At 40.1% G+C, this 72,089-nt stretch overlaps 2 protein-coding genes and 1 pseudogene across 5 annotated transcripts in view; 2 read left to right on the top strand and 1 right to left on the bottom strand.

Moving 5' to 3' along the window:
- Positions 1-15,977: 15,977 nt before the first annotated feature.
- On the top strand, positions 15,978-44,283 carry SKIL (SKI like proto-oncogene; the record flags this gene model as incomplete). 3 transcript variants are annotated; one of them, XM_080696807.1, is made up of 7 exons in its annotated part: positions 15,978-16,112; positions 16,362-17,079; positions 31,407-31,500; positions 34,783-34,877; positions 42,379-42,608; positions 42,902-43,126; positions 44,125-44,283. In XM_080696807.1, 7 exons carry the CDS (start codon positions 15,978-15,980, stop codon positions 44,281-44,283), a joined length of 1,656 nt encoding a protein of 551 aa, XP_080552933.1. The 3 variants fall into 3 exon arrangements, with proteins under 3 accessions (XP_080552933.1, XP_080552932.1, XP_080552931.1); XM_080696806.1 differs by having other exon boundaries at positions 15,978-17,079; XM_080696805.1 differs by having other exon boundaries at positions 15,978-17,079; positions 34,783-35,015.
- A 12,870-nt stretch (positions 44,284-57,153) lies between these two features.
- On the bottom strand, positions 57,154-68,994 carry LOC308263579 (peroxisome proliferator-activated receptor gamma-like; annotated as a pseudogene). The gene is made up of 4 exons: positions 68,548-68,994; positions 64,778-64,838; positions 58,991-59,067; positions 57,154-58,511 (listed from the first exon to the last, which is right to left on the bottom strand). The product of its transcript is annotated as a peroxisome proliferator-activated receptor gamma-like (transcript).
- The window catches only part of CLDN11 (claudin 11), a gene marked incomplete at both ends in the record, with an annotated part of 17,087 nt that continues 13,990 nt past the window's right edge, over positions 68,993-72,089 (top strand). The window contains one exon of the mRNA XM_080696740.1: positions 68,993-69,218. Within this exon, the coding sequence (XP_080552866.1) occupies positions 68,993-69,218 (226 nt within the window). The remainder of the gene's footprint in view (positions 69,219-72,089) is intronic.

Here is a 72,089-nt window from a genome sequence, read left to right as displayed (position 1 = left end):
AACCACTCTAAACCCTGCAGGGAACACAGACATGAAGAAGTTGTTCCTGCCCCACCTGACTGTACATTATGGAAGATCTAAGAATTGCATACAATAACATAAGTGACGTTCTAAGACATGATGCGGTGGATGTAAATGACCGTTGAGATAATCAGGCTAAGCTTCACAGAAGCACCGAAAACTGACGAAGCTTGAAGGGCGGCACCAAATTTCAGTAAGTTTAAGACTGGACGGGGTGGCACACACCTGTAATCCCAGTACTTGGGAGATAGAGACAGGAGGAGCATAGGTTTGAGGCCAGTTTTAGCAACTTAGCAAGATCCTCTGCAACTTAGACTCTGTTTCAAAGTAAAAAATAAAATAGGACTGAGGGTGTAGATCAGAGGTAGAATGCTCCTGGGTTCAATCCCCAGTACTTTATAAACAAAAAAGATAGGATTGGGGGTATATCTTAGAGGTAGAATGTCCTTGGATTTAATTCCCAGTAAACACACACACACACACACACACACACACACACACACACACACACACACACTTTCTTTCTTTCTTTCTTTCTTTCTTTCTTTCTTTCTTTCTTTCTTTCTTTCTTTCAGTGGTACTGGGGATGGAACCCAGGGGCTTCCTACCTCCGGGCTATCCTCCCAGACCTATCTATTTTATACTTTATTTGGAAACAGGGTGTCACTAAGTTGCTGAGAGCCTCACTCAGTAGCTGAGGCTGGCTTTGAACCTGTGCGATCCTCCTGTCTCAGCCTCCCAAGCCTGGTATTACAAGCGTGCACCACCATGCCCGGACAGACTTTCAACTGGTTAAAAAAGAAAGTCGTCTTTTCATCTGATGTTGTCATGGTTTACTTGACTGGATGTTCTCAGCGCTGACTTGAAAGAAGCTGCTTTATTTTCTTCCTTGCAGTGTTGGGAATCCAGCCCAAGGCCTCACACATGCTAGGTTCCACCACTGACCCACATCCCCAGCCCTGGGCAGTCACGCTTTTAACACCCATGACCTCTTGTTCCAGTCTGTTAGGCAAGAGGTGACCCACAGACTGTCAATCTGTGGTGTGGCCTGACCAGTACGGTCTGGCATAGAAAGACATTCTGAACCAACAAAAGTCTCCTTGACAATTTAAACGTGGGAACATGGGAAGAACTCAAGTCAAAGCATACTTATGTGTGAGTCAAAATATTTATTTATTTATGAAGGGTGTTGAACCCAGGGGCATTCTACCTCTGAAGTACACTCCTGGCCCTATTTTATGTTTTATTTTGTAATGGTTTCAATGAGCTGTGGAGGGCCTTGCTAAGTTGCTGAGGCTGGCCTTGAATCTGCAATCCTCCTTCTCAGCCTCCCAAGTACTAGGATTACAGGCATGTACCAGCAAGCCCAGCTGAGTCAGTTATGAAGAAAAGAAGGTAGACTGGACATGGTGAGGCATGCCTGTAATCCTAGTAGTTAGGAGGATGAGACAGGAGGATCACAAATTCAAGGCCAGCCTCAGCACTTGGTCAAACTGTTTCAAAATAAAAATAAATAAATAAAAGAGCTGGAGGGTGTAGCTTAGAAGTAGAACACCTTCGCCGGGCATGGTGATGTATACTTGCAATCCCAGTACTTGGGAGGCTGAGACAGGAGGATCACAGGTTCGTGGCCAGCCTCAACTACTTAGTGAGGCCCTCTGCAACTTAGTGAGACCTTGTTTTAAAATAAAGAATAAAAAGTAGGGCTGGGGGTGTAGCTCAGAGGTAGAATGCCCCCCCCACACAATGAAGTTGAGTACCCTTGAGTTCAATCCCTAGCACAACTAACCAATTAACTAACTAGCTAAATGCCCCAAGTTTGATCCCCAGTACAGAAGAAGAAGATGAAGAAGAAGAAGAAGAAGAAGAAGAAGAAGAAGAAGAAGAAGAAGAGGAGGAGGAGGAGGAGGAGGAGGAGGAGGAGGAGGAGGAGGAGGAGGAGGAGGAGGAGGAGAATGTGATATGGATCGCCTAGGACTTTCTGGTTCCAGTTACAGATTTCTTTATATTCATTCCCTACCCCTAAGTAACCTGAAATAAATGGAGTAGATATCTATTCCTTTGCCAAAATTATCTGACTAAATTACATAGACAGGATAAATAGAAATGGTAACAAGGTTTTCTGTTTCTTGTAAACCTCCTATTGAAAATCATCTTGGTTTGTATAAAGTGGACATTGCCCTCACATTGGTATGCAAGAGGAACCAGTAAATGACATATTAACCAGACCTCCTAGTTTCTCTTTCTCATATCCTGGGCCTCCCCCCACCCCCGCCCCCTCTTCTTTTTCTTTGCTGTTTTACAGATGAAATGACAGCAATGAGACATTTAAGTTGGGAAATAAAATCAATGTGGGATAGAATCAACACACAACTATAGTCTATAAATGTGATTCTGAACTTCTAAGGAGATGAGGAAATACATGGTTGCTAAGAACATGTTTAGTGTTTGTAAGAAGTAAAGCAGTTGAAGCTCAAAAGAAACTTGTCTATGGGTCCTCAGAAAGGGAACACTGAGCCATCCTCAAATAGCAAAGTCTAGGGGACCTTCACTTATACAGATGGAGGATATAAAACTCAAACTCCTCCTCGGGAAGAACTATCCAGGTTTTGAGAATGTTCCAGGAGGAATCTACCTCTGGGCAACACCATCAGACCTATTTTATTTTATTCTAAAAATTTTTGTGGTACTGGAGATGGAACCCAGGGACATTCTACCTCCGAGCTACAACCCCAGCCCTGTTTTTATTCTTTTTTTTTTTTTAATTTTTATTTGGTGGTATTGGGGGTGGAACCCAAGGGCTTTCTACTTTTGAGCTATACTCCCAGACCTATTTTATATTTTATTTGGAAACAGGGTCTCACTAAGTTGCTGAGAGCCTCACTAAGTAGCAGAGGCTGGCTTCGTATCTACACGATCCTCCTGTCTCAGTCTCCCAAGCTCTGGGATTACAAGCGTGCGCCATCACGCCTGGCTACTTTATTCTTTATTTTGAAACAGGGTCTCACTGATTTGCAAAGGTATTACTAAGTAGCTGAGGCGGTTCCGAACCATAATCCTCCTGTCTCAGCCTCCCAAATGCTGAGATTACAAGCGTGCGCCACTACACCCAGCTCTGTTTTATTTTTTTATTTGAAACAGGGTTGCATGCACTAAGTTGCCGAGAGCCTCACTAAATTGCTGATCCTGGCTTTGAACCTGCAATCCTATTGTCTCAGCCTCCCAGGTACTGGGATTATAAATGTGTGTCGCCACCACGCCCAGACTCAGATGGAGATTTTGAACTGTTTTTATTTATTTATTCTTGCAAATTGAACCCCAGGGACATTCTACCTCTGAGATACACCGCCAGCCCTATTTTTAAAAATTTAATTTAAATTTTTTTTTTTTTTTTGTACTGGGGAGGGAACCCAGGGGCATTGTACCTGAAACAAGGTCTCACTGAACTGCGAACGGCCTTGCTAAGTAGCTGAGGCTGTCCGTAAACCTTGATCCTCCAGTCTCTGCCTCCCGAAGGCTGGGGTTATGAGTTTGTGCCACCACGCCCAGCTCCTTTTTTTTTTTTTTTTTTTTTTTTTTTGCGGGTCTGGGGATGGAACTCAGGGACATTCAACCTCCGAGCTACACTCCCTGCCTTATTTTTTATTCTTTATTTTGAGACAGGGTCTCACTATATTGCGGAGGGCCTCACTAAGTAGCTGAGGCTGTCCGGGAATCGCGATCCTTCTGTCTCAGCCTTCAAATGCTGAGATTACAAGCGTGCGCCACCATGTCGGGCTCTTAGCTCCTATTTTTTATTTTTTATTTGAAACAAGGTCTTACTAAGTTGTGGAGGGCCTTTAACCTCGATCCTGCTGTCTCAGCCTCCAAAGTACTCCAAGCTCATGTTAAACATTTTGATCCAAGAAAAAAAAAATACATCACATGGCCTTACAGTCCTTCAGCTGCCTTTGAGAACAGCATTCCTCACAACTGTGCTTTGCTAGGAGTTAAAAAGCAGAGGGATTATGACCGGAAGGGCAGGTATTTGATTCATTTGATTAAAATCAGGTGCATATTTCTGATATTTTGATATTTGGAAAATCAGTGGAAAAGGTTATGGTTGTGTCATTTTCTGGAAGCAAGAAGTCAGGCCTGTGCAAGCAGAACCAGAATATCTCTCCCTTTGGGTGGAGGTTTGACTGGACATTCAAGCAGTGTGGTGCTGTGAGTGAGGTTGGAGGCTGTGGGAGACAGGACTCCCATCTCCTACTTGCCTTGGCTGCGGTGTTCTCCACTGCATGTGTTTCATGGATGGTTTAGGAGTGGAGCTTGCTGTGGATGCTTCTTTACAACTAAATAATATTAACACTTATTAGCAAGTTGTTCTCTACTTTCCTAAATTACAGTAATGTATTTATTTGATCTATTCTTCAATGTGTAAGATACATTTTGAATAGTGAATGCTTGGCTCTTGTCCATCCAGGAGAAGGTGACTACAGCACACGAGGAGCATATTATATAGAGCCTTATTTGACAAGCTGGTTTATTTAAAAATCAACAAAGTGGTTGATGGAACTTCAGGGTATTAATTTCATATTTATATTAACCTTTAATGAGCCCATGTGGTTTCTATAAAATATTACTTGTGTAAAGAAATCTATTCATTAGAAATCTAGTCTCTGATTTTGGTTAACAGAGCCAATATTCATTTCCCACAGATGCCAATTCCAGTGAGCTTTAAAGTCCAAAAGGGTTAACTCGGGGAATATAAGAGTTTATCATCAACGTGTATTTCCATGCTGTCAATTGAAAGAATATGGTGACCACCTACTGCAAAGAATTTGGTAAATGATTGAGACATTAATTAATGAAACAACGGTGTTAATATTTTTCTCAGTAACTTGACACTCATATCAGGCATATTTTCAAATAATCATTTTACTGCCTGAGGTTTTCATATATAACTTACTTATAAAGGAAAATACATGCATCAGTTCCAATTGGCTAACTCTGTCTTCTTCTGTTAGGTTGTCGAAGGAGAAAGTCTAATTGGCCTAATGATCAGTATCTACCCTCTAGGTCAGGCTTCTGAGTTGGGCTGAGTCTAGATCCTTGGGTAGCCTGTAGCTCAATTCCCTGCTCCTGACCCTTTCTGTGACCACCATTTGCTCAAGCCATAGCCTGAGCTGTAAGGACCTGACCAGGGTGTTTTCTGTTCGAGGATGGAGGAGTTGTATGCATCCTGATGGGTGTGTTCCATACTGGAAAGTTTCTACGTTTTTCCTGTTGCAAACAACACCCATGTGCATCCTTGTAATACATCTTTTGTCCACTTACTTTGTTAGTGTGAATTTTTAGAAGAGTAACTATTGAGTCCAAAGGTATGAACAATTTAAATTTTGATACTATCCTGTCATATTTTACCATTTTATTTTATTTGTTTATATTTCACTTATGAGCATCATGAATATAGTATTCCCTCTTTTTCATTTGTGGAAAACATAAGTAATAACAACAAAAGTAATAAAAAGCACTGTTTTTAGCAGTGCTGGGGATCAAATCCAGGGCTTCCTGCATGCTAGGCAAGCGCTCTGCCACTGAGCTACACCCAGCCCCAAAGTTTCACTTTTATAATCAAGTCACAAACACTGTGGAGCCTTATGACCTTGTTCTGTCCTTTGTTTTTCTGTGGAATTGTTTATGGAAGAATTTTAATGTTATTTTGGGAAAGATTCATATTTCTAGAATTTTTTTTTAACTTCAAAAAAAGGTCAGGGCAGCTTGACTGCTGTGAAGAAAGTTACAGTCTGAGGGAAGGAGGGGGATCTATGAGGTCTTCTTTTTACTTAATTTTGCCAGAACAGTGGAAATCTCTGGGAAAGTCAGGCCTGTCCCTTCTCTTAGCTAAGCATCTGGACCTTTCTGTCCTGCCTGCCCCAGTGGCCAGTCTGAGTGATCCTGCTGCCGTAGCCATACTCCTTCCTACTAGTCATACTTGGTCATGCTTCAGGTAAGAGAACTTTCTACCTTTTCCTCACATTCCATTAGTGTGCAGATTCTCAAACTTGAGAGGGCAGAAAAGTACTTGGGAGCAGTTTCATGCCAAGCACAGTGAGGCACGCCTAGAATTCTAGCTATGAAGGAAGATGAGATGGGAGGATCACAAGTTCGAGGCCAGACTGGGCAACTTAGTGAGACAGGCTGCTGTGTCTGGCTATTACTCTTCCTACTTAATGCATGTCTCATACTCTGAATCGTAACTGCTCTTGTTCCCATGTTCTTACTGGGCCATGCAAGACTCCTTCAAGAATCTTTAGTTTCTCCTGCTCCTACCCTAGGAAATAATCTTTGAAGATACATCTCTGGGACGGGTCAGGGAATTGGTGGGGAGGTCATTTGGCTGTCTGCCATGGCCCTGACAGGTCAGTGTTATCTGGGTTAATTAGAACTTGACTTTTCGCTTCGAAGGTCCAGACACCTGATTTTGTCAACAAACAAGATTGTATCTGGTCTGGTCTGCTCACATTAACCAAACTCATAGCACTAGAAGCTAGCCTGACCTGTGCTTCAGTACAGTTGTTAAAGGAACTAGAACTTGGGTGCAGTGGCACGAGCCTGTAATTCTAGTACTTGGGAACCTATTACAGAGGAACACAGGTTCGAGGCCAGCCTCAGCAAATTATTGGCCCCTCAGTAATTTAGCAAGTGAGACTCTGTTTCAAATTAAAACTAAAAAGGGCTGGGAGTGTAGCTTGGAGGTAGAATGCCTCCAAGTTCAATCCCTAGTACAAAAAAATAAATAGAAAAGGAAGAACATTTGCATTGGCACAGACTCTCCCTATATTAACTAGTTTAGGAAGCCCCACTATAATCAGTTTGTTTCATGGCTAAGAAATCAGAATAAGGGAGATTAAATACAAAATTTTCTTTCTGAAAACAATGTGGCTGATTTGTTAACCTCCACATTTGAGATACCTTGATAGTTTTGCTAACCAACTATGCCTTCATAGAGATACATTTATTTTGTGAATTTGTGAATGAACCATCTCCTCCCTCCTCCCTCCCTCTTTTTTTTTTTTTTTTTTGTGGTACTGGGATTCCTGGAAGCCCTTCTACCTCCAGGCTACACTCACAGACCTATTTTACATTTTTTTAAAATTTGGAAACAGGGTCTCTTAAGCCAGCAAGGCTGGCTCCGAACCAGTGCGATCCTCCTGTCTCCGCGTCCCAAGGGTTGGGATTACAAGCATGTGCCACCACACCTGGCTCCCTCTTTTTTTTTTTTTTTAGGTACTGCGAATGGAACCCAGGGGCATTCTACCTCCAGGCTACACCCCAGCCCTATATTATATTCTTTATTTTGAAACAGGGTCTCACTGACTTGCAAAGGGCCTCACTAAGTAGCTGAGGCTGTCCTTGAACTGTGATCGTCTGGTCTCAGCCTCCCAAATGTTGGGATTATAAACATGTGCCACCATGCCCAGCTCCCATCTCCTCTCTTCAAAATGACTTTCCCTCATCTCCCTCCCCCCCTTTTTTTGGTTTCTTTTCGTTTTTTATTGTATAGGTAATTCTCAGAGAGTTATCTGTTTTACTCTGTTTTCTATTGGTAATAACACATTATCAAGACTGGGTAAATTTTAAAGAAAAGAAGACTGAGTCTGATGTAGTGGCCTGTAATCTAGTACTTGGGAGACTGAGACAAGAAGATGGTAAGTTTGAGGCCAGTCTCATCAACTTAGAGAGACCCAGTTTCAAAAAAATAAAATAAAGCCAGGAGAGGTGGCACATACTTGTAATCCCAGCATTTGGGAGGCTGAGACAGAAGGATCGTGGTTTGTAGACAGCCTCAGCTACTTAGTGAGGCCCTCTGCAATTCAGTGAGACCCTGTTTCAAAATAAAGAATAAAAAATAGGGCTGGGGGTGTAGCTAGGAGGTAGAATGCCCCTGGGTTCCATCCCCAGTACCCAATATGTGTGTCTGTGTGTGTGTTTGTGTGTGTGTGTGTGTAATAGGGCTGAGGGCATAGCTCAGAGGTAGAATGCCCCTGAGTTCAATTTGAGTGCCAAAGTAGAGGGAGAAAGTTTTGTTTTGGCTCATGGTTTTGGTTGAAGGGCAAGGGGCCACATCTGATTGATGGTGTGTGTGTGTGTGTGTGTGTGTGTGTGTGTGTGTGTGTGTGTGATATTGGGGATTGAACCAGGGGAATCCTACCTCTGGTCTAGACCTCCAGCCCTATTTTATGTTTTATTTTGAAAAGGGTCTCACTAAGTTGCTGAGGCTGGCCATGAACCTGCAATCCTGTCTCAGCCCCCCAAGTACTGGGACTACAGGTGTTGCCATCACAGCTGGTGGTTTATAGCCTTTTTGCTGGAAGATTTCTGAAGAGGTGCAGGGCATCACATGGCATGAGACAAGGAAAGCACAAATGTGTGTTTTCTGGTTTCTCTCTCATAAAGCCACCAGTATTCAAACATGGGGCCCAGACACTGAGGGCTGACCCAGCCCCAGTCACCTCTCCAAAGCCCCAACTCTGGACACCATAGTTGGAATCAGTTTCCACTCTCTTAATGCCTGAGAATGGGGGCTAAACTCAGCATGGATTTTGGAGGGAGAAATCAGATTCAAACCATAGCACCATCCTAGTATCTAGTCCCCAAGTTTTTGCCTCGAGTGGGAGGTAGGGATAGAGTTTGCAATTTCTGGGTCAGGTGCTTCACAGTTGTCCAAGTGTTTCTCTAATACTTCTAGTTTTTTTTTTTTTTTTTTTGTTATCTTGACACTGCAGACCAACTTTACCATTTGCTATGATCATTTTTCCTCTCAGGTGTTGGGAATTGAACCCAGGGCCTCACGCATGCTAGGCCAGTACTCTACCACTGAGCCATGTCCTGAGCCCTACTGTTTGTTTTGTTGAAAATAAGAAGAAATCTTTATTCAACTATTAGAGAGCTGTGATTTCAATACAGTAACCTCTAGCTACAGGTGGCTACATAAATTTTAATTAATTTAAATAATCAACTAGGCGTGGCGGCATATGTTTGTAATCATAGTACTTGAGAGGTTGAGACAGGAAGATCATGGTTCGCAGACAGCCTCAGCTACTTAGTGAGGCCCTTTGTAGACCCTGTTTCAAAACTAAAGATACTAAAATATAGGGCTGGGGGTGTAGCTCAGAGGTTCAATGCCCCTGGGTTCCATCACCAGTACCGCAAAAAAAAAAAAAAAAAAAAAAAAAAAAAAAAAAGCCTACCTTTCCAAGTAACATGTTTTCAGTTAACTTGGATATTAATGCAAAGAAAATGTCTTTTGGAAATTTCAAACACTATGTCATAATACAGTATGGGAGATAAAAATCTTCTATCACATAAATTTTTATATCCTGTCTTATTGTTGTGTGGTACTGGGGCTTGGGCATTCTACCTTCCAGCTACACCCTCAGCCCTTTTTTGTTGAACTGGGTATTGAACCCAGGGTCATTATACCTCCAAGATATACCCAAGCCCTATTTTTTATTCTTTATTTGGAAGCAGGAGTCTCACTAAGTTGCAGAGGGCCTCACTAAAGAACTTGCCAACCTCTTGTCTCAGTCTCCCAAGTACTGAGATGACAAGTGCGCACTACCAATCCCAGCTTCTCTCAGTCCTTTTCATTTTGAAACTGAGTCTTTCTAAGTTACTGTATTCTGGCCTTGAACCTGTGATTCCCTTGTCTCAGCCTCTCAAGTACTGGGGTTACAAGCATGCACCACTGCTCCCAGCTTCATATCTTTTTTTTTTTTTCTTTTAGTATCCAAATTGATCCTGCATAGAACTCAGATTTGAAATTCAAATATAAACTTTCCTCAAATTCTAAATTCTAAATTCTAAAGAAGTTATTAAACTTGTGATCTTGGGCACAGCTCTATGCCAGTTTTCTCATCTGTAAACTGGGGTAATAAAAGCCACTACTTCATGGGGTTGTCATAAATAGTAAATGGGTTCCTATGTATAAAGTGCTTAGAACAGAGCCCAGCAAAATTAATCACTAAATAAATGTTAATAGCCAGGTAGTGGTACATGCCTGTAATCTTAGAATTTGGGAGTCTGAGATAGGAGGATTGCAGGTCAGCCTTAGCAATGTAGGGAGACTTTCAGCAACCTGGTAAGACCCTGTTTCAAAACAAAACAAAACAAAATAGCCAGGCGTGGTGGCACACTCTTGTAATCCCAGCACTTGGGAGGCAGAGACAGGAGGATCACGCAGGTTTGAAGCCAGCCTCACTGGCTTAAGAGACGCTGTTTCTAAATAAAATATAAAATAGGTCTGGGAATGTAGCCTGGAGGTAGAAGGGTTCCATCCCCAGTACCACCAAAAAATTAAAAATTAAGAATTAAAAGTAAATAAAAAGAGCTGAGTTATAGCTCAGAGTTAGAAACCCATGGGTTCAACCTCCTAGTACTACCAAAAAAAAAAAAAAAAAAAAAAGGAAAATGCTAGAATTGATTATTATTTGTTGTTTCTCTCTCTCTGTAATGGGGATTTAATACAGGGTCTTATATATGCTAGGATGCTAGGTAAGTTCTCTATCACTGAGCTATATCCCCAATTCCCACCCTTCCTTTAAAAGTTTTCAGATAGGGTCTCCCTAAGTTGTCTAGACTGGCCTTGAATTTGTCCTGCCTCAGCCTCCCCAGTAGGCGGAATTACAGACATACACCACCATAACTGGTAATTGTTTTGTTTTTTTTTTTTCAGATAAAAAGTGAAAATATCCGATTTCCAATGAATCAAATTTTGCCAGGCTTCCTAAATTCCTATGAAACTTTTAGAATTGGAAATAAAATGCACTTAACCTGCTGTTACATTAATTTTAGACATACTTGCAATATAAATATTAAAAATAAGAACATTCCTAATGTACCCTTTCCTATTTTACCCTTTCTGGTTATTCATTTTTGTTTTCCTAATCAATGAAGGAAAAGAACTTTGCACTGGCAAGGATTGTAGGACTAAACCAACATGTGAAAGTGGAGTGTACAAGAAAAAAGACAGGAAGGAAAAATGCTGAAGTGCTGTGATCATCATCATCAGCCTACCATCAGCCTAACAGATAGAAATAAATGGAAAGCTACAGAGAAAAAGAATAGGATGGAAAAGGAAATGGTTGAGGTTCTTTGTTGGAGTTGAAGGACCTTCCAGCATTTGACTTCCTGCTAAACTTTTTTTTCTTCAAATTTTATTGTTTTTATTAATGATCAAAGAAGAAAGAAGACAAGGATGAGAGTCACCAGGCTGCAGTGAGTCTCTCTTTGAAAGAGTAGAGGGTGTAAGCAAAAACACAAACTAGAGCTCAATATGCAACACTTTTCTTCCACCTCCTTTATGGAAACGAAAATCATTTGTTACATTTTCCTTTTCTCAATTTCATAAATTCATTGTAATGAATATTATTAGGGCATTATCATAGATCAGTAAATGGAGACAAAACAAAAGCGTTTGCTCCAAACTATGTTGTTACAGAACTGGCCTTCAAATTTGTAACCTCTAGATTCTTGGTTTACATTATTACCATATAGCCATACTATCGAAGAAGAAATTTTAGACTGCTTTGTACCAGTTACTTTGTATCTTTGAAGTACTTACTCCCACACACACACTACTTAATGGAAGAAAATAAAGCTTGGGGCAGCCCCTCCCTCAATCATCTGGAGTTCCTTAGAAGGGCACTCTCACAGTGGGTGTGCCAGCTCCTGCTGGCAGCCCAGGAGGCGAAGAAGGAAGGGCAAACTCCATCTAATATCTATTTACTGACCAATACTTGCGTTGTTTTTTCAACACTGAAGAACAACATTAGTATGTGGAACTACATTATCTCATAGTGCTTATTGTTTCTAAAATCTGTACTTCCCGTGTCTGTTCAGTTTTGTCTCTCATTATTATTTGCTTTCAGTGTTTTAAATTTTATATTATCAGCTTACTGATAATTTCTGAAAATCCTTAAGTAGGCCCGCACAAATGAGGCTTAGAAAGGGCCTCCCCAACAGCAGCACCACGTATATGTAAATGTATTCTGCTCAGTTTCATTTACGTTCAAACCTGTACTTTTGAGGCCAAGACCTTGGGAATTCAAGGGCAAAGTGAATTTTAATTTGGTACGTTTTGTACTTTGACGAATAATGGAGAAAAAAAATGCCTTCAAAGCTTGATTAGTTCTAGCCACATTTGCCTGTCACTATTTTTCAAACCATTATACATAAAACCATAGGCACAAAAGAGCCTTCTCTTAAAAACAGGTTCCTGCGGAAAGCAAATCAAAAAAAGAGAGGAGAAGGAGAATAATACATTTGAGTTTTCAAAAGTCTATTTACTGCTAAATTTACATTGGTTCTCAGACCTTAAACATGCTGGCAAGTAATTACTTTTATGGCTGATAAAATGACTACCAAACATTTATTATTAATTGCAGATTCGAAACCACTCTTTTCTCTTCATCAGTTATCTTGGTTTCTAAAAAATTATTTCTTCTTGCCAGCCACAAGCAGGAGCCAGGTGCCGAGAGCTGACCTGGTGCCAAGTCTGAGGACTGTCCAGTCTTCCACCTCATCTCTTCGGCCATCTGAATATCTTGTGAATATTCTTGCAGTAAGAAAATCTATCCCCGCAGACTCGCAGATGCTCTTCTCCCCCCACTGGCTCTGCACAGAACATCATTATCTTTGCCGAGCTTCTGTCTCTATGGCAATAACAGATGGGAAGTGCTGCGGAATTATTCATGTTCAGAAAAGGAGGCAGTCAAGGAGGAGGGGAGGATGGGGGGTGGGAGAGGGGGCGCGACCTGGGAGCTGGCGATGGGGGCGTGAGGGAGGCAGCCTAAGTGGGGGTGGGGTGAGGGCGAGCGGCTGGTGAGCCTGCAGGGGGCCTGCCGAGGGGAGAAGCCCACCAGCACAAGAGTGCTCCCATTCGGCCGACCCCAAACGTGGACCCCACTGAAAGCAACCCCGAAACGGCAAAACGAGGAGACATTGGACTCAAATAGGAGAAAAAGGAAAAAAAAGGACAAAGTCGAGTCTCCAGAAGTCTGTGTACTACGACTCGGTGACTCGGTGGACTATTTCGGTTCCTGATCTTACGGTGGGTGGAGGAAAGGGGCTTTCTTGAGGTTTCGAAATCTGACTGGGGGGCAGCTGGAGAGCGCGGCGCTGGCCGGCCGGCCCCCCACGACCCCGGGGGGTCGCAGCCCCCAGCGCTCCCGCCGCCCCCCCCCACACCTTGTCTCCGCTCTCTCAAAAGCAAAACCCCCAACCCCACACCCCCTCAGTAGACACGGTAAAAACATGTAATTTATAGCTCCGATTGCAGCAGTCTGGCGGGTGGGCGGCCGAGCAGCAGGGCCAGGACGCTCCCCACGGCTCGGCCGGAACTCTGGGCGCGGCGCCGCGGGCGGGGGAGGGAGGCGGCAGCTGGCGGGGCGGGGGCGGCGCGGGCGGCCAGCTGCGGCCGGGGGAGGGTCGCCGCGTGACCCCGGCGCCCGCCCGCTGGGGTCGCGCACAGTGCAGCGCGCGCCCCCGGCGCCCCCGGGTCTGGCCGCCGCCACACCGCCGCGGGCGGGGCGGCGCGGGCCCCAGACGCCGGCCGGGCGGCTCGAGGAAGGAAGGCGGCGGCGGCGGCGGGCGGGGCGGGGGAACATCCTGTCTGCGCCGGGCGCACCGCAGACGGCGCCGCGCGCCAGCCGCCCAGACGGCGCGCCGGGCCGAGCGGCGGGCGCGCGCCTGGGGGAGGGGCGCCGGGCGGGGCGGCGCGGCCGGGCGGGGCGGGGGCCCGGCAGGCGCAGCGGCCCTCCCCGCGCCGCCCGCCCTCCCGCCGTCTGGGCGGCGGCGTCTGCGGCCGCCGGGTGTCTCCGCAGTGACGCGGGCGGGCCGAGGCGGTGACGTCAGCGGTGTGTAGCCGTGTGTGGGTTCGCCGCGGCGCCGGCACAGCCGAGGAGCGGGGAGCGCGGCGGGCGCAGGTGCGGCGGGCCGGCGGGCGGCGGCGGCGGGCCGGGGGCGGGCGGCGGGCCGGGCTCACCCGCTGGCGGAGGCCGGCTCGGGGCGGGATGCGCGGGCGCGGCGGGATCGCGGCGCGGCGGCCCCGGGCGGGCGGCGGCGGCTGCACTTGACCCGGCCGGGCCGGGGCCGGGGCCGGGGCGGGCGGCCGTCTGCGCCCGGCGGGGATGCCCGGCTGCTGCAGGCCCGGGCGCGGGTCCGGCCGGTCCGGTCCGGGCCGCGGGGCGGGAGGCGCCGCCCGAGGCCGCCGGGGCAACACCTGAGAACTTCCCGGGGAGCGGCGCGCGGGATTCCTGCGCTCCCGCGTCGGCGCGCCCCGGCCCCCCGCACGCTCTCGCCCCCGGCCGGTCGCGTCCCCCTTTCGGGTGGAGGGTGGGCGGGCGGCTGTGGCGGGAGCGCCCCGGGGTCTTCGGGGCTCCCCGTCCTAGGTCGCGCCTCCTGCCCTTTCCTTGTGCGTTGGATGAGGTGTCCCCGTGGTGGCGAAAGTCAGTACGATGGCTAGTCGTCCTTAACCATTTGGGTTTGTTGTGAGGCGAATTGCTGGGAGTTTGGAGAGCAAAATAATTTATTGGGTTTCTCTTGCCCCCCCCCCCCGCCCCGCAAGGAGGAAGTGGAAAAAGAATCTTTTCTTTTTCCCTCTTCCTCCATTTGCATTCTTTGTGAGGTCTGTCTGCCTTGTGTTTTGTCCCGGATTAGTGTTGTTCAAGAATGAGATTCCCAGGCTGGGAGTCTTATAGGTTTTGGCTTCCACTAAGCAAATTAACCTTTTAAAGGGAAAGTTAATTTTTGCCTACAGTCATTCTAGAAAAATAGTATACGTTGACTAGATGAATTAATACACTTGAGACTGTAACTTGGTTACCTAGCGTAGGTAATATTAACTCCTTTTTTTGGCGGGCGGTGAAATTAGTGTTTTTTTTTTAAATTAGGAAATGAAGTAATGGATTTTCTTTTTTTAGTTAAAAATATATTACTAGGAAAGCCTCTGGAACTGAGCTTTGGGTGAGTTGGTGGCCTGTTTAAAAGATTTTTTTACATTCTGCTTTTGAGTAGCCTTCTTCCTTTCCAGAGATACTGCTCCTTGTATCCACCTCCAAGTTGGGTTCCTATTTAAATAAAGGTTATTCTAGTTAACTAGTGTTAGATTTAAAGAAATCACTCGTGTTACCTTTGGCAAAGTGAACTAAGTTTAAGATTAAGAAACTGGTTTCAAACTGACCCTTTGGCCTCTGGAACAAATTCAAATATATTTCTTCCCCATCCCCCTTCTCTTCCAGATTAATTAAAAGAAGAATGAACTGTAATTCTTGAAGATAACTGGGCAATTTTTAAAGTATCGCTTTGGTTATAGACAGTCAAGTGGAATCAGAGGCGCTTCTTAATGGTGTGGAAACTTATACAAGTCTTCAGTTTGTTGTCAGCACAGACCAGTAGACCATCAGTTTTAGAGGAGATACTCCACCTCTCCTTTTTTGGTGTCCTTGGTGGCAAAAATTAAACTTGGTTGTATCATTCTGACTTGTGTTGGAGTATGGGTTTTATGACACAGTAATGGCCTAGACTTTACACATGTTTGCTTAAAAAAAAAAAAAAAAAACCCAAACCCCAAACTAAACCATTGTGTTGAAGCTTAAACATCTTGAATTTAGAAACTGGCAACTTTACATCTATCTGAAGAATTCAAGAAAAGTGACCTCAGAAGTGTACCTCTTAAGATTAGTCTTTGGAAGCAAAATGAGAAACTTTATAGCATTTGCAGTGAAATTATACTAGTAGGTAAACAGAACCAAAACAAAGTTGCGAAATTCCAATTTAAGAAGATTTCTTTTTGGAAGTTTGAAATTTCCTATCAGTAAGTTATAAATATTTGTATACAGTACTCTTCTTTCTTCAGATAAGCAAGGAAATAAAAATGCAAATATCAAGCTTAATTATTTAACAGTGCAGCAATGGAAAACTTACAGACGAATTTTCCCTTGGCTCAGGGTTCACATAAAAAAATGAACGGGATGGCAGATGACGGCAGTCCTCCAGTGAAAAAAATGATGACAGATATTCACACAAATGGAAAAATGATAAACAAGGTGCCAACAGTAAAGAAGGAGCACTTGGACGACTATGGTGAAGCACCCATGGAAACCGATGGAGACAATGTCAAGCGGCCTTGTACTTCTGTGCCTGAACCTTTAAATTTAAATCCCAGCTTGAAACACACATTGGCACAATTCCATTTAAGTAGTCAGAGTTCTCTGGGTGGACCAGCAGCCTTTTCTGCTCGGTATTCCCAAGAAAGCATGTCACCTACTGTATTTCTGCCTCTTCCATCTCCTCAGGTTCTTCCTGGCCCATTGCTTATCCCGTCTGATAGCTCCACTGAGCTCACCCAGACTGTTTTGGAAGGGGAGTCTATTTCTTGTTTTCAAGTTGGAGGAGAAAAAAGACTCTGTTTGCCCCAAGTCTTAAATTCTGTTCTCCGAGAATTCTCACTTCAGCAAATAAATACAGTGTGCGATGAGCTATATATATATTGTTCAAGGTGTACTTCAGACCAGCTTCATATCTTAAAAGTCCTGGGGATACTTCCTTTCAATGCCCCATCCTGTGGGCTGATCACATTGACTGATGCGCAAAGACTATGCAATGCTTTGTTGCGGCCACGGACTTTTCCCCAAAATGGTAGCATACTTCCTGCTAAAAACTCATTGGCCCAGTTAAAGGAAACTGGCAGTGCCTTTGAAGTGGAACATGAGTGCTTGGGCAAATGTCAGGGTCTGTTTGCACCTCAGTTTTATGTTCAGCCTGATGCTCCATGTATTCAGTGTCTGGAGTGCTGTGGGATGTTTGCACCCCAGACATTTGTTATGCATTCGCACAGATCACCTGACAAAAGAACTTGCCACTGGGGCTTTGAATCAGCCAAATGGCATTGCTACCTTCACGTGAACCAAAAATACTTAGGGACACCCGAAGAAAAGAAGCTAAAGATACTTTTAGAAGAAATGAAGGAGAAATTTAGCATGAGAAATGGAAAGAGAACTCAATCTAAGGCAAGTGTTTTGTTCTTTAGTCATTATGGGTAATGGTAGTTTACTTTGAAATCAGAATTCTGTAATTGGTGTGTAACTTGTGTTAAGAAACCTGCTCATGTAACAATCAAACAAAAAACCTGATCAGTGTCATAGCTGTATCTGTATTGAAAGCTTTAGGCTGTGTCCCTGTAAAGTTTTTCATTTGACCTTCCAAAGAACCTTGTGAGGACAGTGGGAAGACTCTCATTTTCAGGTACAGAGAATGAAGCTCAGAGAGCAAGTGGCTTCTCCAGAATTAAATAACCAGAGCAGAGGAGTTGAGGCTTTGATTTGCGCATATTGTCTTTTTACACACCCTCTTTCTTGATGACTAAATCTGTTGTTCTTCTAGGACTCAATAGTTTACACTTTGGTGTTATGGTGTTACCTGCATTCGCAAATGACATAATGGCTAGCTAAAACATTCCTTGTGATGGCCTCAAACTAGCATATTTATTTATTTATTTATTTATTTATTTATTTATTTATTTTTGGTGGTACTGGGGTTCTTGGAAACCCTTCTACCTCTGGGCTACACTCCCAGACACCTATTTTTTATATTTTTATTTGGAAACAGGGTCTCTTAAGCCAGCAAGGCTGGCTTCGAACCAGCGCAGTCCTCCTGTCTCCGCCTCCCAAGCATGGGGATTACAAACATGTGCCACCATGCCCGGCCTTAAACTAGCATGTTTAAAAGGTACATCTGTGATGCCTGACATTTCTAGGTTTTGATATTCTAGCTTGGTCAATATTGGAAACAAATAGCAAAGATTAGTTATTAGATAAAGATAATAGAATCAAGAATATGAGAGTTAGTGATTCTCTTAACCAAGATTTCTTTTAATATAAAGGGCTAATTAAAAGATTATGACATAGCTAGATTGGCTAAGCTAATATTTTTATTCTAATTAGTAGTTTGGATGCCTGGGTATTACGATTTGAATTACTAAATACTGAGTTTGATCTGGTTGTTGTACATATTTTTCTGTTTGATTTAAAATTAGATGTATAATGACAATACCTAACACTGTTTTAAATGTCAAACATTGCCTGTGAGCAGTTTCACATACGTAATTTTATTCAAGAGAAGTTTTAAGTATGTAATTTTATTCAGTTCTTAGAACAAAATGGTCATGTTTTAAGATCTTTTAAGTTTTTCCCCTATTTTGATATTTTGATATATCTCTGTTCTTTAATTTTATAACAGAAGAAATGAATCAAGCATATTAAATGATTGATCCAGATTTTTCATAGCAAAGTTAGAGCATAGGTTAGGATTTGAAATGAGGTGTCTTGTGCTTTATCATGGTGCTCTTAAGGTTTTGAGTGAAATTAGGTGTAGTTTTAAGGTAGTGGTCTGCTTTTGAAGCTCAATGAAGATATTTTTAGGTTCATTTAGGGTAGTTCGCTGCTTTCCCAAACTTTAGTACTTGAAATTCCTTGCCAGTGGCTATTGGGTTTATATTCTTCAGGCACAGTTACTAACTGATTTTAAAGCAGGATTGACTTCAGGCTAGTTCTGAAAAGTGTGAAATTTGCTTACTTATGCACTTGTGCAGTGCTGAAGTTTTTGCTCACAAATGATTTGTTTTCTCACAAAATGGAATGTCTCTTTTTGATAAAATTATCTTGCCCCCAAGCTAATTAGGAGCTTCATTCTTGCATGTCTACAGTTGGCTACACACATTATTTGCCAGATAGTCTTGCCTGAATCTTTGTTATTTTGACATAAGCATTTTTTTTTTTTTTTTTTTTTTTGGTGGTACTGAGGTTCCTGGAAGCCCTTCTACCTCTGGGCTACACTCCCAGATCCATTTTATATTTTTTTATTAGGAAACAGGGTCTCTTAAGCTAGCGCACGAGGCTGGCTTTGAACCTGCGCAATCCTCCTGTCTCCACCTCCCAAGTGCGGGGATTACAAGTGTGCGCCACCACACCCGGCTAAGTATTTTTTTGGGATAAACTGTCTTCCCTCTATTTTTGTTATTTTTTTTTAAAGACAGTGGACAAATTTACCTAATTAAAACTGAATGTAATATGGTTTGGTTAAGATTGTAATCATTCTTCTGGGATGTAGCCTTATATTGTCCCAGGATTTATTAATTTTAATATATGTTTTATTTTGAGAAGGTATTAGGTTTTTCCCCCATCTCTTTACTATGTTTTTTGTAATATTTGCTTTACCTTTTGTGGTATATTTATTTTAATATTATGTGAATTGAAGGAATTTAAAGGAAAGTTTTTTTTTGTTATTGTTCACTTTTAACACACATACCTGAGTGGTTTGTGTGTGTGTGTGTGTGTGTGTGTGTGTGTGTGTGTGTGTGTTACTAGAAATAGAACACGGCATTCTACCTCTGAGCTACACCCCCAGCCCTATTTTTAATTCTTTATTTTGAGTCGGGGTCTCACTAAGTTGCAGAGGGCCTAAGTAGCCGAAGCTGGCTGAGAACCTGTGATCCTCCTGTTTCAGCCTCCCAAATTCTGGGATTACAAGTGTGTACCACCACGCCCAGCTTTATTCTTATTTTGAAACAAGGTCTCAGTTGCAGAGGGCTTCACTAAGTATCTGAGGCTGTCTTTGAACCGTGATCCTCCTGTCTCAGCCTCTCAAATGCTGGGATTACAAGCGTGCGCCACCACGCCCGGCATATACTTGAGTGTTTTTAAAAAAATTATGCTTGCTTCTTCCTCTGCTCAGATGAGACGACAGTCTCAGATGAGTAACATATTGCTGGGTGTTTAACTGGTAGATGGTAGAATCAGGGATTGAATGAAGATGTTCTGATTTGAAGTCTAATATTTTCCCTTTGTCTTGAAGCAAATGTAGTAGCAGAAATTGAATTTTGAGAAACATTATCTTTTCTTATCAATGTATCCTTAGTGTAATGGTTTTTAAATTCTTTAAGTTCTTAAATTCCTAGCCTACATAGGTGTAGACTGAGTGAGGTATTTAATTGGGAAGGGAATGGGGAGATAGTCCTTGATTAGGGAGCATTTTTTATTCTGTGAGTCCAAGAATGAGTTGCTAAACAAACCAAATTGAGTAGAGGAAACCCATTTTATAAAAGTTAAACCAGTTACTATATTTATTTATTTATTTTTGTGATGTTGGGGATGGAACCCAGAGGCTTTTTACCTGCAGGCTACACTCCTAGACCTATTTTCTGTTTTATTTGTAAACAGGGTCTCACTAAGTTGCTGAGAGACTCACTAAGTAGCTGAGGTTGGCTTCGAACCTGCGCGTTCCTCCTGTCTCAGCCTCCCAAGCGCGGCGTGCGCCAACATGCCTGGCTAAACCAGTTATTTTTTAAGGACTATGCTAAATATACTAACCAGTTATATAAAGGACGTTATGTTTAGTGTGGATTACTAATGTAATTTGATATGTTCATAAAATTTTTAAAGCCAAAGTTTTGTGTTTGTATTATAAAAAAGAAATCTGAACTTTAGTAGACAGTTGTTTAAAATGAAGCAACTTAATTACTTTAAAGACTAGAAATTTTTCGTAATGAACAAACTACTTATTTGCATAGCTAATAGTTATATTTAATTTGCATGGTTAGGAACTAAATTTAGATGGGAGAAATAAATTGTGTAAGGTCAGTGTTTCAAGTGAAGAACTGCATTTATTCTTAATAGGAACTGAAGGTATGTTTTGAACTCTTTCAAAGAATATAAGAAATGTACTTGACTTTAAACCTGTATAGGTTGCTCTGCAGATATGAGCTTTTTGTGCTTTTTATTAGAGTGTTTATTGTCTTTTATTAACACACAAATAAGTACAAAATGTATCATACTCTTGATTATTTTCCACTCACTAGTGGGTATTCTACCAAATCAGAATTAGATCAAATAAATTTCTGAAAAAAGTTTGCTTAGCAAATTAAGCATTTGTAAATAATTTGTGTGTGTGTGGTGCTGGGGATTGAACCTACGGACATTCTACCTCTGAGCTACACCCCAGCCTGATTTTTTATTCTTTATATTTGGAACAGGGTCTCACTAAGATACAGAATGCCTCATTAAGTAGCTGAGGCTGGCCATGAACCCAGATCCTCCTGTCACAGCCTCCCAAGTACTGGGATTACAAGCATGTGCCACCATGCCCAGCTATTTGTAAATAAAATTTTAAGGGTGATGACTACTTAAGATTATTATTATTTTTAGCAGTACTGGGGATTGAACTTGGGCATTCTACCTTCGAGCTATACCCCAAGCCCTATTTTTTATTCTTTATTTTTAAATAGGCGCTCACTAAGTTGTGGAGAACCTTACTAAGTAGCTAAGGCTGGCCTGGAAGCTGCAGTCTTCTACTTAAGATTATTTTAAAACATGTTAGAAGAGGCTCTTTATAATCAGTTGATAAGAAAATTATAGGTGACACTTCACTTTTAACAATATAGAGCTGAAAGATTTTTTTTTTTGTGTGTGTGTGTGGGGGGTTACCAGGAGATGGAACCAGGGACATTGTACCTCCGAGCTACACCCCCATCCCTATTTTTTATTCTTTATTTTGAAACAGGGTCTCACTGAGTTGCGAAGGGCCTCACTAAATAGCTGAGGTTATCCATGAACTGAACCGCTATCCTTCTGTCTCCGCCTCCGGAATGCTGGGATTACAAGTGTGTGCCACCACTCTTGGCCTAGAGCTGACAGTTTTTACATTACTAAGTTAAAGATGGTATATGTCCTTGTAAGTATATTCAAAACGTACATTTTTTTTTTTTTTTTTTTTTGGTGGTACTGGAGGTGGAACCCAGGGGCTTTCTACCTCCAGGCTATACTCCCAGACCTATTTTATATTTTATTTGGAAACAGGGTCTCACTAAGTTGCTTCACTAAATAGCCAAGGCCGGCTTCAAACTTGCGCAGTCCTCCTGTCTCAGCCTCCCAAGCACGGGGATTACAAGCGTGTACTACCATGCCCAGCTCCAAAACGTAGATTTTTAACATTTGGATTGGACCACCTTTTGTATAGTTTTTACTTTATATTTAGAGGGGGAAAAAACACACCCTGGTAGGTTAACTATGTTGTAAATAGATGCCCTAAAGATAATCAACTTAAGAAAATTTTCCCAGGTTGGGAGTGTAGCTCAGTGATAGAACACATACTTAATATATACCAGCCCTTGTGTTTGATCCCTACCACAAAAAAAGAAACTTTCCCAGAAAGGTTTTGCTACTTTTACTTTTGCATTTTTTATTTGAATTCTTCATTTTTGCACAGGTCATTATAATAATAGTAATACAAAAATATCTCTCCTTTTGCAAGCTATCATACATTTGTTTAAGAAATGTGTTCTCAGCTGGGCTTGGTGGTGCACCCTTGTAATAATCCCCGTGCTTCAGAGGCTGAGATATGAGATGCCACAGGTTCGAAGCCAACCTCAGTTACTTAGTGAGGCTCTCAGCAACTTAGTGAGGCTCTCAGCAACTTAGTGAGACCCTGTTTCCAAATAAAGTATAAAATAGGTGTGGAAGTATAGCCCAGATGTAGGAAAGCCCCTGGGTTCCACCCCCAGTACCACAAAAAAAGAAACGTGTTCTCAGTATAAGCCTAACAAGGAACTAACACTAGAGAGAATTTGTTACCCCAGTGGTATAGTTTACAGTTTGTGATTAGCATGACTTTTGATCAAGTAGGAATAAGGTTAGAGTTTGAGTAAGTATTTGTGTGCATATGAGTGGCTACTGTGAATATTGTCTAACTTTCTGGAATTAATAACTGTTTACATGAGTTTAGAGACTTAGACTGTACCCCCAACCCAGAATCTGCCAGGTCAAAGGAACTTGAGACAACTCTAATGATATGTTATTGAGATTTTTTGAAAAATAATGGTTTAATTTTTAAACATATAATTTACACATAAACTCTTAATGTAACTCATTAAACAAGAGAATGGATGTGAAAACATTTGGTTTACTGTAGAAATGTAGGATGGTAGCTGGGTGAATGACCGTAATCCAGGTTGAGATCACCCTGAGGTTTCGAATGATGGAGACCTGCACAGACCCATTTAGTTTGGATAAGAGTTTAGAGGGTTTTTTCCTCATTTCTCCCTGGGTCTTTGTGAGTTTAGAGTAATTAAGTTTTTTTAGAGCATTCTGTTAATAGGAGGATGTGTAGACTCTCCCTTTCCCTGGCATTTAATTGGAAACCTTTAGAATAGCTTTGGGATTAGTACCCCTTATGTTTTAGGAAACACTGTAGGAACCTATGCTTTTTTTTTACCATCAAAATTGTAATCATTAGCCGGGTGTGTGGCGCATGCTTGTATTCCCCGGGCTTGGGAAGCGGAAACAGGAGGATCACACTGGTTCTAAGCCAGCCTTGCTGGCTTAAGAGACCCTGTTTCCAAATAAAAATATAAAATAGGTCTGAGAGTGTAGCCAGGAGGTAGAAGGGTTTCCAGGAACCCCAGTACCACCAAAAACAAACAAACAAACAAACAACAACAACAAAAAACCAAATTGTATTCATTAACTTCTTAAAGTCATGATAGAAAAAAATCAGATGGCCGGGCATGGTGGCGCATGCTTGTAATCCCCGTACTTGGGAGGATGAGACAGGAGGATTGCACAGGTTTGAAGCCAGCTTCAGCTACTTAGTGAGGCTCTCAGCAACTTAGACCCTGTTTCCAAATAAAATATAAAATAGGTCTGGGAGTATAGGCCAGAGGTAGAAAGCCTCTGTGTTCCACCCCTAGTACCACAAAAAAAAAAAAAAAAAAAAAAAAAAAATCAGATGATCCTTTTAGTATGAGTTCCTTCTCAAACTGTATTATCTCATCACCTGAGGTTCCATAAGGGGATACAGAAGCCCGACAGAAAATGATCGGGATGATGTGTTACCCTCCCAAGGGTGGTACTTAGCACCGTCTACTTGCACCAATCCGCATGTGTTGGAGAGAACTTAATTCATTATGTAAAGTGAATGCCTTTGAGGCATTTGTAATTCTCTTGAGTACGCAGTTGGGAAGGGTCAGGAGGGTTCTGAAATCAATTTACTGGATTATTAGCTTTTTAAAAAAAACATGAAAATGGAATGAGATAAAAATAGAGAATATTATATACAGTAAGATTAATCTACATTTTGACATTGACAGTTTACACTATTTGAAGGCCAAAATAATCTGGGACTAATAATTGTTTTTTTTCTCCACTGGGATTGAACCCAGGGGCATTCTACCTCTGAGCTACATCCCCAGCCCTATTTTTTCTTCATTTTGAAGCAGGGTCTAAGTTGTGGGTGGCCTTACTAAGTAGCTGAGGTAGGCAGAGAACCTGCAATCCTTCTCTCAGCCTTTCAAGTACTGGGATTATAATGTGCCACCGTGCCCAGCCTAGGACCATAATTTTTAAAATTTGTGTTTACTAAAGTGAGATACAAAAGTAAAGACAGCTTTGTACAGATTACAAATTTTGACAGATACTACAGTGGAAAAATGCTTATGTCATTGAGGATTCTCCATAATTGCATATCAAATGGAATGAACAATACCCAATTCCAGTATACAAATGTTTTATTTTGGAAAGCCATAAGAATTAATAAATTTTTTTTTATCAGTGTGTTCCTTTTCCTTCAAATTATCAAGGGACTAATGTACAATCAATAGTTCACATGAAGAGTTTAAGATAACAGTTATATTTTAAGAGCTTGTGCCTTTGTTTTTTCTATATTTTTAAGCACTTCAAACCTAAAATTGACTTTCTGAGGTAGGTGGTACAATTTTTCAGTCTGTGGGTGTAGCAGGCACCGCTGTGACTTCTGAAAACCCATTTTTGATAAGTTAGCGTAGATGCTTAGACCAGGCTGTCCCAGTTTTGCATTAGGTTGATTAATTCTCATGATTACAATGAAGTGAGACACAAGGGTAAGCCTTAAACTCCCTTAAGGAGCTCTTTGCTACCTTGTCACACTATCCCCTTCAGTTCTTGGGACAGCATTCACAACATGTTGGAAGTATTGGGGAAACACCATACAGTACTGAAGGATTTGGTTTCTTTCAGTAAGAGTTGGCAGCTGTCTTGCAGGGTGCCTCTTACATGCTCTGAAAATCATTTTTTGACCACTTGAATGCCTTGGTATTTTATTAAAAAGACCTGACAAGTATATTCACTTTATACCTATGAAGTTATTTCCTGTGTGTGCATCCAATTGTATGTTTGGTAAACTTGCTCTTGATTTATTTGAGGCTGGTACAAGGAATGTGCATTTAATATGCATTATATTTTACTTGTGTAATTATGCCATTAGGGAAGGCAGTGTTAAATTTACCAACCTATTTACTGTCTTATGAGTGTTGTATTTAAGAATTGTTCGTCATTTAGATCATTTTTTAAATTCTATTTTTAAAACAATTTTTCTAAAAGGCTTGTTTCTGATTTTTGTTGAGATTTGGAAAAAACATTAGTATTTTGAGGAACTATATCTTAGCTTGAGTTTATCAGTGTTTGTCATTAGGACTTAAAGATCACGATATTAATATGGATGTTAAAATGAAAAACTAGATGTTTAGATCATATTGTCCCAGTTTTCTACCTAAAAACAAACTTTATTATTGAATACTAGCTTAGGACTTCTATAGGGTTTTTGTTTGCTTTTTGTTTGCTTGTTGCACGTTTTTGTTTTTATGGTAGTACAGGTTGGCATATTTGAATATAGCTAGTACTGAGTGGAATTGCTTTTTAATTTAAAAAGTGATAACGATTTTTGTAAGTGAAATTAAGCTCTTTGAATTATCTGTCATTGTGAGACTTAATGAGCATAATGCCATGAAAATATAAGTTATTTATTAGGAAATCTGATTAACAGTCATGTCTATAAAGTAACAATAGAAAAATACAGAAATTTGGAGAAACTTTTGTAAAAATATATTTTCTATGTTTTTTTCTCCTCAAAAGTTTTGCAGCCAGGATGATGTTGCATGCTTGTAAATCCCAGTATTTGGGATCCTGAGGAGGGTCGCAGGTTCAAGGACAACCCTAGCTACTTAGCAAGTGAGGCCCTCTGCAACTTAGACCCTGTTTAAAAATAATAAAAAAAAATAGGTCTGGGGGTTTAGTTTGGAGGTAGAATGCCTCTGGGTTCAATACCTAGTACTACAAACAAAATTTTATTTCTTATTGAAAATTAACTTGCCAGGTGTGGTGGCACACGCTTGTAATCCCAGCATTTGGGAGGCTGAGACAGAATTGGAGTTTGTGGCCAGCCTCAGCTACTTAAGCCCTTTGCAACCTAGTAAGACCCTGTTTCAAAGTAAAGAATAAAAAATAGGGCTGTAGGTGTAGCTTGAAGGTAGAATGCCCCTGGGTTCCATCTTTGGTACTGAAAAGAAAGAAAGAAAATTAAATTACTACACATTTTGGGATTGTTTAAATTTTCCTTTCACAGACATTATTTGGAGGTTCGGGACTTAGGAGAGGAAGACCTTTGTAATTGAATAAGATGTTTGAAATTTTGCATATCTGTGTGAAAGGAAGATGACATGTTTGTTTTAGAGTCGATAGTGGGGGGAACATGGGCAATAGCATTTAGAAATGTTAAGCCTGTAACTTAAGCTATTAGATGATCTTTGCTGAGTGAACTTTGCCAAATCTTATATTTTGTTTGAATATACAAAGGAATAAATCATTCCTTAGTTGAAAGGTAAGACAGACAATTGATGCTTATATCTTGGCATCTAATTTTTATTCCTGATCATTACTGCTGTGTCATTTAATTGTATTCTTTTTATTGAAAGCCTAATTTGTATGCTGACACAAATGCAGAATAGATCAGAAAGTCTGCCATGTCTGTGAATGTTTTGTTGTATAATACATGCTTTTCTTAATTGTTTTTAACATGCAGTTAGGATAATTTGTTATGAATGTGTTTATGGCTTACCATAGCATTTTAGGTAAAATTAATTTGTATTTTATCCTGGTTAGTGTACATTTCCCTATCATTTCTATTATTTAATTTGTATGTCTGATAAAATGCAGCCTAGAGACTGTTGAGACTGTTGGTGCTTTATAGAAGGATATCAAATATGAAAGAGACTCATTTCATGGTAGCCAGTAACCTTGAAGTCCTTTTTGTTAGAAGTGCTGGGAATTAAATCTAGAGCCTGGGATGTGGTCGGGAAGTGCTCTGCTACTGAGCCACCCTCCACTCCCTAGTGACCTTATAAAAAGCTACCCTGGGAATTAGTGAGTTATGCTAATAATCTCTATTCAAGATTCATTCAGGAAGTGCTGAGTCCCTACTTCCTGATAGGCATTGTGCTAGGTACTGAAATTTCAAAAGTTAAAAATGTTCTTGACCTCAACTTGCTGTTTCATCAGAGGATGGTTAGCTACTTACCAGGATTCAATAAGGGATTCAGACACTGGCTAAGGACTATTATTAGATAAACCTTTTTTTGGTGGGGGGGAGCTGGGAGTTCAACAGAGGGACATTATACCTCCAAGCTATGCCCCCAGCCATTTATTTATTTATTTATTTATTTATTTATTTATTTATTTTATTTATGTGGGTCTGGGGATGGAACCAGCGGCATTTGACCTCCAAGCTACACCCCCTGCCTTGTTTTTTATTCTTTAAACCGGTCTCACTAAGTTACGTAGTGCCTCACTAAGTAGCTGAGGCTGTCTGCGAACCGTGATCCTCTGGTCTCAGCCTCCTAAATGCTGGGATTACAAGAGTGCGCCACCACTCCCGGCTTATTTTTTATTTTGATACAGGGTCTTGCTAAGCTGCTGAGGATGGCTTTGAATCTGTGGTCCTGTCTCAGCCTCCCAAGTACCAGGATTACAGTTACATGCCACCATGGCCAGTTTACATTAGATAATTTTAAAGGGAGATAAACTTAGTACCTCTGGTTGGTGACTGTTAGTGTGTTGGCATGAGAATAAGAAATAAAGAATAGGAACTAAGAGAGATGAGTGTTTAAAAATGAGTGTAATTTGCTGGGTGTGGTGGCGCACGCTTGTAATCCCAGCGCTTGAGAGGCTGAGACAGGAGGATCGCACAGGTTCCAAGACAGCCTCAGCTACTTAGTGAGGCTCTCAGCAACTTAGTGAGACCCTGTTTCCAAATAAAGTATAAAAATAGATCTGGGAGTATAACTCAGAGGTAGAAAAGCCCCTGGGTTCCACCTCTAGTAACCTCCCCCCACAAAAATGTGTAATAGCATTTATTTAAGGTAGTATATGAAGTGTAGTGACATCATAGAAATAAAGAGAAACTGGGGTTTGGGTTGCAAGTAAAATAAAACTTATACAAACTGTAGAGTTTTGAAATGAACTTAATGATAAAAATTGCTAAATTTCATGCTGAGTTTGGTGTGCATACCTGTAATCCCAGTACTTGGGATGCTAAGACTGCAAGATCACAGGTCTGAAGCCAGCCTCAGCCAATTTAGTGAGGCCCTGTTTCAAAATAAAATAAAGCCAGGGGTGGGGTGTAACTTGGAGACAGAATGTCCCTGGATTCAGTCTCTAGTACCTCACCCCCGCCCCCTAATAAAAGGTAAAAAATGTTAGATTTCAAGTCAAGATCTTTGAAGAAGCTTAGAATTTGCTTGCTCTTTGGAAGGGTTGAGATTCTAATATCCATAGTAGAAAAAACTTTTAGATGTATAAATCTGTTTTTGTGATTAATTAAAACTGGAAACAATTTATTGGGCAGTACATCTATTATTGTTTCAGATATATAAGACTGATTTAAAGAGGAACTTTGTTTTCTAAATGAGTTTAGCAAATGAATTCTAAAGAAGAAATTTTCATTGAATACAAGATGATCTTAGATTTCATTGATTGGATAGAGTTCCTTAACACCTCTTTTATCATATGGGATGGAGTGCATACTATTCTGCTCATTAAGTTACTCAAATTAACTTAATTTGAGTAACTGAGATTTTAAAAAGTTAAACATTTTTAATGAATTCTAAAATATTTTAAAACAATCTAAGTGGTATATATAACTTATGAATCTTAAGTGGTATATATAACTTGTGTTGACTCCAGACTTCTTAAACACCAGTTGCTGTTCGGTCTTGAGTTGGGGATAGGACACAGTTGAGGAGTACTGATTGCCCTGGCTCATACTAAAGTAGCCTTCAGATTGCCTTTTGAAGACGTCTTGTGTCTTGTATTGTGACTGGCCATTCTTTTTAGGCTGTCAGCTGTCAGTGAGCATTTATCATTTTGTATTTGTTGCCAGACTTCAGTTCCCTTTCTAATTTACAACTAGATGTAGGCTGAGAAACTGTAAACTAGGGATTGGTTTATCTTATAAATAAACATCTGAATTTGCTCAGATTCTGAATATTAGCTCAGAATTGTGGTGCATATTTGAATCTTTAGAATATTTGATCAGGATTGTGAGTTTGAAAAAAAAGTATCAGCTGGGTGTGGTGGTGCATGATTATAATCTTTTTGACTTGGGAGGCTGAGACAGGAGGATTGCAGGTTCCAGGATAGCCTCAGCAAGTAGTGAGGCTCATCAACCTAGTGAGACCCTGTTTCCAGATAAAAATAAAATAGAGCTGGAGGTATGACTTGGAGGTAGAAAGCCCCTGCCTTCCATCCTCAGGACAAAAAATAAAATAAAATAAAATAAAAAAAAATCATATCTAGATTAGAGGCCCTCACTGAATACTCAACTCTTAAATCCTTTAAAAGTATTCTTCTATATTTTTGTGGTCTTACTTGTCTTTCAAATTCCTTGCCCAGTAATTGTTAACAATGCAAAGTTACTTTTTTTTTTTTTTTTTTTTTACTTTATTGGCTTTAAGTCAACATGTATATGTGTTCCCGGAGCTGCTTCCTTTTTGTTTTCACTATATTTCTTTTTGGGAATTACTGGTCTACTTGTTATTCTGCTTTGAGTTTCCTCAACTTTCTTGGTTTTCTCTTATTAATAGGATAACCTAATCAAACTATGGAATTGGTTTTTTGTTAATCATAACTATTTAACATCCTGTCCTGTCCTATCTGGTTTCTGAACTGGATATTGGGCCATCAGGCAAAACAACTTTCTTAGTGTATAGTGGCTATCTCTTATGTGAGGTATTCGTTCTTTTTATTGTGCTGGGGATTGAGCTCTGACCTCAGCATGCTAGGCAAGTGATCTACCTTTGATTTATAGTCCCAGCCTTGTTTATTCATTGTTGAATGAGGTTGTCATTCCCCACATACCCTGCTTAGTTGTAGAAGGGATGGGATCCCTTCAGAGGCTAGGGTTCAGAAAAATAGCCCTCTTTTTTATTTATCCTTCCTTCATTTTATTCCTAATTCCACTCTCCCTCTCTGTACTGGGTTTGTCTGTTGAACTGTCTTTGTTGTTACCATAATATGCTGCCTTTCAGCCCCTCCTCTGCTTTTCTACCACTGAGTCTTGCCCTCTTAAAGGTGTTCTCTTCCCATCAGCACAGGGCCATTACTATAGTGTGAAATCTGTGAGGGAAGGGGAAGAGGGGAACAAGGCATACTGCAAACCAGAGAATTTAGTGAGAATTAGAGAATTAGTAGATTATTTATTCTTTTTCTTCTAATTTCTGAACCTCAGGTTTTTTTTAAATCTGTAAAATAGAGATAATATTTAAAGGAATTTTTTTATTTTTTAGAATTAAGCAGGCTATATAAAGTTCTTAGTACATAGATAGTCATTAAGTTGCCAGCTACCTTTCTTCTTTCCTCTTTTCCTTTATTTACAGGCATGCCTCAGCTTTCACTAAAATAAAAAAACTTTCCATATTTATGAGAAAATATGGTATATTAATACTTGCTAACAAATAGTGGTTTCAGGTTTAATTTGTTAAAGTACTTCTTGCGGTAGAGTGTTTATTAAATTAATGTTTCAACAAATACTCTAGGGGTATGATTAGAGTCTTGTTGATTATAATAGTAAGAATAAGAATCAGAGATTTCCAATGCAGCACTTTTGCAAAGTACTGTTATTTAAGATAAGAGTCCATAAGCATGAAGTTTGAGGAAATTGTTTCTGGAAGTTCCTATTAACAAACACTTGGCCGGGCGTGGTGGCGCACGCTTGTAATCCCTGTGCTTGGGAGGCAGAGACAGGAGGATCACGCAGGTTCGAAGCCAGCTGTGCTGGCTTAGGAGACCCTGTTTCCAAAAATAAAAAAGCATAAAATAGGTCTGGGAGTATAGCCCGGAAGTAGAAGGGTTTCCAGGAACCCCAGTACCACCAAAACAAACAAACACATAAACAAACAAACAAAAAAAACCCAAAAAACAAAAACCAAAGTTTTATTTCCTCCTCAATGAAATTTTTCTCCTATATTTTTCTTAAATAGACAGATACTCCATCAGGAATGGAATTACAGTCCTGGTATCCTGTTATAAAGCAGGAAGGTGATCCTGTTTCTCAGACACATTCATTTTTACACCCAAGGTAAGTAGCCAGCCTTCCTTCCTTTCCTTCCACCAGGTACTATTCTGAGAATTAGGAATTAATTACTTAGTTTAAGACTTTCTTGTTAGTAAGTAATCTTATAAAATCCAAAAATCTTTTTAAATAAGTATATTGGGGTTTAATATATCTTTTGTTTGTATTTTTGTTTGTATTTGCTATTATAGGGAAAGTATAGGAGGATTATATTGTTCAGTTACTTTTAGTAGAAAAAAATTTTAAGAATCTGACATAAATTGTAAATTGTTTTTAATATTTGAAATAATCTTTAATTGGTATTTTCATGCTTTTCCTAGAAATAGGTTACTTCTTTTTGTGAAGTAAAAAATTAAGTTATTTTTAATTTATTTGCTTTCTTTTAAGAGGTAAATCAGTTCTTCAAGAGTTCGGTTTGAGTAAGCGTGGTGGTTACATGCCTGCAATGCCAATACTTGGGAGGATAAGACAGAAGGATCACAGGTTCAAGGCTAACCTCAGAGATTGTTTCAAAATAAAAAGGGATGGGAAGAGTGTTCCTGGGTTCAATCCTCAGTACCAAAAAAAAAAAGTTTTGGATATCAATTTAATATTTATTTATTTGTGTGGTACTAGAGATTGAACCTAAGAATATTCTAACCCTAAGCAAATACTCCTATCCCCTTTTAAGCTTTTTTCTTTTGAAACAGTTTTAATAAGTTACCATAGGGGTAGGGGTGTAGCTCAGAGGTAGAATGTCCCTGGGTTCCATCCGTAGTACGAAAAAAAAAAAAAAAAAAAAAAACTAATCTTTATTGAGAGTGAAGAGAGGAAATATCAACCTGGTAGCCACGTACTGTTTTTAATAAATAGCTTTGCAGTTATTTTTGGGGGGTGGAATCAAGGGGCCTTCTACCTCAGGGTTACAGCTCCAGACCTATTTTATTTTTTATTTGGAAACAGTTTTACTAAGTTGCTGAGGTTGGTTTTAGAACCTGGAACCCTTCTGTCTTAGCCTCCCAATTATTGGAATTACAGGTATGCCCTACCATGCCTGGCAATTTTGATATTTAAAAAAGATTTTCTTTGAAACTTGGAACTTTTATAATAACTATACCTTTTAAAATCAAGTTTTCATATTTCAATAAAAGTAAATGAGATTATAGGCTTTTTATTTATTGAGTTCCAGATTTTTATCTGCTGCTTATATTTTTATTTACTTACTTTTGTGGTATTGGGGATTGAACCTAGGGACATCCTATCTCTGAGCTACACTCTCAGCTGTATATTTTCTCCCCCCCCCCCCTTTTTTTTTTGCAGTACTAGGGATGGAACCCAGGGGCATTCTACCTCTGAGCTATACCCCTCCCCCAGCCTTTTTTTTTCTTTCAGGTACTGGGGATGGAACCCAGGAGCATTATACCTCTGAGCTGTATCCCCAGTCCTATTTTTTATTCTTTATTTTTGTAACAGTCTCACTGAGTTGCAAAGGGCCTCACTAAGTAGCTGAGGCTGTCTGCAAACTGTGATCCTCTGGTCTTAGCCTCCTGAATGCTGGGATTACAAGTGTGCGCCACCATGCCTGGCTCCCCCAGTCCTATTTTTTATTCTTTTTTTTTTGAAACAGGGTCTCACTGAGTTGTAAGGGCCTCACAAGTAGTAGCTGAGGCTAACCACGATCCTCCTGTCTCAGCCTCCCAAATGCTGGGATTACAAGTGTCTGCCACCATGCCCGGCTTGAATTTTATCTTTTATTTTGAAACAGCATCTCACAAAGTTGCCGAGGCCGGTCTCCAACCTGCGGAATCCTCCTGTCTCAGCCCCCCAAGTACTAGGATTCCAAGTGTGCACCACCATGCCCAGCTATCTACTGCTTAAAAATCTATTAATTTTCTCTAGCATTGTAATAAAAAGTCTGAGTATTATTTATACATAATACAAAATTACTGTCATTATTCTTGTCTTTAGGGTACTATTAAGCCTGCTAGTATATTTTAAAAGGGATCTTTTTTTGTCTTTTTGGACTGGGGATCAAACCCAGGGTGGTGCACTTGCCAGGCAAGCACTTTGCCGCTGGCTGAGCTACATCCCAGCCCAAACTTGCTAGTATATTTTTAAAAATTATAAAATCAGAATACTGAGTTTTTAGATATAGAATTCATGAGATTGGTGAAGAGGGACAATGTATTATCCATTACAAATAAAATGAGGTATTAAGAAATTACCTGATGTTTAGGGAATGAAGTTTTGGTTAAATGTTCATACCTTTTCACTAAAGGTTATAGTTAAAATATAATTACTTAAATATGTAGCTCAAATTTGTTCCATGAGTCTTATAGATAATCTACTGAATAATTTTATGTGAGCTTTGATAATGATAGTTTTTCTTTAAGTCTTAAAATTGATAGTTTTTCTTTAAGTCTTAATTTGCAGTGCTTTTTGCTGATTTATCAAACAAATAGGCAGTACTCAAGTATTTTAAGAAGATTGCTTTAGGGCTTGATACAAGGAGAAATGCGTAGTACCTGGTAGCATTCATAGTATGTGTTCTCTCTCTGAGCTATATGAGAAGTCATATCAAATAATTACATATCAAAACCACAGTGAAGTACTACATTGGACCTTTATAGATTAGGCTGCAGCCATGCAGTGGCTGTCTACAGCACCCTCAATCTGGCAAAAAGCAAGGTTCCTTGCTTTGGGGAATGACAAACAAGAAAACAGTCCTCCAGAGTAGCATATAGCCTGTTCTTTTTATGAACTAAACCTCTCCTACTCAAGAGATGTGAAAGTTCTATGAAGTTCATTGTGTTTTTCATTTTCAATTCTCAAGTGGTTTTGCGAGAAGGAGAAAAGGTTCATTTTCTTTTCTAGTGAATATTTTTTTAGTGCTTTAAAATTGCATGCAAAAAAGCCGGGCATGGTGGCGCATCCTTATAATCCCAGCATTTGGGAGGCAGAGATTGGAGGTTCGAGGACAGCCTCAGCTACTTAGCCCCTTTGCAACTCAGTGAGACCCTGTTTCAAAATAAAGAATAAAAAATAGGGCTGGGGGTGTAGCTCAGAGGTAGAATGCCCATTACCAGCACCACACACAAAAAAAGATTTACTTGCAAAATAATAAACATATCTTATAACTTTGATTTTAATGCCTCAAGTGCATTTTCCAAGAAATAGTTTCTGTGACTCTTATTTTCTGAGTTGTTACATTATCTATTTTGGTTAAGAAAATTGAAAATCTGTCATACATTTTTTTTACCTAAACATAATATGTAATATGTGTCTTATTTTGCCTTTCTTTGTTCTCAGCTACTACTTATACATGTGTGATAAAGTGGTTGCCCCAAATGTGTCACTTACTTCTGCCATATCCCAGTCTAAAGAGGTCACAAAGGCAGAGGCAAGTAAGACCGCATCAAGACAGTCGGAGATGCCTCACAGTAATAGTAAACATCAAAAAATAGTGTCTTATCCAGATGTGTCACTTGAGGAACAGGAGAAAATGGATTTAAAAACAAGTAGAGAATTGTATAATCGTTTAGGTAAGTGTTCAGAATTATATTTCTAAAATGAGATGTCTAAATAAATATGTTTTTTGGTATAAAAGGAGTTTCTGTTTAAGCTGCTGTTTGAGATAATTGAAGCTTTACCTTTAAAAATGCCGCCTTTCAAAACTGGGTGATTTCTTTAAGCCTTTTTTAGAATGGTTATATCTATAGAGGCTAATGAGGTAGATATAGAGACTGCATAACTGCAAACTGCAAGGGATCATTATCATTTTTTCCTGCCTTTTCTTGTTATCAGATATCTTGAATAGGTCCTTATTTTTCTAATTTGCTGTGAATTGAACAACCTTTTTACTAATATTAAAGCATATATATGAGAAGAATAGTTAGGTATAGAACTCTGAGAAACAAGGCATGGGATGAGGTAAGGATTGAAAGCTCTGGAGCTAGCCATTTGGCGTAAATGCAGAACGGTAGCTGGTCCTACTGCAGACCAAATGAGACATCCACGCAGTGCTGCCTGTGCGTGTCACAGTCCATGTAGCAGCACAGCTTTGCTTAGTGCTTAGGGAGTGACAGTTATTTTAGCTGCCTGAAAACACTTAGAGAGTCTTCTAGTTATTTAACTGTCTTCATAGAGAATTGAGATTCTTGAGTGTTTTCTATTAATTTTGTGATTTTAAAACTCAGTTTCCTTTGGACTTAAATTGGTAAGCAGTAATTAATAATATATCATTATGCTATATTTGCATTTTATTTTTTCCCAACTTCTAGTGATTTTTTGTGTGTGTGTGTGTGTGTGTGATACTGGGGTTCCTGGAAGCCCTTCTACTTCCGGGCTACACTCCCAGACCTATTTTATGTGTTTTATTTGGAAACAGGGTCTCTTAAGCCAGCTTGGCTGGCTTCGAACCAGCGCGATCCTCCTGTCTCTGCCTCCCAAGCGTGGGGATTACAAGCGTGTGCAACCACACCCGGCTTCCAAGTTCTAGTGATTTTTAAAAATAGTTGAGAGCTGGGTGTGTTGGTGCACACTCGTAATCCCAGTACTTGGGAGACTGCGACAGAAGGATCACAGGTTCACAGCCAGCTTCAGCTATTTAGTGAGACACTCCACAACTTAGTGAGACCCTGTTTCAAAATAAAGAACAAAAATAAGGCTGGGGGTGTAGCTCAGAGGTAGAATGTCCCTGGGTTTAATCTCCAGTACTGTGGGGGAAATAAAAGTGGAGATATGCTTCCTATACTATATTTACCTGTTTAAAAGAATATATTTCAAGCCAGTTGTGGTGGCGCATGCTTATAATCTTCGTACTTGGGAGGCTGAGACAGGATTATAGGTTCAAGGCCAGCCTCAGCAATTTAGTAAGGACACCTAGGTTGGTTCCATAATTTGGCTATTGTGAATTATACTGCAATAAACATAGATTATGTCTGTTTCACTATAGTATCCTAACTTTAATTCTTTTGAAAAGATACTTAGGCATGGTATAGTTGGGTTATATGGTGGTTCCATTCCTCGGCTTTTAAGGAATCTCCATACTGATCTCCATTGTGGTTGTACTGATTTTTTTTGGGGGGGTACTGGGGTTCCTGGAAGCCCTTTTACCACCGGGCTACACTCCCAGACCTACTTTTTATATTTTTATTTGGAAACAGGGTCTCCTAAGCCAGCGCGACTGGCTTCGAACCTGCGCGATCCTCCTATCTCCGCCTCCCAAGCGCGGGGATTACAAGCGTGCCACCACGCCCGGCGGTTGTACTGATTTTAAAGAACATTTTAATTATTTTTAAAAGAAACCCTGTGATCCTTTCCCCAAAGCCTTTGAACCACTAGTTTGTTTTCTGTCTTAATGCATTTGCCTATTCTGTATATTTTGAAAGAATCAATATGAGAGGAGGCTTTTGTCTTTGGCTTCTTTCAGAAAGCATAATATTTTCTCAGTCCATGTTCCATATATGAGTACTTTTTATAGCTTAATAATATTCCATTATGCAGATAAACCGTAATTTGTTTATCCCTTCATAAGCTGAATGAATGTTTGCACTGTGTCTACTTTTTTTTTTTAAGTTTGACAAAATTTATTGGTATTTTAGTAAAGACATTGATCTTAGTCATTTCTCTTTTCATCTTGATCTTAGGTTAGTATTTCACTTGAGTCAAGAAAGGAATATTCAGGAGAGGGATATTATTTTAACAAACAGTAAAATGGACAAAAATGGGTAGTTTACTGACATAAAAGTATGTCAAGTTTATGAATCTTGACATGATTAAGTCATGTAAGAAATATTTTTGTATACATTTTCATGTTGGGGCTTATCTAAACATAAATGTAAGTGAACAAGTGTTAGGAATACTTACAAGCTTCTTATCTGGAATTATGATTCTTAGAAGAGCACAGTGAAGATGGGCATGGTGGTGCATGCTTGTAATTCCAGTACTTGGGAGGCTGAGACAGGAGGATTGCAGGTTCATGACCAGCCTCAGCTACTTAGGCCCACCGCAAGACCCTGCTTCAAAATAAAGAATAAAAAAATAGGACTAAAAGGGCTGGGAGTGTAGCTCAGAGGTAGAATACCCCTAGATTGAATTCCCAGTACCGCAAAAATTTTAAAAAGAGTGCAGTGAGCCATTACTACCTATCACACAGGCTGAAGCTGCCTCCAAATGTAACATTGTAGGCATTTTCCAAGGAAATCATTATACCATGCTTTCAGGTCTGTGACATGCTTTTAAAGAAGGGTTTAACTGTCACATTAAAAAAAAAAAAGTCCATATACAGTACAAAAATAAAAAACAGATACCCTATGATACACAACTCTTAAGAGTACATGTGATGGAATATTCCATACAATGTTTTGAAGATGCATTTTCATTTTTTGTTTTCAGTACATAAAATGTGCTTTTGAGAGGCTGCTGGTCAGTAGTACGTACGTACTCAAACCATATAATTGTACTAAACAGAAATTTTGAAGCAAGCTTACTTAAATTAGATTTAACAAGTTAGTAATTTAAATTTTTGACAGAGTTACAGAAAGTGCATCTTGTTTTGTCTTCATAAAATGTTAATTTTTTTGTTTTTATATCTTTTTAAAAATAAAACCCAAGCTGGGTGTGGTGGCGCACACTTGTCATCCCAGCATTTGGGAGGCTGAGATGGGAGGATCATGGTTTGCTGCCAGCCTCAGCTACTTAGTGAGGCCCTTTGCAACTCAGTGAGACCCTGTTTAAAAAATAAAGAATGAAAAATAGGGCTGGGTGTATAGCTTGGAGGTAGAATGCCCTTAGTTCCATCCCCAGTACTGAAACAAACAAACAGACAAACAAACAAACAAACACCCCAAGCCAGGTGGTGTGGTGGTGCACCATGTAATCCCAGCATTTGGGAGGCTGAGACAGGAGGATCACAGTTCGGGGACAGCCTCAGCTACTTAGTGAGGTGGCCCTTTGCAACTCAGTGGAAAACCCTGTTTCAACATAAAGAATAAAACACAGGGTTAGGGGTTTAGAATGCCCCTGGGTTCCATCTCCAGTACCGCCAAAACAAAACAAAAAACTCAGCCAAATACTTTGCAGTATGTACATTTAAATTTTGGTGGTAGTTTATATTTCAAAAGAAACACCTTCCTTAGGATTTGCCCCAAGTTCTGGTAGAAATGCTTACAAGAACTGGGTAGTAAAAACCAAGAAGCACATTCAAAATACTCATTTACTTTAGTAGGAAATGGCTGTTCTTTGAAGATAGTACATGTTCTTTGATGAAGAATCCATTAAGTGAAGTGGGCTATTTCAAATACTTGATACTTCATATAAAAATTAAAAATAAAAAAGTTTTTTAAAAGAGCTAAGCATTTGTATCCACTGATAGCAACAATACCCAGCAGATGACAACTTTAAACAAAATAAATGTCCATAAGAAAAAAGAGCTGTGTTTCAATCTCATATAAATATACTTTGAGCCAGGCATGGTGCTACACACTTGTAATCCCAGCATTCAAGAGGCAGACCAGAGGATCATGGTTCGTGGATAGCCTCAGCTACTTAACGAGGCCCTTCACAACTTAGTGAGACCCTGTTTCAAAAATAAAAAAACTAAAAATTAGGGCTGTCAGTGTAGCTTGGAGGTAGAATGCCCCTGGGTTCCATCCCAAGAGCCACAATAAATAAATAAATAATATACAAACAAACAAACTGAACTAACTTTGAGTTGACAGTCCAGTAACATTTTCCTATCAATACAGTACTCCCTTTTTCTCTATAAGGCTGTTTCTAGAAGCCAGACATTTAGGTAATAAGGAAGTTAAGTTGGGACATTAACTGCTAGCAGTTTTACATAGACAACTTTTTGTTGCTCTCTTAATGTGCTAGTAGTTGGGTATAAAACATATGCAATTCTTAAAAAGGTACCATTTCTGGTTTCTTTATTATCTGTAACCTTTAGAAACTAATTATATGAAGCTACAAAATTGGCAGATGTCTTGAATATCATTATATGAAACATTAATTACCTTTAATTTCAAACTCTCATTTATTAGTGTACCACTCAATCTTAAAAAATAAAATGAAGCCGGGTGTGGTGGCGCACACTTGTAATCCCAGCATTCGGGAGGCTGAGGCCAGAGGATCGCGGTTCGCGGACAGCCCTCTGCAACTCAGTGAAACCCGGTTTCAAAATAAAGAATACAAAATAGGGCAGGGGGTGTAGCTTGGAGGTCAAATGCCCCTGGGTTCTATCCCCAGACCTGCAAAAAAGAAAAAAAAGAAGAAAAAAAAAAAAGAAAGAAAGTAAAAGAAAAAAAAAAGTGGCTCCAAAGATAGTCTTATACCATTCTTTAAAAAAATAAACTGTTCCTTTTAACTTTACACCCACCCCAATTCCCAATTTCAAAACATATCAGTTAATTGTCTTGGTCATGTACATTTACAGGATGAGATTTTATATTTTGTTCCCATAGTTTCTGGTTATCAGAAAATCTATGCTTTCCTTTATTGAAGGAGTTTGGTCCAGCTGCTGTTCGTGTTTCTCTTTCAATATTTCTAATATTTCTCATCCTTACCTTTGCTTCTGGAGGTATTTCCTGTGGTTCTCTATTGTCATCTTCTGCTACTTGAAAGTTGTTTTTTGGCTTTTGGCAGTACTGGAGCTAGAACCCAGGGGCATTCTACCTCCAAGCCACACACCCCAGCCCTATTTTGTATTCTTTATTTTGAAACAGGGTCTCACTGAGTTGCAAAGGGCCTCACTAAGTAGCTGAGGCTGTCCGTGAACCACGATCCTCCTGTCTCCGGCTCCTGAATGCTGGGTTACAAGCGTGCGCCACCACACCTGGCAGTTATGCAGGTTTTAATTTCTGCACATCTTTGTCAATGTTTTATTGTCTGTCTTTTGAATATAGCCTTTGTAGTGGCTATGAAGTAATATCTCATTGTGATTTTGACTTTTAATTCCATAATGACTAGTGGTGTTAAATATCTTCTCATTTTTTTCCTGGACCTTGCATGTTTTCTTTGGAGAAAAATCTACTCAGATCCTTTGCTTATTCTTAAATTGAATTTTCTTTTTCTTTGTGGTGCTGGGGGTAGAACACAGGGCCTTTTCTACCTCTGGGCTATACTCCCAGACCTATTTTATACTTTATTTGGAAATAGGGTCTCACTAAGTTGCTGAGAGTCTCACTAAGTATCCGAGGCTGATTCACACCCGTGCGATCCTCCTGTCTCAGCCTCCCAAGTGCGGGGATTACAAGTGTGAGCCACCATGCCCGGCTAAATTGAATTATCTCTTTACAATTTTAAGAGTTACGTATTCTGGGTACTAGATTCTTATCACATATATAATTTGCTGTTTTTACTTTGTTAGTAACCCTTGAAGCATTAAAATTTTCAATTTTTATGAAGCCCATTTTATCTATTATAATTTTACCTACTTGCTTTAGGTGATATATCTTAATAAACCATTGTCTAATCCACGATTAGGAAGAGAATTAAGGACTTTGGTTCTAACATTTAGTTCTTTGGTCATTTTGAGTTAATATTTATATATGATGTGAGACCCAACTTCATTCTTTTGTAAGGTATTATAGGTAATCATTTGTTAATAAGGCCTTTTTTTGAGCTGGGCATGGTGGTACACGCTTGTAATCCCAGTGCTTGGGAGGCTGAGACAGGAGGTTCACACATGTTCGAAGCCAGCCTCAGCTACTTAGTAAGGCTCTCAGCAACTTAGTGAGACCCTGTTTCCGAATAAAGCATAAAATAGGTCTGGGAATATAACCTGGAGGTAGAAAAGTCCCTGGGTTCCATCTCAGTACCACAAAACAAAAACAAAGAATAAAAATAGAGGTGGGAGTATAGCTTTGTTGTAGAATGTCCCTGGGTTCCATCTCTAGTACTGCAAAAAAAAAAAAAAAAAAAAAAAAGAGCCTTTTCCCCCCTCTTTCCCCTATAGTGCTAGGGATTGAACCCAGGGGCATTCTACCTCCAAGTTATACCCCCAACCCTATTTTTGTTTTGAATCTGGGTTTTGCTTAGTTGTTGAGGACCTTACTAAGTTGCTGAGGCTGGCCTTAAACCTGAAATCCTTCTGTATCAGCCTTTCAAGTACTGGAATTACAGGTGTACACCACTATGCCCAGCTCCCAAAAGACCTAGTCTTGATTGTATTGTTTTGGTACCCTAGTCAGATCATAAGTATCTATAAAAGTATGGGTTCATTTCTGGATTTAGAATTTCTTTCCATTGATTTGTATGTATATTCTTATGCCAGTAACACAGTCTTGATTTCTGTAGTTTTGTTGTAAGCTTTGAAATTGGGAATAGTGAGTCCTCTGACTTTATTCTTTTTTTTTTTTTTTTTTTTTTTTGGTGGTACTGGGGTTATTGGAAACCCTTCTACTTCTGGGTTACACTCCCAGATCTATTTTTTTTTATATACTTTTTATTTGGAAACAGGGTCTCTTAAGCCAGCATGGCTAGCTTCAACCCTGTGCGATCCTCCTGTCTCCGCCTCCCAAGCGTGGGGATTACAAGCATGTGCCACCTCGCCTGGCCTGACTTTATTCTTTTTCAAGATTATTTTGGTTGTTTGGGATTTCTTGCATTTCCATATAAATCTTAAAATAAGCTGGTTAATGTCTATAAAAGTAGCTGGAACTTTAATAGGGATTATATTTAATAAATTGAGCAGTATAGAGAGTTTACTATCTTAATAGTAAGTCTTCAATCCATGCACATGGGCTATCTTTCCATGTACTCAGGATTTTGATTTCTCTCAATGATGTTTTATAATTGTCATTGGTCTTACCACTGTGCCTTAATTTTATCCTTAAATGTTTTTATTCATTTTGATTGTTCTAGTGACTTTTTAACAGTGATACATCATACTTTTTTTCCTCAAAGATCCATCAATCTCAAATAGTTCTACAAGTAAAAAGAAATCTGACTCTGCCACATATAACTTAGTAAGAGACACAAGCAAGCATGATGTTGTAGTTTCATCTCCACTTCTTGTGAAAGATGTTATTTGTGAAGATGATAAGGGAAAAATCATGGAAGAAGTAATGAGAACTTATGTAAAACAACAGGAAAAGCTGAACTCAATTTTGCAAAAGAAGCAACAACTTCAGATGGTAAGATAATATTATGTAAACAATAGTCCATTATGAAAAGGTACTTTTGCATATTTAGTAAGAAAAGTTAAGATGAAGCTGTTCAAATGTACTTAAGATTATTCAGTTTTACACTGATTAGGAATTTCAACATACTTTCAGATTTTTAGAGAAAAAGTTTTTCAAAATAATTCGTTTTATTAGAATCAATATAATAGATGAGTTTTAGATACTCTGATCTATTTTTAGTCAATTGACACCTTTAACATGATAGAAATTAAGGAAAAATTGTATTGTGATTCCTTATGATACAGGAAGTAGAAATGTTAAGTAGTTCAAAAGCTATGAAGGAACTCACAGAAGAACAGCAGAATTTGCAGAAAGAACTCGAAACTTTGCAGAATGAACATGCACAAAGAATGGAAGAATTTTATGTTGAACAGAAAGACTTGGAGAAAAAATTGGAGCAGGTAATGAAGCAAAAATGTACCTGTGACTCAAATTTAGAAAAAGACAAAGAGGCTGAATATGCAGCACAGGTAAGAATTGCCCAGTTCATCTTACGATGACCTTTCAGCAAGGAAGTAGAATCTGTTACTTCTCTTTTAAAGGAATTGCTTTTTGTTGAGTTCATTTTACTAGGCTGGATTTCAAAATAGATGATTCTGTTAAACACAAATTTATGCTATATTGTTCAAGATGATTTTTTTACCTTTGTTACTTTATTACTTTAAAGTTTTTTTTGGGTCAGGCATGGTGACACATGCTTGTAATCCCTGTACTTAGGAGGCTGAGACAGGAGGATTGGGCTTGTGGCCACCCTCAGCTACGTAGTAAGGCCCTTCAGAATTTAGTGAGACCTTTTTTTAAAATAAAGAATAAAAAATAAGGCTGGGGTGTAGCTTCAAGCGTAGACTGCCCCTGAGTTCAATCCCTAGTACTACCAAAAAAAAAAAAAAAAAGAGAGAGAGAGAGAGAGAAAGAAAACTCTTATTGGATTTCTATAATTTACATAATCGTTAATCTCTGGTTCTCTGAATAAAAAGTTTTATATTATTTTGTGATGGAGATATAGCTCAGTGGTAAAGAGCCTATTTAGAATGCCCAAGGTCCTGTGTTTGATCTCCAGTACACAAAAATAAGCAAGTAAATAAAGTTAAAAGTTTTACATTACTTTAGTGTATAATTTTTCAATCCAGTAAATTAACAGAGAAGTTGTCCAATATATTTAGAAAAGCTACAGGCAAAAATAACTCCTTTTTGTTAATAGTGCCAAGGAAGGGGAACAGATGAGCAGGCTGTGATGAGAGGTAGTAAAGACAGGGCATGCTGAAAGTCCGTTTGGTCATTCCTCCTGATCCTTTGCTCTTCCCTCAATTTCCTGTTACATCAAATTGGAATTATTAGATATTCTGGGGATTGTAGTATGCATGGAAGAGTTCATTTTGTAAAATGTAATTTGAAAGTAGACTTTTACCGTAGTAATGGAAAAATAAAACAAAGTGAAAAACTGACGATAGCCTTTTAAATCCCACAGTTGGCAGAGCTGAGACAGAGACTGGACCACGCTGAAGCCGATAGGCAAGAACTCCAGGATGAACTCAGACAGGAGCGGGAGGCAAGACAAAAATTAGAGATGATGATAAAAGAGCTAAAGCTACAAATTCTCAAGTCATCAAAGACTGCTAAAGAATAGAGAGATTCATCTGCTTATTACACAGGGCTTTTTTTTTTGTTGCTTGCTTTGGTGATTGAATTATTAATATCTTATATGCATGAAGATAACTAGGCATTCTGTCTTTTTTGTAGATGAGAGAAAGTGAAGAGATTATATATTAGTACGTAAATTTTTACATTTTCTGAATGAATGAAAATGTTTGTGTCCTTTTTTTGTTCTTGGTAACAATAGTATATGGCTTCAACTAGTAGATAATCTGCATATATTTCTAATGCAAATTACCAATTGTATACTTTTAAGAGCTGCATTCGTGCTGGAAAATAGCTATAGTCAATTTTGTTATCTATATTTCAAACTCAATTTTTAGACACAATGTTGGTATCAAAATTCAAATATGTAATATATAGCTATTCAAAGAGCTGAATCTCCATTTTTCTCAACATACCCATCTTTCTGTGTTGCTATCACAAAATTTGCTTTTATTTTGTTCAGATTGTGGAATGAGTTTCCACAAGTTTTCTTCTTTTTAACATCTCCTAAGAAGAATTTTATTGAAGTTACAGCACAACCATGCACATAATGGGGGAAAGATAGGATGCTTTCTTTTTTGGGGATTGCTGCTAAACACAAGAAACAATTGTAATTTGTCTTTTAGTTTAAATGTTAAATTTAGAATTATTTGTAGTGACTTGAGAAAAATAAAAATAATTTCTGAACTTTTGTTACTGATGTTAATAGTGATGTGAAAATATTACTGTTGAGAAAAACTGACTCCATTGATGTATGTTGGTTCTGTACAATCCATAGTCATTCTGTACAGTTTTTATATGTAGTTATGGGTCTTACTGCAATTTATATAATGGATTTGTTTCCCTTTAAATTATAAAATATTAAACACCTTGGAAGTTATTTTGGACTTTTGTATGCTTAAATGTTATCTTACCAAAATTTGCACAGTTGGACCATTTTTAATTACTCTTTAATGTGAAAATCAGGAAGTTATAGTCAGTTGGTTGTGTCTGGTAGGTTAACATAGGACAGTTTAATGATCTGAAAGGTTTTCAGATTTAGTTTGCAAAGGAATTCCATAGGGAAGGGCAACTTCTGCACTTTTTATTGCACAGAAAAGTCGGGTTTTATTTATTTATTTTTAGTTACACCTTCAGTCCTTTTTAAATTTTTATTTGAAGTACGGTCTTGCTAAATGCTGAGTCTTGCCACGTCGCTGAGGCTAACCTTAAAACCGCAGCCTTCCCGTCTCAGTCTCCCAAGTACTGAGATGACAGGAGTGTGGCAACATGCCGAGCTAAGTTTATCATCTTTTTTTGGGGGTGGGGGGTGGTACTGGGGTGGAACCCAGGGGCTTTCTACCTCTGGGTTATACTCCCAGACCTATTTTATATTTTATTTGGAAACAGGGTCTCACTGAGTTGCTCACTAAGTAGCTGAGGCTGGCTTGGAATCTGCATGATCCTCCTGTCCAGCCTCTAAGCACGGGGATTACAGCGTGCGCCATCACACCTGGCATGTTTGTCATCCTTTTTTTTTTTTTTTTTTTTTGGTGGTACTGGGGGTGGAACCCAGAGGCTTTCTACCTCTGGATTATACTCCCAGACCCATTTTATATTTTATTTGGAAACAGTGTCTCACTAAGTTGCTGAGAGCCTCATTAAGCAGCGGAGGCTGGCTTGGAACCTGCGCCATCCTCCTGTCTCAGCCTCCCAAGTGCAGGGATTACAAGCGTGCGCCACCACGCCCAGCAGTTTGTCATCTTTAATAGCAAATTTCACATTAGCTAATTCTTGGACTAAAAGTTAATAGATAAATTTCTCAGTGTACAGTTTTTTAAAGAAATTTTCCTGAAACACTATGGATATTACTATCCCATAAGTTTTCTGTTTTTCATGTTTTCTCATGAGGTACTATATGAAATTACTTAAAGAGAGCTAAAATAAAAAAAAAATAAATTAGCTAGAGTTAAAGTTATATACTGTTTCCAGGATAGACGGTAGATACTCTAAGGCAGAGAATTTCAAAAATCACTCGGTTAAACTGAGCAATGTGGCACACCCCTATAATCCCAGTAGTTGGGAGGCAGAGATGGGAGGATTGCAGGTTTGAAGGCAGCTTCAGCAGCCTGGTGAAGCTCTCATCAACTTGGCAAGACCCTGTTTCCTGATATAAAATAAGGCAGAGGGTGTAACTCAGTGTTAAAATGCCCCTGATTCAATCCCCAGTACCACAAAAAGTAAAAAATATTAAAAAATCACTAGGTTATCATTTAACTAGTTATTTTCATATTGTTTAATGGTACTCACATATCCAAAAAGAACTTTACTTCCCAAAATGTAGTTTCTTCTTTAAATATAGTTTCTTTTCTAAATGTATATTTTGCATTTAAACTTTAGTATAAACCTTGTAGTCTAATTTATTGAGTTGAAATCTCCTTAAGGAGAAACAATATTAAAAAGACAGAAACAAATGTAAAATATGACATATCCTCCCAGTGCATTAATTTAGATCTGGAGAAATAAATGATATAAGATAGTTCTATTTTAGCTGTGACTTTAGTTGTGTGACAACTCAGCTTTTTAGGAGACAGAGTCAAGCACCTATAATTTCATGTATTTTTAAAAAATTCCCTCCAGTATGTTTCTGCTTGTGTTACTTAATGTGAATGTTAAACTTACCTAAGTTTCAATGCAAAACTTCTAAAATAAATAGCTTATTCTTTGAAATGTTATTTTAGAATTTTAAGTAGTCCTTCCTCTTGACTTAGAATTGAGTAAAAAATATTTTTTATACTCCTACAGATAATGAAAAGTTGCCATGTGACACTGTAGTTGTCATTTTCCAGAAGATACATGGATGTGCCATAGGTTTCTTTTTGATTTCCTCGGAAATAGTTTCTTAGTCAATTGTAAATATTATACTTATTATTGTTAAAAGTAATTTTAAGTTAAATTGCACCATATAGCTTGAAAACAGTGTATAGAGATTTGTAATACTTTAAAAGTGACCTGCTAAAATATCTTATCCATATAAAACTTATTCTATTATTTGCATGCTCATTTGTGTGCTGATTGCTAGCTTTGTTTTGGTATGTTTGTGTGCCAAGCTCACTAGGCAGATTTTGTTTCTTCAAACTTCATAATCTTATTCTTTCTAGGAAAAATAAAAATGTTTACTCTAAAGAGCTGCATTAAGAGAATGGCCTGAAAAGAGTTTTGCTAGAACATCTTCAGAAAGAAGAAGGAATAGTTTCTGTAGTCTAAACTGTATGAGAAAAAGCCATTACATCTACGAAGGTAGCAAATGGAGAACTTCTTGTTCTTGAGGAAGCTCGTAAGCGGCCCTAATTTTACAAACACAGCTTTTTAACACTGAAAAGATTTGACCAACAGCTCTCGTTTGTGCTTCAGTTTTTTGCTTGGATATCTGTGTCCACGAGAATTAAGATGTTTTATGCTTCTCGTACCAGTTTTATAACATATTTAATATATTACCAGTTTAGATATACAATCATTTGTACATACTGGATTATAAGCAGGTATTAAATAAAGTAGATGAAGAAGACCAAGTACTATGACATTTGCAAGCTGTTCGTGTCTTTAGAAGACATGAAGAACAACCAGTTGATTTTCACATCTCTGGTTTCTGTTTAAGGAGAGTTTAAGAACAGAAACTCAAGTTAGACAAAGTATGCTCAAAGCATCTCCCTACAATTGCAAAGATTGTGCTGAAAGTTTTTTGATAAGCTGAAATGTTTTTCTTAATGATAAGACTTAGGCTTTGCTTACTTAGGGAAAAATACTCATTTTTATTTGCCTTTTATGCATTTAATTCACATGATGGGACATTAAAAATTAACAATAAAATTGTGCTCACACTGTACATCTATTCCTATGCTTGGAACTACTTGTTAATAGTTTTTATTGAAGCTGTCAGCAATAAGGGACATCCAACTGCTGTATTATATGTTGGTGGATTAAATAAGTTAAACAGAGCTTACTTTTTTTCTTAGTATAGTATACTTAGGCATTTCCACTATTGGCAGAAAGGCATTTGGGCATTTTATATTGCATATTGTTCAAAAGGACAGTTTTTTGTTTGTAAAATTTTCTCACTTAAATGGCTTCTAAATACATGTTTGCAATTTGGAGCCTGTTTAGAAATAGAATTAAATGTCTTATGTAGTGCTGCTGTTTATGAATTAGAAAGGGATCAAATGTAAAAACAAATTTAAAAATTAAGCCCAGAAAACAAAGTGTTCAAAGTTAGTTTGATATAAAATAAATTTTATAAGATTTTTTCTTCCATATAGATACCTCACTTGAAAATAAAGCACAGCGTACTTAAGGTAGTTTTAGTAAAAAATATCTTAGTAAAATAATTGTTAAATCTAGAAGATCTTTTTAGGGAAATTAGAATTTGTGAGAAATAAAATGTACTTGCTTTTAGCTATTCTACTAGAAGTATTCATTTAAATTATTTCTGAATTTCTAACCTGTGAAAACAGTAAATGAATTATCTGTTCTTCAACTGTTGAAACAAATTGTTGGCTATATAGACCATAAATCAATTTATAATTTTGCCAATGATGTACAGTTTTATGATTAAAATTGCTGTGGTTGGTTGCATTACATGACACAAAACTGTCCTCTACCTCACGTGAAATAAATATTTTATATGATTTTACTAAAAAAAGACTCATCTATCTGGTCACTTAGTTTACAAATTTTGAATTATATTTATTGAAACATGACATACTGTGCTCTTAGCTTATACCTCAATTGTATTTTGTGCTGTTTTTCCATTTTCATGCCTTGTAAATAACTTGTATAGATTGTGGATCAAATTCCAAATAAAAACTTTTAATGCCAATGAAATTTGATTTGTCATTTTCCTTTGTTAGCCTAACTTTCTTATCTCCTGAGAGTGACATTTTCTTCTTCTTTTTTTTTTTTTGTGGTGCTGTGGATTGAACCTAGGAGCATTCTACCTCTGAGCTACACCCCCAGCCCTATTAGTCCTATTTTTTATTCTTTATTTTGAAAAAGGGTCTCACTAAGTTGCGGAAGGCCTCACGAAGTAGCTGAGGCTGGCCATGAACCCATATCCTCCTGGCTTAGTTCCCAAGTACTGGGATAACAAGCATGTACCACCACGCTTAGCTGACGTTTTCTTCTTTTAAAGCCTATTATTCATACATACTGATTAACTCGAATATGTCATATTGAATACTTGGGCTCTTGGTTTTAACATCTTGCCCCTCTATTCCTGATGTAAGTTACCTATTAGTACATAGCAAATCTCCAGATTTAGCAGCTTGGTGCAGTGTCTTAAAGTACCTAAGAGTCAAAAATCTTGGGTTAGCTGAGTGTTCTGGCTCAGAACTTTTATTAAAATGCATTTAGGATGTTATCTGGGACTGAAGTCATGTGAGCTGGAGAGTTTGCTTCTGAGTTCACTCACATGCTGGTTGACAGGACTCTTCTGTGTGGCTATGGATGTGGAACTATTTGTGTCATGGTGATGGAGTGGCCAAATCTACCCACCCAAATGAGTGATCCAAAAGAAAGCAATGCCACATTTCTTTATAACCTAACCTACAATCACACACTTTTTTTTTTTTTTGTCTTATCCAGGTGTTAAAGCGGCTTACTAACTCCAGCACACACACTCCATGGGATGAGATTACACAAGAGTATGAATACCTAAAGGCAGGAATCATTGGCATCATCTTAGAGTTGTAGCTATGACACCCTCCACATTTCTACATTTTAATTGAAATATATTTTGTGTGATAAGAGACACATGCATATGTCATATAAGTAAATTATAAACCATTTTAGTCAATTATTTTTTGTGTGTGGTACTGGGGTTCCTGGAAACCCTTCTACCTCCAGGCTACACTCCCAGACCTATTTTATAATTTTATTTGGAAACAGGGTCTCTTAAGCCAGCGCGGCTGGCTTTGAACTTGCGAGATCCTCCTGTCTCTGCCTCCCATGCACGGGGATTACAAGCATGCACCACCACGCCTGGCCAGTTGTTTTTTTAAATATACTTTTATTGGTGCATTGTAGTCTCTTATGTAGTTCAGAGTTGTAGGGACATATATGCACTTGGTGAGCTTACCCCTCTCTCTCCCTCCTTCACCTTCCCCATACATGATACTGAGATTGGTATTGATAATTTCACATATATACATAACGTCAGTGGAAGTTTTCCCCCATCTCCCACCACTACCCTCCCCCGGACTCCCTCCATCACCCATGGGGGGTTCTCCTCTATTATCTAAAGTCCTTGTGTTCCGATTACTCCCCAGCTCCCACATAGGAGAGAAAACACATGACCCTTCACTTCCTGTGATTGATTAGTCTCACAACAGAATGTTCTCCAGGTCCATCCATTTTTCTGCAAATGACATGATTTTATTCTTAATTGCTGAGTAGAATTCCATTGTGTGTATATCCCATAGTTCTGCAATCCATTCATCTGTTGATGGACACCAAAGTTGGTTCCATGATTTGGCTATTGTGAATTCTGTTGCTATAAACATGGACACTTTTTAAAATATGTACATATTGCAGTACTGGGGATGGAACTCAGTGGCATTCTACCTCTGAGCTACACCCCCAGTCCTATTTTTTATTCTTTATTTTGAAACAGGATCTCACTGAGTTGCAAAGGGCCTCACTAAGAAGCTGAGGCTGTCCTCGAACCCCAGTCCTCCTTTCTCAGCCTCCTAAATGCTGGGATTACAAGCGTTCGCCACCATGCCTGACCACTTTGGAATTTCAGTCCCTTTGGAAAGCTACTCAGCAGTGGTACAGCCGAATTGTATGGTGGATCTATTTCCAGTTTTCTGAGGAATCTCCACACTGATCTTTATAGTGGCTTCACTAATTTCAATCCCACCCACAGTTCCTATTTTCCCATATCCTCACCAGCATTTATTGTTTAATGTGTTCTTCATGACTGTCATTCTGATTGACTTGTATATCTCTGATTACTAATGATGTTGACCATTTTTTCATTTTATAGTCATTTTAGCCATTGTTAACTGTATAATTTAGTGGCATCAAATATATTCACAATGTGCATCTATCACCATTATTTCCAAACTTATATTATCTCAAAAAGATTCTGTACCTGTTTAGCTCCTCTTCCCATCTCTGATAAATCTCTACTTTCTGTCTATATGGATTTGCCTACTGTAAGTAGGTACTTTAGTAGAATAAAAGCATTTGTCCTTTATATATGGCTTATTTCATTTATCATGATGTTTTCAAGCTATATCCCTGTTGGATCTATCAGAATTTCATTACTTTTTGTGGCTGAATAACACTCCATTTTATGTTTATGTCACATTCTGTGTATCCATCTGTTGATAGGCACTGGGTTGTTTTTTTCATCTTTTATCTGTTGTGAATAATGCTGCTATGAACATGGTGTACAAATATGTATAGTATTTAGGTTACTATAATTTTGGATATATACCTACAAGTGGAATTACTGGGTCAAATGGAAATTCTATAAGTTTTTGAAGAACCACTAAACTTAACCATAGAGCTGTATTATTTTACATTCCCAGAGGAATGCAGTGGTGTACCAGTCTCCACATCTTTGTGAACATATTTTAGTTTCCATTCTCTCAATCGTGGTCTCCTACTGGGTGTGAAGTATTATTTCATTGTGGTTTGATGTGCATTTCCATAGTAACTAATGGCGTTGAGCAGCTTTTCATGAGCTTATTGGCCACTTGTTAACCCAGTTTGGAGAAATAATCTATTTAAGGATGAATTGACAACGACAATGTGGTATATACACACAATGGAATTTTACTCATGCAAAAAAAAAATTATGTCATTTGTAGAAAACTGGATGAAACTAGAGAATATTGTGAAATAAGTCAGTCTCAGAAAGTCAAAGGTCACGTTTTTCTGGTATATGTGGAAACTAGAACAAAAATAGGCAATAAAAGAGATTTTAAATAAGAGTAGATAGATAGCAATAAAATACTGGAAGGGGTTCAGGGAGGGAGGTGGGGAAAGGAGGAAAAATAAAGACTGAGAAAGGGAACAGCTAAATAAGGCTATATCCATACATGAAGGTATCATTACCAATCTCACTAACATGGTTTGGAGGGGGAACGGGAGGGGAGTGGATGGGCTTGGAGGGAAATTCATTAAGTGATGTGTTTTTGTATGTTTGTATCACTTTTAATGTTACTATGATGTATAATTACAATGCACAAAAAAGTATATAAGAAGAAAGAGGAATATCTATTCAAGTCTTTGCCCACTTCATAATTTGATTTTATTTTGTTGTATGAGTTCTTTATTCTGGATTTTTAAAAAATTTAGTTCTTGGGATTGAACCCAGGATGTCATGCACGTTAAGCACATATTATACCATTGACTTGTACCCCAGCCCTAACAGTGGATAGTAATCCCGTATCAGAATATGGCTTGCAAATATTTTCTTCCATTCTGTGGTCTTTCCCCTTCCCTTCCTCCCTCCTTGGAACTCTGGACTAAACCCAGGTGCCATAGTCTCCCACTGAATTACATCCTTTTTATATCTGAGTCCTTTGTATTTGAGATAGAGTCTTGCTAAATTTTATAAATATTTTAAAAAGTGTCCAGACTGGCCTGGAGCTTGGAATGCTCCTGCTCAGTCTTCTGAATCACGGATTATGGGCACACACCATCACTATCTTTTCACTCTTTAGAGTCTCTTTTGATGCATTAAAGTTTTATCCATTTTTCCTTTGTTACCTGTGCTTTTCATATCATACCCAAGAAATTATTACCAAGTAATCATGAAGATTTTCTCCTATGTTTTCTTCTAAGAGTTTTATAGTTTTTATTCTGTGTGTGTGTGTGTGTGTGTGTGTGTGTGTGTGTGTGTGTGTTACTGGGGATGGAACCCAGGGGCATTGTACCTCCGAGCTACAACCCCAGCCCTATTATTTAGTCTTTTAATTTTTTTTTTTTTTTGTGGTACTGGGGTTCCTGGAAGCCCTTCTACCTCTGGGCTACACTCCCAGACCTATTTCATTTTTGGAAACAGGGTCTCTTAAGCCAGTGCGGCTGGCTTCGAACCTGCTCGATCCTCCTGTCTCTGCTTGCCAAGTGCGGGGATTACAAGCGTGCACCACCACGCCCAGCAGTCTTTTAATTTTTTCCAACAGGGTCTTACTGAGTTGCGAAGAGCCTCTCTAAATAGCTGAGTCTGTCTGCAAACTGCGATCCTCCAGTCTCCACCTCGCAAATGCTGAGATTACAAGTGTCCACCATGCCTGGCCCATAATCTCATTTTTTTTTTGACATGTGAATACCCAGTTTCCCCAGCACCATTTGTTGAAAAGACTATTATCATTGAATGAATGGTCTTGGCACTAATACTGAAAGTCATTTTCCCTATATGTATGAAAGTGTTTATTTCTGGGCTATTTTTTTTTTTTGGTATATATGTCTATCTTTATGCTAGTATAACCCTGTTTTGATTATTGTAGCAAGTTTTAAAATAAGGAAGTATAAGTTTTCCAAATTTGTTCATTCTATTCAAGATTATTTTGACTTTCTTGAGATTCCATATATGAATTCTACAATGATTTTTCTAGTTCTGCAAAAGTTCTTTGATAGAAATTACACTAAACCTGTGGATTGTTTTGTAATCTTAATATTAAATCTTCTAGTCTGTACATAAAAGGTTTCTGCCAGTTACTTATGTCTTCTTTAATTTCCTTCAGCAATATTTTTAGTTTTCAGTGTACAAGTCTTTCTTGATCAAATTTATTACCAAGTAATTTGTTCTTTTTGATACATTGTAAATAGAATTTTTTCTTAATTTTCATCTTGGATTGTCTTATTTTTAGTGTTTAGAAATATAATTTTTGGGTATTTATTTTTGCGGAATTCACTAATTAGCTATTACCCTTAATTTTGCTGAATTCACTTATTAGTTCTACTAGATTGTGTGTGTGTGTGTGTGTGTGTGTGTGTGTGTGTGTGTGTAATCTTTAAGGTTTTCTACATAAATGATTATGTCATCTGTGAATGATTTTACTTCCTTTGATTTCTTTTCCTTGCCCAAGCCCTCTGGCTAGAAGTCCCAATAACATGTTGCATAGAAATGTTGAAAGAGAGCATCCTTGTTCAGAAGAAAAAACTTTCAGTCTTTCACCTTTTAATCTTTTTTTTTTTTTTTTTTTTCGGGTCTGGGGATGGAACCCAGGGGCATACGACCTCCGAGCTACACTCCCTGCCCTATTTTTTATTCTTTATTTTGAAAGAGGGTCTCACTAATTAGCTGAGTTTGTCCGTGAACCACGGATCCTCTGGTCTCAGTCTCCTGAATGCTGGGATTACAAGGGTGCGCCACCATCCCCGGCTGAATTTTTTATTTTAAGTCAAGGTTTCACTAAGTTTCTCAGCCTGACCTCTGCCTCAGCCTCCCTAGTAGCTGTGATTACAGGTATCTAAGCTTCCTGTTGGTATTGCATTGAGTGAGTTTGTGTGTGGTACTGGGGATTGAACCCAGGAATGTTCTACCTCTAAGCCATATTCCTAGCCCTTTTAATTTTTTATTTTGAAACAGGGTTTTGCTAGGCTGCTAAGAGTTTCACTACATTGCTGAGGCTCGTCTTGAACCTGCTATCCTCTTGTCTCAGCCTCCCAGGTACTTGGATTACAAGGCCTGTACCACCATGCTCAGCTTCATTGAGTGTTTTTATGATGAATTTTGTTGACTGCTTTTTCTGCATCAGTTGAAATAATAGTGGTTTTTTCCATTGTTAAGCCTACTTTATTTTTTTTTTTACTACTTGTATTGTGTAATGCAGTTTACAGTGATAGTAATATACATGCACACAGCACTTGGTAGAATTGTGTTTTTTCTCTTAATATGGTATATCACATTGCTTGCTTTTCATACATTGTTCTTGAATTTTGGGAGTAAATCTTACTGGTCACGGTGTATTATCCCTTTAACATGTTCTGGAATTTGCGTTGATAGAATTTTGTTGAAGACTTTTACATTGATATTTATAAAGACTGTTGGTCTGGAGGTTTTTTCTCTTTGTCTTTGGTCTTGGTATCAGGGCAATGCTGGCTTCATGAGTTAAAAATATTTTCTCCTTTTTTTGTGTGTGTGGTGCTGGAGATTGAACCCAGGGGGCATTCTACCTCCAAGCTACACCCTAGCCCTATTTTTATCCTTTTTTATTTTGTAAAAGGGTCTCACTAAGTTGTGGAGGGCCTCACTAAGTAGCTGAGGCTGTCCATGAACCTGGATCTTCCTGCCTCAGCCTCCTAAATACTGGAATTACAAGTTTTTGGCACCAAACACAGCTGTTTCCTCCTTTTCTTTCTTTTTTCTTTTCTTTTCCTTTCCTTTCTTTCTTCTCTTTCTTTTCTTTCTTTATTTCTTTTTTTTCTTTCCTTCTTTTTGTGGTACTGGGGGTGGAACCCAGGGGCTTTTCTACCTCCGGGCTATACTCCCAGACCTATTTTATATTTTATTTGGAAACAGGGTCTCACTAAGTTGCTGAGAGCCTCACTAAGTAGTTGAGGCTGGCTTCGAACCTGTGTGATCCTTCTGTCTCAGCCTCCCAAGCACTGGGATTACAAGTATGCACCACCACACCTGGCCTTGATATTAGTTCTTTAAATGTTTGGTAGAATTCATGAGAGCAGCTATATGGTTGGGCTTTTTTTTTTCCTTAAAAATAAAACATGACGGCCGGGCGTGGTGGCGCACGCTTGTAATCCCCACGCTTGGGAGGCGGAGACAGAAGGATCACGCAGGTTCCAAGCCAGCCGCGCGCTCTGGTTTAGGAGACCCCGTTTCCAAATAAAAATGTAAAAATAGGTCTGGGAGTGTAGCCCGGAGGTAGAAGGGCTTCCAGGAACCCCAGTACCACCAAAAAACAAAAACAAAAACAAAAAACAAAAAACAAGACTTAATTTCCTTACTAGCTTTATTGTTTATTCAAATGTTCTAGTTCTAATGAGTTAGTTTTGGTAGATGGTGTGTTTCTAGTTATTTGTCCATTTCATCTAGGTTATCTGTGACACTAATGCTATAGTATTCTCTTAAAATCTTACTTATTTTTGTAAAATTGACAGTTATATACCCATTTTTCATGTTTGATTTTAATAATTAAGTCTTTTCATTTTTAGTTGATCTAGCTAAAGGTTTGTTAATTTTCTTGTTCTTTCCAAAACCCAACTCTTTTTGTGTGTGTGGTACTGGGGTTCCTGGAAGCCCTTCTACCTCCGGGCTACACTCCCAGACCTATTTTTACATTTTTATTTGGAAACAGGGTTTCCAAAGCCAGTGCATGCGGCTGGCTTCGAACCTGCGCGATCCTCCTGTCTCCGCCTCCCAAGCGCGGGGATTACAAGCGTGCGCCACCATGCCCGGCTCAAAACCCAACTTTTTACACACTTGTCATCCCAGCCCTTGGGAGGTGGAGACAGGAGGATCGCACAGGTTTGAAGCTAGCCTCAGCTACTTAGTGAGGCTCTCAGCAACTTAGGGAGACCCTGTTTCAAATAAAATATAAAATAGGCCTGAGAGTATAGCCCAGAGGTAGAAAGCCCCTGGGTTCCACCTCCAGTACCACACACACAAATAAAACCCCACCAACTTTTAGTTTTATTTTTTATTATTTGAGTTTGGTTTATTCTTCTTTTTATAGTTCCTCGAGATTTATAATTTGTAATTGGGTCAAGGTCTTTTTTTAATAACATGATAATTTTTAATATTAAGAGTAAATTGTATCTTTATAAACAATATGCATAAAATAGATCATATTCTAAAGTATTTTCTTTTTAAAATACTTTTTTTTTTCCACAGTAAATTTCTTAGGTGTCAGATTTTTCCCTCAAAACAATAGTGCAATTGAAAGAAGGAGCAGGCTGTTGGGGTAGCTGGACTTCTCTGCTTATACAAGTCCTTGTAGATCGCTTGGAGGGGAGAAGGCTCATGTCTGTCTCCGTCTTCCTTGTCACTTACAATAGCTGCATGTGTTCAGTCTGTCTGAGGCCTGCCATTTTCTGGAGCAGCTTGGCAAACAGCTCAGGATGGTTCAGCTTGAGCTGCAGATTGAGAGCTTGCCTGTCGTCGTGGATGTCTTCAATGGGCTTCACATTCAGCAAGCCGGGGCGGTCTCCATGGAGAATAATGACAGCTGTGAATAAGGCCAAGTCCCTGTCGTCTGATTCCAGTGCATTGGACTTCACAGCAAACTCGAATTTGGGCTCCATAAAGTCACCAGAGGGCTTCCTCGGGCTTTGAGGAACTCCCTTGCCATGAATCCTTGGCTGTCCAACATGAGAACCCTTTTTTTTTTTGTCAGGGAGGCCAACATTGTGTAGATGATGTCATGGATGCCATATCTGAGGAGAGTTACCTGATCATTCGAGTCAAAGTTTACAGAACCAGGAATACTTCTGGCATACTCTGATCTCTTGCACGGTTTCCACTGAGCAAAACTGGCATCCCTGGAAGACGTGGATGGCCACCTCTTTGCTCTGCTCCTGCTGGGGGTGATGTGTTTGAACTTGATTTTATCCTCTCTCATCATTAAGGAATTCATGTCATAGATGACAAATGGTGATTTGTCTGTTGTCTTTCCTGTCAAGAATGCTCTCGCCTTGGTTTGGTTAGCGGGAAGGACTCTGTGTATGAGTTCTACAAATGCTTGGCCAGGGCCCAGAGACCAGCAGATTATGGTTTCTGCTGGTTGCTATCACTGGAGATCTCTGCCAACAGCTTCTCCTTCTTGGCCAGTGGCGTCTGCCTAAACCTGATGGCATTATGAGACATCCCCACAGGAAGGCATTTCTGAAACCAACAGTACTGACATTTATTTCTACTTTTTTTGGTGACTCCTAGAGTTAGGATCACACCTATCAGAAATAAGCTTCAATGGGGTGGTCCTCTGGAAGAAACCCCTGCATCCTTCATAGGCACGGACTCCGTAGTGGAACCCGGATGACGTGGCATTCCATGGCTATGAAGGAGTTAGAAGACTCTTCATGAGGCCTGTTATAGAGCTGAGTCTTTTCAGAATAAAAAGGTTCCACTTTGATCACAAGTTAGTACACTTGGAGCTTCAGGTCATACTTGTAGTCAGCAACCATGGGGTCAGCTCTTGGGAATGGGATGTCTTCATAGTCAGGAGCAGAGGTGCTGGAGAAGTCAACGGTGGCGAAGGGCTTGATATCAAAAGAGCGAAGCCAGGCGTGGTGGCGCACGCTTGTAATTCCAGCATTTGGGAGGCTGAGACAGGAGGATCGCGGTTCGTGGCCAGCCTCAGCTATTAGTGAGACCCTTTGCAGCTCAGTGAGACCTGTTTCAAAATAAAGAATCAGCTGGGCGTGGTGTCGCACGCTTGTAATCCCCGCGCTTGGGAGGCTGAGACAGGAGGATCGCACAGGTTCGAAGCCAGCTTCAGCTACTTAGTGAGGCTCTCAGCAACTTAGTGAACCCCTGTTTTCAAATAAAATATAAAATAGGTCTGGGAGTATAGCCCAGAGGTAGAAAGCCTCCTCTGGGTTCCACCCCCAGTACCACCAAAAAAAAAAAAAATAGGGCTGGGGGTGTAGCTTGGAGGCAGAATGCCCCTAGATTCCATCCCCAGCATTGCAAAATAATAATAATAAAATAATAATATAATAATAATAATAATAATAATTAATAATACATAAGAGCGAGAATGCTCATCCATCACGGCGAGGTCCATGGAGCTGATCCCAAAGTTGGTGGGCCCAAAGGGCATCTCTGTGTGAATCGTGGTGATTTCCTATGTAGCTCTTGCTTTCAGTCCTATTCTTGGTTGTTGTTCACTGAATGCTTGCAAACATGAGTGATCATATTTTATTTTATTTATTTAAATTTGTGATACTGAGGGTGGAACCAGAGGCTTTCTACCCCCGGGCTATTCTCCCAGACCTATTTTATATTTTTTTGTAAACAGGGTCTCACTAGTTGCTGAGAGTAAGACCTTGTTTCAAAATAAAGAATAAAAATAGGGTTGGGGGTGTAGCTCGGAGGTAGAATGCCCCTGGGTTCAATCCCCAGTATATTCCAGCTGGGGGTGGTGGCATACACATGTATTTGCAGCCACTCCAGAGGCTGAGGCAGGGTGATCTCAAGTTTGAAGCCAGCTTGAGCAATTTAGCCAGACCCTGTCTCAAAATGAACTTTAAAAACAGGACTGAGTTTGTAGTTCAGTGGTAGAGTGCATGTGGAGTATGTCTGAGGAACTAGGTTCAATCAGGAGTACTTCAAGGAAGAGGAAGGCAAGGCCTATTGTAGGAGATTCTGAGGCTGGCTAAAGCTTTTGAACGTATGGAAAGTAAATGGGTGGAGAAGACCATTCACAGCAGAGTACGACCAATCTGGAAACTTAGTGAGACCCTGTCTCAAAATAAATTTTATTATTATAATTCTTATTATTGTTATTGTCATTTTTTTTTTTGTGGAATTGGGGTTGAACCAGGGGCATTCCATCTCTGAGCTATATCCCCAGCCCTATTTTTATTCCTAATTTTGAAACAGGGTCTCACTAAGTTTGCAGAGGGCTTCACTAAGTAGCTGAGGCTGGGTGCAAACCTATGATCCTCCTGTCTCAGCCTCCCAAGTACTAGGATGACAAGTGTGTGCCACCATGCTTGGCTTCAAAATAAATTTTAAAAAGGACTGGGATATAGCTTAGAGGTAGAGTGTTTATGTAGTGTGCCTGAAGCCCTGGATTTGATCTCTAGTAACACACACACACACACACACACACACACACACACACACACACACAGTCTTATTTATTAACATTTCAGTTATATTTTTCAAACATATTTATATGTATTTAGAAAACCAGTCCCAAATGCATATTTTGAAATGAAATTTAGCAATTTGTAATTTGAAATTTATATTTCAGATCACTGATTTCTTAATTGAATACAACTGAAATATAAATGAAAACTTAATTAAATTTTTCATAATTTTCTTAGATACATTTTTAGAACCTTGGTCAAATACATATATGTTAATCAATATATATGTATTTCAAGACATATATTTATTAATTCAATACATATATTTTAATCCTTTTTGCTATATATTGCCAAATTATTTTAGAAAAGGGACATGTCAGTGGCGCTGTTGGTATTTTTGTAATATTTATTCTTTATTTTAGTTATTTTTTTTATCAAATAATTATTGTGTAGGATTAATGAGAGACTGTGAGAGCCCTCCAGTGGCCAACCTAATTTTTGCAAAAATATCATCTTTTGTGGAATTCGAAAGGAATCCTATCTAGTTGTTAAATCTTCACTGAAAAGAGAGAAGGGTGCTAGAATTACCTTAGCTATTAAAAGGCCTTATCTTGTAGTTAGAAAAGAAATATCATTTACTTTTCTTCCTTTCCTTCCTTTCTTCTTTCTTTTTTTCTTTTCTTGTACTTGGGTTTGACTCTAGGGACATTCTACTTTTCACCCACGCCCCTACGTGTGTGCGTGCGTGCGTGCGTGTGTGTGCGTGCGTGTGTATACTTTTTTGAAACAGGGTCTCGCGAAGCATCTGAAGGTCTCACTGAGTTGCTGAGGTTGTCCATGGACCTGTGAGCTTCCTGCCTCAGCCTCCCTAATACTGGGATTACAGGTGAGTACCCATGTCCAGACTTTTATTTCAAATTCTTGTTCACCTGCTATCACATAATAAAACATTTTAAATTTCATTTCTGTGTTATATGAAGGTTAAGATTGTGTTTACAAAAACTCTTATAACCAACTGATTACTTTGGGTATAGGAACAAAAATTTGTTGAGTACTTACTGCTCTAGACATTTCCCATATAGCAACATCTTTATTTCTTACAGCTACTATACAATAGTTCCTATTTTAATACTTTTTACTGGTTAGAAATAGAATATTAGTTACTTAACGAAGAGTAACTTGCATGAGAACACACAAATAGTAAGTGACTGTGCCAGGGATCTATCTGAGCTCTGGGACACCTGCTCTGAGGTCTGCCTTGGGTCTCAGTTCCCAAGACTGTACCCATCCGGGACAACTTAGTACAGTAGAACAGGGTGGATATGGAAACAGCTGGCATGGTTCATCAGAAAGTCTCTACAGGTGTGTGTGTGTGTGTGTGTGTGTGTGTGTGTGTGTGTGTGTGTGTTACTAGGGATTGAACTCAGACAGGCTCTACCACTGAGCTACACTCTCAGTTCTATTTAAATTAGACAATTAATTTTATGGTACTGGGGCTTGAATTCAGGTGGGCTCTACCACTGAGCTACATTACAAGCCCTATTTTATTTTATTTTACTTTATTTTATGGTACTGATGATTGAACCCTGAGATATTCTACCTCTGAGCTATACCTCTAACACCTTCTATTATTTTTACTTTTTCTTTCTCTCTCTTTCTCCTTCCTTCTTTCTTTTTCTTTTCTTTTTTTGCGGTTCCAGAGATGGAACTCAGGGGCATTTTACCTCCGAGCTATATCCCCAACCCTATTTTTAAAGTCTTTTTAATTTTTTTTTGAAACAGGCTCTCATTGAGTTGCAAAGAGTCTCACTAAGTAGCTGAGGCTGTCCATGAACTGCGATCATCCTGTCTCAGCCTCCCAAATGCTGGGATTACAAGCATGTACCACCACACTCGGCCGATACTTTTTATTTCAAAACAGGGTTTTGCTAAGTTGTTGAGGCTGGCCTCAAACCTGCAATCCTCCTGTCTTAACCTCCCAGATACTGGGATTATAGACATGTGCTACCACATCTAGATTTTTATATATAATTTTGAAAAAGTCTTATTGAGTTGCCAAGGTTGGCCTTGAACTTGTGATTTTCCTGTCTCATCCTCCCCAGGTACTGAGATCACAGGAATGTCCCAGTGCACCTGACTTCTCAATATTTTTATTTTTATTTTTAATTTTTTATTGAAAATAAATGATATACATTTAAACTATACTTGGTGCCCTCCCCCCCATTTCAATATTTTTAAATGTATAGTTTGAAAAACATAATTTGTGGCTTTTATTCTGTATTAAGTGAATAAAAAGAAGATACCTGATTGTTTTGAGCATTCCATAATTCACATGTTTTTAGTAAAAGGCTTAAAATTAGACAAATTTCTTTTTATTTCAATGAACTTGGTAGCTAAATGGAAATACCTGCTTTTAATTTCTAAGCTAGAGAATTTAATGATATGGCATTTTAGTTGGAATATTTTCTTATTTTTATTGGTTCTCACATTCTTTATTAACATTTTTTGAAAGTGTGATCTCCACTTCAGGCTTACAGTGAGGACTTTTACTGTCCCTTAGGAAATATGATCTCATTGGTTGAATCAGATGTGCTATCATCAGTGTATTCTGAGATTCCTTCTCCAGTAGTGTATAAATAAAATTGGCTGTTTGAAGACAGATGAGAGAACACAAACACACAACACCACATGTTTCATTATTTTGGCTTCTCTACAAGGTGCAGGGCAAAGCTGGAATAAAACGTTTCTGAAAGAATGGCATTATGACTGCATGGCGATGGCCAAGAAATGACTCTGAAGTGGCAACTGCTTCCCTGGTTGCTGATTTTTTTTTCTTTTAAGATGGGATCTTCATTTGTTGCCTAGGCTGGTCTCAAACTCTTGAGTTTAAGCGATCTTCCTGCTCTGGCCTTCAAATAGCCAGGATTACAGGCACATACACCACACCCAGCTAAGTGAGAGGATTTGAAGTTCTAGCTGGAAGTAACGTGGGAAGGTGCACTTCTTTTCTGATAGAGGTAATATAGGTGCAGGATGGCATCCTAGGCAACTGGAGACTCTGTTGACTGCGATCTGAGCAGTACACACCCCTTCTGTTGGAGAGGCTCCATTTTCTCTAGTGAGATCAGGTGGGTAACTGGGACCACAAAGGGCTGTACCCTACTTCTTGTTCATGCTCTAAATCAGTTCACACCTCTTGATTTCTTCTGACCTGTGTTTTTAGGACAAAGTTCTCCAAAGCTTGGAGAACTACAAACTGTATTTCTCTGTCCCTCTTTCCGTCTCTGTCTCTCTCCCTTTGTTCAGCTCCATCCAGCCAGCATGCGTGGTTTCAGTGAACAAAATAGACATAACAGATGAAACCTCAAAGTTCACAGAACATTTCAGTTTGAACTCCATTTTTTTTTTGTGGTACTAGGGATTAAACCAGGAACACTCTACCTCTGAGCTAAACCTCCAGCCTTATTTTTTTATTCTTTATTTTGAAACAGGGCCTTGCTAAGTTGTTGAGAGCCTCACCAAGTCGCTGAGGCTGGCCGAGAACCTGCGATCCTCCTGTCTCAGCCTGCCAAGTACTGGAATTACAAGTGTGCACCAGCATGCCAGGCTTATCCCCATTTTGAATTTGTACTACACTATTTCTACAGTTAAGTGTATGTGGTGTTTTTGCATTATCAACAATTTAAAATCTACCAGATATATTTATTTTTAAAAAGCAAGATATTAGAATTGGGAGTATTGCTCAGTGGTAGAGCACTTGCCTGGCATGCAGGAGGCCCTGGGTTGTATCCTCAGCAACATACACATGTCCTATTAAAAGTACCAAATCTTAAAATGAATAATCACATATAAGTAATTTTATACACATTCTGTTTTCATGTTTGGTTGCTTAAAGTTATGCATTTTTTTTGTACTGGGGATGGAACTCAGGGGCATGGAACTCAGGGGCATTATACACTTTTTATTTTCTTTTATGAAACTGGGTCTTGCCAAATTACTGAGAATCTTGCTAAGTTACTGAGGCTGGCTTCAAACCTGCAATCCTCCTGTCTCAGTCTCCCAAGTATTGGGATCATAGGCGTGTGCCACTGTGCCTGGCTGAGATGCATATTTTTTTTTACTACGTGAAGAAGGCCGTCACAGAGAAATGAACATTCTAGTTAAGTCTAATTATCACTCATTTGGTATGTGTGAAGATGAGGTTAATCGTGTTTCTCTACAAATCACAGCTCCCTTTGCACTGAAAACATTTTTACCAGCCATGCAATGATAAAATACAACCACTAGTAGTCGCTAGAGCCCACTTCTTCAGTTTAGGCTTTGCTCTCTCCATGTGGTTTTTGATATTTTCCAGGGAACACATTAGCCTTTCGACAGAAGTTAGTGCTCTAACCGAATTGCATAGTTTGGTTGACTTTTAGGTGTGGGGGAACAGTTAACCTGGCCCTTTCCTTGGTTCGATACACATCTGAGTTTGAGGGCACTGACTTGCCCTTTAATCTTTCCCTTTAGATACCTGTAAGTAAGAATAAAATTAAGGATCTTTTGCCCAAATGATAGAAAAAAACCTCTGCTTCCATGTTTCATAGAGGAAAGAATATAGGACTCAGGGCTAGAGGATCTGAAATCCAGTCTCATCTATTTTTTTCTAGTTCTGTATTATAGTGGAAAAGATGAAGAGGTGGCATGACCGAGTGACTGGACCAGGAGAAACCCACTCTCTAACTTAGAGGGTACCCGGATCTGCCCTTGGCCAGGAACATCACTTTGAATTGTGCTCTGTGGGAAGTCAGATGTGAATCTCAAGGAAGTCTCTAGGAATAGACTCACAGCCAAGGATTGTGGGTGGCTTCATTGCAAAGCCTTCAGCTAAGATAACTGGAGAGCTTCCCCACCATACAGGAAGCCTTGCTGAGGGACAGCATCCTCAAGGCCCTGCACCACAAGAGTTCACTGAATAGTTAAACCTCCGCGGAGTCTCACTGCCTCTTGACTCCCAGTTCTCTGTGCTTCAGTAGCTATCCAATTTCCTTCCAACTGGACTTGCCCTCTCCTTACTTAAGGCTGATTTATTCAAACAGGTTATAAACTGGACTCCTGTGAGTGGCTTTCTATACCTATGATGGGCATGTTTACACATTAATCTTATGATTTCTTTTATATTAGATAATGAGAATTATAACCTAATTATTTAACTCTATCAAAGGTAATTTACACTTCCAGTTGATATATGTTGCTTATATATATAACACAAACAGCTTGGGTGTGGTGGCGCACACCTGTAGTCCCAGTGAGAAGCTGAAAGGAGGATTGCAGGTTTGAGGCCAGCCTCAGCAACTTAGTGAGACTCTGTTTCAAAATAGAAAAGAAAAAAAAAAAGGCTGGGGTTACAGCTCAGAGATAGACTGCCTCTGTGTTGAATTCCCAGGATCAAAAACCAAACCAAAACAAAACAAAGAAAAACACAAACAGTAGTTAACATGACAGTGTTGGGCAGTGTTCTGAGCACTTTGGACGAGAGCTCATCTAATCATTGCTGTTCTCACTATAGACTAAAGAATCACATAAGTTAAGGAACAACCCAAGTGGTGAAGATGGAGTGGGAACCCAGAAGGTTCCACCCCAGGACAGCAATCTCAGCGACTCAGCAGTTCTTTTTATCACTTGGTGTCTGAGTTTGGAGTCTGACTTTACCAACATCTGTTGTGTGTGGCCTGTCAGTGTCTGGACATTGCTGGGTTCTGATCAGGTGAACACTAACAAATAGAATGGTAAATGTTAGTGGAATCACAAAAGTGTGGATTTCATAACTGCTTTTGCAATGAATTGATGTTGTTTGGGCTTTATATTTTATCTTATATTTAGTAGAAAAGCTATTTTGAAATATTATTAAGCAAATATCTAGAAATATGGAGATTAATAGACTCTGGTGATGAAATTCTCCCTAAACACAATGGCTTACTCTAAAAGGAGACATAGAGCTACAAAACAGTTTTCATAAATCAAACTTAAATGGTTCCAGGGAGACACATAACAGTGCAAAACCAAGAGTCCTGAAGCACCATATTATGTAACAATAATTATAATAGGTTTATTGAGCATTTACTTTGTACCAGACATTACTTTAAACTTTGTCTGAATATTAACTTCCATAGTTAATAAGAAACCTGTGATGTAGATACCATTTTCATTCACATTTTACAAATGAGGAAAGGAAGTCCTTTTCCCCAGCTCTAAAAGAGTGAAATAATTTGGTCCTGCAGCTAGTAAGTAACTTGGCAGCCTGGCCTATGCCCGGAATCTGTATGTTTCTTGGTTGGGCCTTGGGCTAGGCATCTCTTACAGATCCATTTCTGCTTGTGCACTTGGTTTCTTGGCAGTCTGCACAGGAATGCAATTGTCACCTCAAGCTCAAAATGCCCTAGAAGATATGGCGACTTGCAGTGATTAGGAACGGTTAGCTCAGTACCTAGGATTCATGATCCAATCTGAGATTTTATTTTTAATTTTTTCATTATTTAGAGAATGCTTTGTTAGTTTCTGTAATCAAACCCAATTATCTGAGATTTGGAATTTTGAGCAGGAATTTTTTGTTGAAATCCTTTTTACCTTTAAATCGCACAGTTGGTGAGGATGCTGTGGTCCAAAGCTGGGCGTGGTGATACACCTTGTAATCCCAGTACTTGGGAAGCTAAGATAGGAAGATTGCAGGTTCTTGACCAGCCTCAGCTACTTAGTGAGGCTCTTAGAAACTTAGTGAGGCCCTGTTTCAAAATAAAGAATAGCCAGGCGTGGTGGCGCATGCTTGTAATCCCAGCATTCGGGAGGCTGAGATAGGAGGATTGCGTTTTGCAGACCGCTTTAATTATTTAGTGAGGCCCTTTGCAACTCACCGAGGCCCTGTTTCAAAATAAAGAATACAAAATAGGGGTGGGAGTGTAGTTTGGAGGTAGAATTCCCCTGGGTTCCACCCCCAGTACCACCCCCCCACACACACAAAAAAAATAAAGAATTAAAAATAGGGCTGGGGGTGTGGTTTGGAGATAGAATGCCCCTGGGTTCCATCCCCAATACTGCAAAAATAAATAAATAAATAAATAAATAAATAAATAAAATAAAAAGAATAAAAAATTGGACTGAGGGTGGGGTTAATCTTGAGTTCTAAAGATAAAAAAAGATAAAACAGGACAAGCCAATCCTTTTGAAGAGCATTAAAACTGTTTAATGTAAAAAGGAGGAATTCTTTACATGATAAAAAGGTGTGGTTAGGGGCTTATCTGAAAGCATGGACGAAGTGGCTGGATGGTGTTGGGGAAGATGAGGATGACAGTTCATACTTTGTACACTCATTGTGGGCTAGCCAGTTTTTCTGGTGGGATACAGATATTAACATTTTACAGTGAGTTGGAATGTCAGTGTAACTTTTTTATTTTTTTGTGACACCAGGGATTGAGCCCAGGGGAGCTCTGCCACTGAGTGGCGCCCCTAGAATTTTTTTTTTTTTTGGAACGGGGTCTTGCTAAATTGTCGAGGCTGGCCTCTGCGTTCTAGTGTACTTTCTCAACCTTCCGAGTACTCCTACTACTGGAGTGTGCCACCGAGCCCGGCTTCAGCCTAGCTGTTGATGTATCAGAAATGGGACATGTGAGCTAGTCCCCCCCCCCCCCAGAAACTGATAATTAGGACAGTTTCCCAGGAATGGTTGGCCTTGGCCAAGAGGTGACCTTGGGCAACTTAGCCTTTCTCATGCTGTTTCTTCTAAGTGTGGTTGACATTTGTTCCTACCATAAAGGTTGTGGTGGGACTTACATGGACTGATATACTTAAAGCACATATGTAAGGGGACACAGCTGTGGGAATTGTTATTGTGCCTATGGCTGTTCTAATGGTTTTCTTTTTCTTTGTGAGGTCCTGGGGATGGAACCCAGGGGCTTTCTACCTCCAGGCTCCATTTGTCCACATCTCCGTTCTGTCTAGGATCCAAATGTTTTTGGCAAAAATCTCAGTTTATTAAGAAAGATTTTTTCCCTCAGTATTACTAATATAATAAGTAATTTTTTTTTTTTTTTTGCCATACTGGGGATTGAACCCAGGGGCATTCTACCTCTGGGCTATCCCCCAGCCCTAATTTTTTCTTTCTTTCTTTTTTTGGTGGTACTGGGGGAACCCAGGGGCTTTCTACTTCCAGGCTACACTCCCAGACCTATTTTATACTTTATTTGGAAACAGGGTCTCACTAAGTTGCCGAGAGCCTCACTAAGTAGCTGAAGCTGGCTTCGAACCTGTGCAATCCTCCTGTCTCAGCCTCCCAAGCGTGGGGATTACAAGCGTGCATCATCACGCCTGGCCCTCTAATGGTTTTCGACCACGAAAAAGAATACTCCCCCCCCCCCCCCAGTACTAATCACGGTGCGCTGAACGCTTCGCCTCTGTCCCTGGGGCGGTCATCAGAGAGTCACAGTCGGGCGGGGGCAGTGGGAGAATGTACAGGGTGCCCGCGGGGGCTCGCAGCTGCGAAGGAGCGGGAGCGAGTGGCTAGAAGTTGGGGAGAAGAGGGGCGAGGGCGGCAGGAAGAGAAACGACTCCCAGCAAAGCAGCTCGCTCGGGACGCGCTCCCTGCGCTCCCACCTCTGGGCCTGGATGGAATGATTCGCTCCCAGCGCGGCTCGCAGGAGGGGCGGGGCGGGGCGGGGCTTGCGGGCGGCCCCGCCCTCCCAGGCCGCCCTGTGATTGGCCGGCTGCACCCCGGGCGGCCGCCGATTGGCGCTCGCGGGCGGCGCCCCGGGCTTAAGCAGGGGGCGGGCCGGCCGGCGCCGCGCTCGTCCCCAGCCCGCGCCCCGAGTGCCCGCCGCCGAGCAGCGCCCGGTACCCTGTCCTGCCCGGGCGCCGCAGCGCAGTGAGGGTCGAGGCGCCTGGACGTCGGGGCGGCCGCCATGGTGGCCACGTGCCTGCAGGTGGTGGGCTTCGTCACGAGCTTCGTGGGCTGGATCGGCATCATCGTCACCACGTCCACCAATGACTGGGTGGTGACCTGCGGCTACACCATCCCCACCTGCCGCAAGCTGGACGAACTGGGCTCCAAGGGACTGTGGGCCGACTGCGTGATGGCCACCGGGCTGTACCACTGCAAGCCCCTCGTGGACATCCTCATCCTGCCGGGTAAGGACCCTCACTCACCAGCGGCTGCCTCTCGACCTTGTTCGGGCAGACCCGAGAGACGGCTCTAGTATCCACCACGACATCGTGGGCTCAAAGACCTTTTGGCACGTTTTTGACATCCTCAGCCGCATCTGGTAGTGTCAGACAGTCCTAAACTTAACTCCTCTCGGCCTCCGTTTTCTTATCTGGAATTTGGGGTAATAGTGGTAATTTAGTCCAGCCGCTTTAAGAATTGAATGAGTGGAGACACAGGCACATAGTAGGACCTCAGCCCCTGCTAATTTCCCGCCTCACACGCGATGCTCCCACGGTCAATGAACCAGAAGTACTTCTCTGCCGCTGCTGCCAAATCCCCAAAGTGAGGAGCAGAGAGCGCACCCGGAGCGCTGGAGGGGTCCGTGGCGTTCCCAGGCCACTTCCCAGTCCTGGTGGGACCCGCGGGAGTCCTGGAGAGGCCGGGTGCTCCTAGCTTCGCCCCACCCCGCCAGTGGCCGAGTTCTCGTCCAAGGATGTCTTTGGGCTCCCCCTTTAGCAAATCCCAGGTTACTTTTCGAGGTCCCTAGAATCTGCCTTCTCCTTGCTACCTTCACCCTACCTCTGCTGGGGGGCACGAGGAAACTGCAGCGACCCCTTCCCGGGCTCAGTGCCCAGACAGCTGGGCTGGGAAAAGCGCAGACTCCTCGGAGTACAGGCTCAGAGCGCTGCCAGGAGTTACTTCCCTTGCCCCTAGCGTGTCTGGACTGGGGTGGGGGTAGTGACCAGTGCCCACCTACAAGAGGCTGGCTGGGGCCCCATCTTCCTTTGCTATCCAGTGCAAAAATTCTAGGTGACGGTTTCAATTCCGATTTAAGCCAAGAGCCAGTTTTCTAAATGAATAGCGAGGTTGAGGCCCCCAGCCCCACAATCACGTTTTCTGCTGGGAATCTGTGTTGTCCTGGGAGCTTGTCCTCACCCTGAAACCTACATGACCTTCTGTGCCCACTAGCTTTTGTATATTGTGAACATTGTGTGTGTGTGTGTGTGTGTGTGTGTGTGTGTGTGTGTGTGTCTGGGGATTGAACCCAAAGACATTTTACCCTTGAGCTACACCCCCAGTCCTTTTTATTTTTCGTTTTGAAACAGGATCTCCCTCAGTTGCTGAGTGTCTGTCTAAATTGCTGAGGCTAGTCTCCAACCTGCAATCCTTCTGTCTCAGCCACCCACCCAAGTGCAGGGATTACAGGTGTACGCCACCGTCATTGACTTCTTTATGGTTCTTGAGTTAAATTCTCCCATTACATTAAACATCCTTGGAATGCCGGGTGTGGTGGCGCGCTCTTGTAATCTCCGCGTTTGGGAGGCTGAGACAGGAGGATCGCGCAGGTTCAAAGCCAGCCGCGCTGGCATAAGAGACCCTATTTCCAAATAAAAATATAAAAAAAATAGGCCTGGGAGTGTAGCCCGGAGGTAGAAGGGCTTCCAGAAACCCCAGTACCAAAAAAAAAAAAAAAAAAAAAAATCCTTGCCTCTGGTGCATAGTAGGTGTGAACAGTGCATGTCATGCCTGCCTTTCACGGTCCTTTTCTCCATTTTGGATTTTCAGAAGGATGGAGGTCGGGAATCCCAGGTATGGATCCTGCTTCAGTGAATGCTGGCTTTATAGACATGGGTCAGATCTTTGTCCCCAGGGATCACAATCTGAGTGATCTGGACAAGTTGGTAATCTCAATGAACCTCACTTGCCCTCCTTTAAAAGTTAAAACTGGACCAAGCACCATATTTGCAGATAGTTTGGAGATTAGATGAGACAAGAAATGTAAACCTCCTTTGGTGTGATAGATACTCCATAAATGGCAGCTACCTTTTTTATTTTTTTATTTTTTTTGGTGGTTACTGGGGTTCTTGCAAACCCTTCTACCTCCGGGCTACACTCCCAGACCTATTTTATATTTTTATTTGGAAACGGTCTCTTAAGCCAACGAAGCTGGCTTCGAACCAGCGCGATCCTCCTGTCTCTGCCTCCCAAGCGTGGGGATTACAAGCTTGCGCCACCACATCCGGCGTTGGCAGCTGCCATTTTTATTAAAAGCTGGGCATGCAATTGTGAGAATATTTGATTAAGGCATACATTTATTCTCTGCTTCCCCTGGAGTTAATTTACTGAGTATTCAGTGCCAAGTGGTTTGTTTTCAGAGAATGTAGGCCAACCTGGTGGAGGGGGGTGCATTTTGGGCCAATCTGGGTGGGGAGGGTGCATGAATCCCTCTGGATCTCCCCTCTCTTACCCTTGGGTGGGGGCAGGGACTGTCTCTAGTCTCTTATCATTTGACTTCCAGACATGGCCTTGGCACTGGAGCATGTGGACAGCTGGAACCATGAATTTCAGAACCTTGGCTGCTAGTTGACTGCCTGCTTTGTGCTGCTGCTGGTTCTCCTACAAGCTGCAAGGGCAGAGAGGGGTGGGGCCTCAGTTTCTGGGCTTCTCTATGGGGGGGTGGTCTTCAAGTCAGTAGATATTTAATTGATTCACATTAATTCTGAAGAAGCTGAGATGGGCAGTGGTTGGAAGAGAGCCCTTGTGGAGTGCGAATTCTACCAAAATATACCTTGCTGGGCGTGGTGGCGCACGCTTGTAATCCCAGCATTTGGGAGGCTGAGACTAGGGGATCGCGGTTCACGGACAGCCTCAGCTACTTAGTGAGGCCCTCTGCAACTTAGTCACCCTATTTCAAAATGAAGAATAAAAAACAGGGCAGGGGGTGTAGCTCAGAGGTCAAATGCCCCTGGACATTTGATATATATATATCTTGACGTTGAGTCTTGGTGCACAAGGCAGGTTGGCTGGATTTGGAATGAGAGGCAGAATTAGTAACTCTGATCACAAAAGGAAGG

This window comes from Muscardinus avellanarius (assembly GCF_963383645.1).
Source record: "Muscardinus avellanarius genome assembly, chromosome: 5".
Lineage (NCBI taxonomy): Eukaryota > Metazoa > Chordata > Mammalia > Rodentia > Gliridae > Muscardinus > Muscardinus avellanarius.
Note: the sequence above shows the minus strand (reverse complement) of the source record. Positions and strands in the feature narration are given on the sequence as shown.